At 36.9% G+C, this 72,089-nt stretch overlaps 4 protein-coding genes and 1 pseudogene across 4 annotated transcripts in view; 2 read left to right on the top strand and 3 right to left on the bottom strand.

Annotated features, from left to right (window-relative positions):
• The window catches only part of LOC122021739 (E3 ubiquitin-protein ligase RGLG4-like), a 21,131-nt gene extending 13,201 nt beyond the window's left edge, over positions 1-7,930 (top strand). The window contains exons 2-11 of the mRNA XM_042579893.1: positions 5,931-6,015; positions 6,090-6,230; positions 6,337-6,450; positions 6,529-6,626; positions 6,703-6,782; positions 6,867-6,972; positions 7,063-7,190; positions 7,264-7,432; positions 7,509-7,565; positions 7,691-7,930. Of these exons, the coding sequence (XP_042435827.1) occupies positions 5,931-6,015; positions 6,090-6,230; positions 6,337-6,450; positions 6,529-6,626; positions 6,703-6,782; positions 6,867-6,972; positions 7,063-7,190; positions 7,264-7,432; positions 7,509-7,565; positions 7,691-7,777 (1,065 nt within the window). The 3' untranslated portion in view covers positions 7,778-7,930. The remainder of the gene's footprint in view (positions 1-5,930; positions 6,016-6,089; positions 6,231-6,336; positions 6,451-6,528; positions 6,627-6,702; positions 6,783-6,866; positions 6,973-7,062; positions 7,191-7,263; positions 7,433-7,508; positions 7,566-7,690) is intronic.
• An 8,260-nt stretch (positions 7,931-16,190) lies between these two features.
• Positions 16,191-33,456, top strand: LOC122021180 (annotated as a pseudogene).
• A 10,820-nt stretch (positions 33,457-44,276) lies between these two features.
• Positions 44,277-48,343, bottom strand: LOC122019882 (vacuolar-sorting receptor 6-like). The gene is made up of 13 exons (XM_042577469.1): positions 47,809-48,343; positions 46,886-47,578; positions 46,717-46,805; positions 46,554-46,623; positions 46,211-46,294; positions 46,065-46,141; positions 45,897-45,978; positions 45,639-45,721; positions 45,498-45,561; positions 45,266-45,394; positions 44,792-44,901; positions 44,604-44,709; positions 44,277-44,521 (listed from the first exon to the last, which is right to left on the bottom strand). The coding sequence occupies exons 1-12, from the start codon at positions 48,095-48,097 to the stop codon at positions 44,605-44,607; spliced, it is 1,875 nt and encodes a 624-aa protein (XP_042433403.1). The 5' UTR covers positions 48,098-48,343; the 3' UTR covers positions 44,277-44,521; position 44,604.
• A 2,914-nt stretch (positions 48,344-51,257) lies between these two features.
• On the bottom strand, positions 51,258-52,866 carry LOC122020821 (protein ECERIFERUM 26-like). Its single transcript, XM_042578849.1, has 2 exons — positions 52,347-52,866; positions 51,258-52,262 (listed from the first exon to the last, which is right to left on the bottom strand). Exons 1-2 carry the CDS (start codon positions 52,779-52,781, stop codon positions 51,426-51,428), a joined length of 1,272 nt encoding a protein of 423 aa, XP_042434783.1. The 5' UTR covers positions 52,782-52,866; the 3' UTR covers positions 51,258-51,425.
• Positions 52,867-55,072: 2,206 nt separating this feature from the next.
• LOC122019695 (sister-chromatid cohesion protein 3-like) lies at positions 55,073-69,595 on the bottom strand. The gene is made up of 22 exons (XM_042577164.1): positions 69,415-69,595; positions 69,121-69,328; positions 66,799-66,911; positions 66,622-66,714; positions 66,259-66,422; positions 65,938-66,174; positions 65,712-65,856; positions 65,443-65,621; positions 65,210-65,355; positions 65,014-65,141; positions 64,732-64,905; positions 64,048-64,209; positions 63,765-63,965; positions 63,552-63,689; positions 63,285-63,482; positions 62,856-63,000; positions 62,669-62,772; positions 61,194-61,334; positions 59,815-60,065; positions 59,613-59,734; positions 55,755-56,021; positions 55,073-55,331 (listed from the first exon to the last, which is right to left on the bottom strand). The coding sequence occupies exons 1-22, from the start codon at positions 69,454-69,456 to the stop codon at positions 55,318-55,320; spliced, it is 3,372 nt and encodes a 1,123-aa protein (XP_042433098.1). The 5' UTR covers positions 69,457-69,595; the 3' UTR covers positions 55,073-55,317.
• Positions 69,596-72,089: the final 2,494 nt, after the last annotated feature.

Raw genomic sequence — 72,089 nt, 5'->3', positions numbered from 1 at the left:
AATTAACTTTACGTTTAATTCTATTTTAATTTTAAGTTTTAATTTAATTTTTAATGTTTAATTAACTTTATTTTAAATTTTAAGTGGATTAATATTTAGGATTTAGTTAAATTAACATTAAATTAATATTTATAATTAAATTTTGGGTCCTTAATCACCTCATCCAGTTTAATTTATCTATCAAGATTTTCCTATATTTTTGTAAGATTAATTAGTTGATTTTTTATTTGAAAATATTTTGACTTTATGTTAGATTCAGATTTAATCGTCAGTCAATTAAATGCACATTTTAAAAATCAACTTCCAAGCTGTGGTGAGCCACAAGGATCATCTTGGGTATTTGAGCAACGACCACTTCTAGACAAAGTCTTTTTAAGAAATTGAATATTTAATTTTCCTATTAATAAACTTTGGTCTAACTAGTTTAGGATGTGATAAGGTAGCTCCAGTTAGTTTCACTCAGCTATGTAGACCAAGTAGGGTATGTCTTACCCTACTTGACTCCCTAGACCGAGCTTCCTTAACATGCTATCATCTCGCCTCATCTTAATACTATGTTGGTCAAAGATCAATTTATCTGGTCCTTAACTACCCGACTGAGTAGACTAGGTTTGTGAGGTGTCAGTTATTCTAATGTCGCCCCCTAAATTGTTGCTTCTGTATTTTGTTTTGATTTTTGGTTTATGTTTATTTGTTTTATAATTATAAAAAACTTGATTGTAGTTAGTTTTTGGTTTTAGTTTGGACTTGTGGCCCAAGTTTGGTTTAGTTAATTTGTAGTTGGGGTTTAGATTATTTGATTTATTATTTTCTTATTTTATATAATTTATTTGATTCTTAGGTAGATAATATTGATTTGGTCATATTTACATGGTTAGATATGCTTTCGAAACCTAGGCTTGGATTTGATTTTTTATTTTGGATGACTAAAGATATAAGAGCCTTGTTAGTCGAGCTAGACTTGTATACAAGTCCAGACTTATTGTACACAACTCTTTGTGATCAAAATATCATATCAAGGTACTTGAATCTAGTTGTGAATTTTTCTAGAAGTTGTTTTAGTTCAACTACTTCACCTTTCAATCTAGAATTGTCCTACTCAAGTTTTGCAACTTGTGTTGGGGTTCTAGCTTGAATCGGCTCAGTCATTGAGGTTAATTTTAGTTGTTCGTTAAGTGTTTTATTTTATATACTTAGTTCATTTATTTGATTTTCAAAAATAGTCAATTTCCTATATAAACATGTAATTATTGTGAAAAACTTTTTTTTACTTAAAATAGATTGTATCTGAGTACAAACTCGTGGTTCGATTTAGATTCGAACACATCTTCTGATTCACTTTCTGATTCTGGTCCGGATGCTATCACTGTGAGGTAGTTGGTGTTTCGATTCATCTTTGTCCAATTCTTCCAATGATGATTCATCTCAAGTCACCTTGAGGGGTTTCTTCTTTTTAAGATTTGGGCAACCATACTTGTAGTGCCCCTTTTTGTTACACCCAAAGCACGTGACATTCACCTTATTGCTGTTGTTGGAGGTGGACTTGATCTTCTACAGGTCCCTTTTGGTGAACTCCTTTTTCCTAGTGAATATTTTTCTTATTAGGTTCACTAAATTCTCTTCATCGTCTGAGTCTGGATCAGATTCAACTTCTGGTTATGGTTTATTTTTGGATTTTTTTTTGACGATGCTACAAAAAGAGCAATATCTTTCTAGGGGGGGGGGGGGGGGGGGGGGGGCGCGTAAGTATGTTTGTTCAGCTTTAGTTCATAGAATAATTCATCTAATTTTAATTTTGAAAGATTCTTTGAAATTTTATAGGCATCCACGATGGATGTCCATAATGTATTTCGAGGGAATGTGTTTATGGCGTACCTTATAAGATCTCGATTCTCCATCTGGTGGCCGATAGTGTGGAGCCCGTTGAAGATGTCCTTGATCCTCGCGTGCAACTTACTTGTAGTCTCTCCTTCCTATATTTTGATATTAAATAACCTATTTAAAAACAAATCTCTTTTAGTTACCTTTGCATCGTTGGTCTCTTTGTGTAGTTCTATGAGCTTGTCCCATAACTCCTTTGCATTTTCATGTGGGTCGATGCAGTTTAGTTTCTCCTTCGTGAGACTATATTGGATTGTGTTAAGGGTCTTAAAGTCTATTTGGGCTTTCTTCTTCATCTCTGAATTCTAATTTTTTGAATCAATTGGAATTCCGATGTTCTGGTTGACTAACGCCTTGTATCCTTTTGTTATGTTGAATCATTGGTTGAAGTCAGTCTTCAGATATACTTCCATTCGTTTCTTCCAGTACGAGAAGTCATCTCCATTGAACGGCGAGGGTCGAATAGTGCTGGATCCCTCAGTTTGGTCCATTGGTTTACTGAAAAAGAAAATTTAAAATGGATACCAAGATTTGGTCTTGGGGTAAGTAGTGTGGGAAAAAGTTACAGTTATAATTAAACAAGAGAAATTGGAAAATTGATGAACCCTCTGCTCGATCGATGGTTGCACCAATTCAAAGTTAACTTGGCTCTGATACCACTTGTTGAATCGTGAGCACGTGAGAAAAGGGGAGGGTGAATCACGTGTTTTTGAAAATAGAGTTATTTTAAAAAGTTAAACTAAAACACAAAGGAAAGTTTAAACTAAAAAGAACACAAGAAAAAACTTGGTTAGTTTTACTTAGTTCAGAGTCTTCAATAACTCCTACTCCAAGACCTAGGTCCCACGGACCTATTGACAGGTAATCCACTAAATGTCTTTTCTAGAACCACTGGAAGAGGTAATTGAATACAAAAGATAGGGGCAGTGTAACAGCCTACACTTCCCTTTTAAAAGCAGTAATAAAGAAGGCAACACTTAATTAAATTTTACCAATTTTATGGTCGTGCTCACTCGTGTGTTGCTATCGGTTTACTGGAGATGGTAGACTCAGAAAAGTAGTTCAGCAATAGAAAGACTTCTTTGAAGCAACAGAAGAGTTGTAGAACACTTGAATATGATAATGTTTGAAGAGCTACTCCAAGCATTCTTTTATTGATGGTTGAGGGCAGCTCTAATAGCCTCTAGGTGCCTCCAATATCAAGTCTCATCCCCTTATCGTTGGAATCGATAAAATCTACTTTCTGTGAATTATATCCCTTGGAAGGCACCTCCAACTGCCTTCAAGGCGCCTCCAAGCGCCAAGCTTATCCTGCTCTCTACAATGCTTTTATCTTACGCAAGGGTGCCTCCAACACCTTTGAAGCGCCTCCAACCCTCGATCCAAGGTGCCTCCTGAAGGCGCCGGAATTCCGTTCTGTTTAAATTTCCCTGTACAAAAAAATTGTACAAAAACAAAACTTTTCCTAGCAACCCGCATCTTCGATCAAACATGTGTTTGATCAATCAAGCAAGTTCTTGAATGATCTAATCACACCTTGATTGAATTATAAGATCGTTGGCCTTTTGTGTTGGTATTCAAAATCGACACGCAAAATCGATACAAAGAAAAACGAAACTAGATACTCAGCGGAATTAAAGAACTAGTTGTACCTTTTCTTTGTAGTTAAAGATCTCTTGATCTTCTGCCGTATTCCTCTCCTTTTCTTGGACGTCGTGTGGGCGACGATCTACCAAGAACAAAACCACCCTCCTTCTCTTATCTTCCAAAACCGTCGGCCACAAAAGGAGTCTTTAGAATGGGGCACCTTCTAATCTTCTTCTTCTTCTTCCTCTCCTTCCTCTTCCTCTCCTTCCTCTTCTTGCTTGCGTTCTTCTTCCTTTTCTTCAAGCCACCGGCCACCAAGAAGAAGAAGTGTCGCCAGCCCTAGCTAGGAGAGGAAAGAGGGCAGCCCTTGGTGGAGGTGGCGCCGACCCTAGGTGGGGTTGAAGCTGGCGCCAACCACAAGGAGAAGAAGAGGTGGATGTGGCGCCGACCCTAGGTGGAAGAGGGGCACCGACCACAAGGAGAGAAGAAGATTGTGGAGAAATATAAAGTTAGGTTTTAGGGGTCACATCCTACTCCTTTTTATAGACTTGCCGTTGGTTATAAGGAAAGAAAAATTAATAAAATTTTGTTTAGAAAAAATCTAAACAAACTATGTTAAACCAAACCAAGTTAAATTAAACTAAACCAAGTTAAATTAAACCAAACCAAGTTAAGTTAGACCAAACCAAGTTAAGTTAAATCAAACTAAGTTAAAGTAAAACCAAACCAAGTTAAGTTAAATCAAACTAAGTTAAAGTAAAACCAAACCAAGTTAAGTTAAATCAAATCAAGTTAAACCAAACCCGGTTATGGATGGGTGGATGCGAGACTTTATATATAGAGGCTGCAACAGAGACCTAGAGGAGGAATTGGTTTAGGTCTCTCGATGGACTTGGGTTTCCCGTGTTCGCCCCGAACACCCAACTCAAGTCCATCAATAATAAGTCATATCATTAAAGGATTATTATTGAACTACCATACCAATCCCATATTACAATATGGGCTCCTTCTTATTATGAGTGTGTTAATCTCCCTATGTTTAAGATATCGTATGTCTGTTAATTAAATGAGTTACTGATAACTCAGTTAATTAACATCTAAGTCCAAAAATAGTAACACTCAACTTTATTATCATGCCAGACTAAGTCCACCTGCAGGGTTTACATGATAATCCTTATGAGCTCCTCAAGGGGACATCATCAACCTAAATAATTAGGACACAGTTGTCTTCTATAATTAACAACATACCATATAAACAGTACTATTTCCCAACTCATCGAACCTATTGATTTAACGAATAAATCTCACCCATTGATAAGTTAAAGAAATAAATACTAAGTATACGTGCTTGTTATTATATAGGGATTAAGAGGACGTACATCCATAATAACAGATGTTCCGTTCTTTTAAGTAGTCAGTATAAATCGAACAACCTCAGACGGTCCTGCTCAATATACACATAGTGTACTAGTGTAATTTTATAGTCAAGACAGACTAATGTCAAATTATACTATAATCGTTCCAATAGTTTATCCCAATCCATCTTGGTTGTGAGCTACTATTTATAATTTATAAGGAAACGATAACATGATCTTCTGTGTGGCACCACACACCATGTTATCTACAACATAAATTAAATGGACAACTGCATTGACATATATATAAATATAAAATGCAGACATTTGACCAAAGTGATTCTCATTCAAAATATTTCAAAACAGATCTTCATATAAAAGTTAGGCTTATAGTATACATCCCAACACCTCCAATTGCCAAGAGACACCTCAGCGCCTTTTGCTTCGAGGCGCCTTCAATTACCAGGAGGCGTTTACCGTTCATTCGAGACTTTTTATACTTTTTCACCCCTGCAAAATGTGTTAGTCCAGAAACAAAGTATACCCTACAAAATGAGATTATCACAAATATAAAATAAGAGTATTAATTAATTTCCATCTTTTTAATAATAGAAATTAATCATGGTCTCAATTTAGGTGTTCCAAATGGACCTAAACTGGACCAGCGCCTAAAGTTCAAACTTGAACTCATCTTCACCGGAACTCTCTTCTCCAGTGACTTATCTTTACTTACCAACTTGCAGTTTATTGACTAGCCTCTCGACTCACCAGGTCTTCTTGTAGTTATTAGGTCTGTAGATCCAACTAGATTTCGGCCAACTGTCAGCCCCCGCGAACCCAGCTAGACTTTCCGTTAGATATTAGGTCCGTCCTTTAACTTGTTTGGGTTTCGCACCAACCATCGGATCCTTAGACCTAGTTAGATTTCAACCTGGTGTCAGATCCTCTAGACCCACTAATCTCTGCACGCTCAGTAAATTCATTAAAGTATAAAAAATATTTAACTTAATTTACTTATCATTAATCAAAATTTAAATTAAACCATTAACATAAATTACACCAATACTTCCAACAACAGCTTAAAAATCACTAGGTGTTTCCCTGCAGGTCACAGCTGCCCTGAGAGAAGCTGGATTAGAGTCATCAAATCTAATTGTGGGGATTGATTTCACTAAAAGCAATGAATGGACAGGTTGGTCGAATCCAATCGAATTTACACAGCTTAAATTTTCAAATTTTATGATGAAAGTTCATCCTTTCTTGAAGGGAAGCACTCTTTCAGAGGTCAGAGCTTGCACAAGCTCGGAGATCAGCCAAACCCTTACGAGCAAGCCATTACTATAATTGGCAAGGTTTTGGCTCCGTTCGACGACGACAACCTCATTCCTTGCTTCGGATTCGGCGACAGTATATTTCTCATTTCTAGTCTCGAGTTGGCTGAAAGTATTGTTTTTCCTGTTCTATCACCATGATTATACACCTTCTTCTTCTTCTTATTCTCTGATCATGGCAGTGACAACTCACGATACACATGTGTTCAGCTTTCATCCTGATAATTCGCCTTGCCACGGATTTGAGGAAGTTTTGTCCTGCTACAAGAAGATCGTTCCTCACCTACGATTAGCAGGTTTGCAATTCATCTTTTGTCCATGATGATCGATCACGATCAGTAGGCATGATTTGTAGTCTTGATTACTACTCGAAGGGCCTACTTCCTTCGCGCCGATCGTGGAGGCAGCCGTCGACATTGTCGAGAGAAACCATGGGCAATACCACGTTTTGCTCATCATAGCAGACGGCCAGGTTCGTCTTTATTTCCACCTAGTTTTTTCAGATCACAATATTTTCTGAACTTTGAACTGCTGCGTCTGTGTTCAAGGTCACTCGCAGCGTCGACACGGACGACGGCGAGCTCAGTCCGCAAGAAAAGAAGACTATCGACTCGATTGTGATGGCGAGGTATGCTCTGTTTTCACAGTCACTTTCAGCTGTAGTCGAGTCGAGGTGCTCAATGTCGTGAGTTCTCTTCTCTCAATGCTTCAGCGCCTACCCCTTGTCGATCGTGCTAGTCGGCGTCGGCGACGGACCTTGGGACGACATGAAGAAGTTCGACGACAAGCTTCCCGCCCGCGATTTTGATAATTTTCAGGTATGGTCATGGAAATTGAACGAGTCTGAATCCCCCTGATCCTTTCTCGATTGATCGCCCTGTTCGTTCACTGTCTGCCGTGCGATGCAGTTCGTCAACTTCACCGCCATCATGGGGAGAAACGCGAGCGCAGCAGAGAAGGAAGCAGCCTTCGCCCTCGCCGCTCTCATGGAGGTCCCTCTCCAGTACAAAGCTACTATGGAGCTCGGCATTCTCGGGTACCAAATGCACTCTGTAAAAAAACTTGACCTATATAATAATCCTAAATACGTGTTCCTCCTCCGGGCGAAGGCAAGTGACAGGGAAGGCCAAGAGAGTCGTGCCGCGGCCGCCTCCATTGCCGGCTGCACAAACACAGAGGTCGTACGTGCCTCAGCAAAGCAGACGGCCGGAACGCAGCAGCACGTTGCAGAGAAGCAGCAGCAGCCCAGCGCAAAGTAGCAATGACGACCAGAGCCAAGTAATGCAGACTGATTCGCAGGCATTATATATACGTTCGATGAAAATTTCAAGAATTTTTTTTTCTTCTGCTGCAGACTTGCCCGGTTTGCCTGACCAATGCCAAAGACTTGGCCTTTGGATGTGGCCATATGGTGAGTGAGCCTCTCTCTCTCTCTCTCTCTCTCTCTCTCTCTCTCTCTCTCCCGTACTGCAGGTTTTTTTGGTGTTACTATATACAGTCCCGTATCTGATCGATCGAACGTCATTGATGCTGCAGTGTTGCAGAGATTGCGCTGAGAGCTTGATCAGATGCCCGATATGCAGAACGATTATAACGTCACGCTTGAGGGTGTACACAGGATGAATCAGGCATGCATGCAGTTGTGTTGTTTATTGTGGTTTGGTGATGAAGTATATAATAAATGTAAATTTCTATGGAAGCTCGATAGCAAATTATCGCTGAATAATACTACTCGTGGAATCTAGTTGATTCAATCTTAATTGTTGATTAACATCAGTGCAAGAAATAACTAGGGGTTATGTTTGGCTGTAAATGAGTTTGTGTCTAACTCAATCTAAACCTAATTAAGTCGTAAGTGCGTGTCGAATTAATATGGCTGACTAGCTGCATGATTGTCGCTAAATTAATTTGTCGAATATACATAGCTCGATTTTTGGTTAAGTACCATGTTGGAGGTTATGCCGTGGTTAATGATAATAATAGAAATAATTTTAAATTGATTTCAATCAATTGAGATTTATTATATTTAACACATAATCAAAGATCGATATGAATTAAATAAGAAAAATAATATTTCCAAGTCTATTATATTACTATGTTTATAATTATTATGATTGTATACCTTATTTAATCTTTCCATTATTGTGTTGGACAATTTATATAAATAAGCTTATTGACTTTAATAATAAGATTATCAAAAAATTTTATATTATTTCTTTCCTCTACCTATTGATTTCAAGTAATTTCTACATTAAGATTTGATATCATCGTCTACGCCAATTTCGGCAATAACAACTTTTCTTCTCTTTTCATCAATAATTCTTTTTTATCAACAATAGCAATTTCGACAATATTAATCGTAGTAAGACAAAGTTATTATTTGTTCATTTAATTTTTTTCTCTTTGTATTTTTTTTTCTTCTGGTCTGTTTTTTCTCTTATATTTCTGTTAGGAGAAAAAAAAAAGTAAAAAAAAAAATCGAGTAGAAACAAAAGAAAAAAAACACGTGCAAAAAAAACAAAAAAAAAAACAGAGAGAAAAAAAAACAAAAAAAAAATAGAGAGGGTGAAAAAAAACTTCTCAAAGTCTTAATTTTCTCTCCTTTCTTTATCTTTTCTCCTGGCGTTATTTTACTATTAATTAATCTTGTTATTCTCTGTCGCGGTTCATCTCCATCGTAACAAGTGCTTCTATTCACCACCGATAGCTACCTAAGCCAACGCAGAAAAACCCTCTGCTTTGTTATTGTCGTCGATAAAAAGTTACTCTACCGTCCACAACAAGTGGCTGTCACCATCCACCAAACTTCTAATTTGTCGCTTCCGTTGGACAATAAGGTTCCAGTGCCAAGTATTATTTCCCGCCACCGAAAATTCTTCCAGTAAAGTCTATTACTATCAAGGGACGAGTTATTTATTTTTGATGTCAGATACTCAACGACATCAAGATGGCCAAAAGCAAAGTTTAGACCGATGTCAAATTTATCATATCGTTGGTCATACTGGTATTATTGCTCTAGAAGATTTGATTGGTCTTATAGTGAGAGAAGATGTCAAATTTATCTCAGAATTGGACATATTGGTATTCAATGTCCTAAAATATTTACTTAGATTTTGCTGGTGGTCCTGTAGCATTAGGACAACCAACTATTTCACAAGGAGAGCACGCATCTTCAAATCGACCACCACCTTCTTGACATTCTACAGTCTAGTGATCTCATTCTGGAACATTTCCACATTCTATCTCTCCTACTATAGTTTCATCGACTCTTGAGAATCCAGGATGATATCTGGATTCTGGAGCAACTCATCATGTTACACCAGAATATAATATTATCACAGAAGTTTCGTCTTATGATGGACCCGACATGTTACAGATAGGTAATGACTCAGGTTTACAAATTACTCATATTAGAAACACATCTTTTCACTCATGCGGTCGTACTTTTCGCATGCGCAACACTCTTCATATTCCTTCTATTATTAAAAATATGCTTTCTGTTCCTCAATTTACTCTTGATAATAATGTGTTCTTTGAATTTCATCCTCATCATTGTCTTGTGAAGGATCCCACAACAGGAAATATTCTACTTCGAGGAAATATTAAAGACGATCTTTATCATCTTCAACACACCTATACTAATGCTTTTGTTGGAGAATGCACTAATAAATTTTCTTAGCACTCACGTCTTGGTCATCCGTCTCTACGTGTTGTTCAGAATATCATTAACTAATATGGTTTACCAATTTCTTTAGCCTCCTCTTCTCATTTATGTGAAGCTTGCATGAAAGCAAAATATCATAAATTACCTTTTGTGTCTTCTTCTCGCACTTCTAGTTTTCCTTTAAAAATTATTCACTCCGATGTGTGGGGTCCTGCTCCTATTCTATCTAATCAAGGTTTTCTTTATTATGTTATTTTTATTGACAATTTCAGCAAGTTTACTTGGATTTTTCCTATGAAAAGAAAGTCTGATCTCTTTGATATTTTTTGTCTCTTTCAAAAACAGGTTAGGCGCTATTTTGATCGTAAAATCCTCACCCTTCATTCTGATTAGGGTGGAGAGTATCAATCGCTTTATCGCCACCTTACTTCCTCTGACATCATCCATCGAGTCTCTTGTCCCCACACTCCTGAACAAAATGGATCCGTTGAGAGAAAAGATCGTCATGTGGTCGAAACTGCCTTATCTCTTCTTAATCATGTCTCGGTTCCTCTTAAATTTTGGGATGATACCGTCCAAACCGCAGTCTACCTTATCAATCGTTTAACTACTCCACTACTTCAAAATAAGTGCCTATTGGAAAGACTTTATAATTGTCTTCTAGATTACTCCTTATTTTGTATCTTTGGTTGCACATGTTATCCTTGGCTACTACCTTACTCTAAGCACAAGTTAAACCCTCGCTCTTTACAATGTGTTTTCCTTGGTTATGGTCATTTATATCATGGGTACCGTTACCTCCATATTTCGACCAGTCGAATATATATTTCTCGACATGTTAGTTTTGATGAATCTCTATTTCCGTTTGCAGTTGCTACCTCAGATCCTCCTTCAGATAATCAAGGAAATTATCTAATATCACCAAGAAATATACTAGAAGCCCCACGTATTGATTCATCAAGACATATTAAAAGTACAAGGGGGATGATATCTTGGGTCATGCTCCATCTCCACAAGTTCCTGTATACTCGACGGCTAGTGGTGATCCACTCTCTAGTTCTAATTCTCATCCGTCTGACCACTCATCTCTGAGTAGCTCTGATGATGATATTCCTAGGCAGATGCTTCCTCTAAGCGATATTTATGCATGATGTCAACCAGTTTCCACTCGTTATCCTCTTCTACGTGCTCTTATTGCTTCTTCAAATTTTGTTGAACCTTCTAGTTTTACACAGGCAGTCAAAGATCCAAATTGGCGTACTGCGATGACTACAGAATTTGATGCTCTTCTTCGTAATGCAACCTGGAGCTTAGTCCATCGTACCCCATTTATGAATATTGTGGCCTCTAAATGAGTTTAATTACTGAATTAAGTATCGTGCAGATGATTCTATTGAACGTTATAAAGCTCACCTTGTTGCTAAAGACTTTAATCAACAGCCAGGTATTGACTTCAATGATACTTTTAGTCCAATCATCAAAATTACAACTATCTGATTGCTACTATCTATAGCTGTAAGCTCCAATTGGCCAATACGCCAATTAGATGTTTCTAATGCTTTCCTTCATGGACACCTTGAAGAAACTGTTTATATGGAGCAACTTCCTGGATTCATCCATCCGTAACTTTCAACACATGTGTGTCAACTTCAGAAGTCTATATATGGTCTTCGACACCTCGTGCATGGTTTCATCGTCTATCTACCTGGCTTCATACTCAGGGATTTTCTGGCTAAAAAACAGACTCTTCCTTATTCTACAAATGTAATGAGGAATTTTTAATATTTGTTCTGATTTATGTGGATGATATATTAATAACTAGTAGTGATTAAAACGATATTACTACTTTACTACATCTTCTCTGTCAAGAGTTTCCTATTCGGGATCTTGGCAATGCTCGTTTTTTCCTTAGTATAGAGTTTCTCTCACATTCTGAAAGTTATCTTCTCTCTAAGAGCAAATACATTATTGGCTCCTACAACGAGCTAAAATGGATGGTGCACATCCTATCTCCACACCAATCATTGAGGGTGGTTTCACTGCACCTTCATCCTCTTCTTTGATGTCTGCCCCCCAAATCTACCATAGTATTATTGGTGTCCTACAATATGTCACAATTACACGACCTGATATTACTTCCGCTGTGAATCGTGTCTGTCAATTTATGCATGCTCATACTGAACATCATTGGGAAGGTGTTAAGCGAATTCTTCGATATCTCAAAGGCACTATTCTATATGGTCTTCTTTTATATCGTCAGTCTTCACGAGAGTTGATTGCCTACAGTGATGCAGATTGGATTGGATCTCTCGAAGATAAACGTTCTACTAGTGGATATGCTATATTTCTTGGGCGAAATCTTATTTCCTTGCTTTCAAAGAAGTAACCTACAGTCTCTCACTCGAGTACTGAAGCTGAATATAAAGTTATCACTAACGCAACGTCAGAAATTATTTGGATACAATCTCTTCTTTCAGAATTACACTTTTTCCCAACTGCTATGCCTAAAATATGGTGTGATAATATTGGAGCAACTTATCTTGCGGTAAATCCTATTTTTCATGCTCGTACCAAGCATGTAGAGATTGATTTTCATTTTGTTTGCGAGCATGTGACAACTCGACAACTTTCAGTTTCTTATATCTCTACAGAAGATCAAATTGCTGATATATTTACTAAACCATTATCTAGACAACGCTTCACCAAGTTAGTACTCAAACTCAATGTTCAGGTACTCCCATTGAGTTTGTCGAGGGGTAATGATAATAATGAAAATAATCTCTAATTGATTTCAATCAATTGAGATTTATTATATTTGACACACAATCAAGATCGACATGAATTAAATAGGAAAAATAATATTTCCAAGTATATTATATTACTATGTTTATAATTATTATGATTGTATATCTTATTTAATCTTTCCATTATTGTATTGGATAATTTGTATAAATAAGCTTATTGACTTTAGTAATAAGATTATCAAAAAGTTTTATATTATTTCTTTCCTCTATCTATTGATTTTAACAGTGGTAAAGGTGTCGGGCTAAACCCTGCACCTGTAAACACACCACATGCATGTATCCCTTATTATTGAGTCCGATGGACACATTGCTATGATCTACCAAATCTAAAATTTTGTATCATTTGTCCTCGGAGTAATGTTGTAATGGTTAACCTTCCAATGAATTATTAAGGGATTTAAAATTTAAATCTTAACTATCACATATTGTAAGATTTTTTTTTTCTTTTGGATAGACATTCACAGGATGGTGGCTGGTAAAAAATTTTAGGGTTTTCGTAAGATCAAATTAATCACATTCAAAATTAATCGATTCAAATAATTAGATACATTATACCAACTAAAAAATAAAATAAATTTTGGTACCTATACCAAAAGTTAACAATTTACATAAAAAATAGAATTCGGCGAAATTCATGGGTTGATGCTTCGTCACCCAACAACTAATTAAATATGTTGTTGATATATATAGAGAGCTGTTTTTCCCCCCTCCCGGTCAACGCACACCCCCTCCACCTCCCTTCTCTCCCTGCCAAAAGACGCATGTAACCTCCTTTTTGTTTTTTTTGTTTTTTTGTTTTTTATTTCATTTAATTCTCATTTAATTTTAATTTTTTAATTAATTTTATTTAAAATTAACTCTCATACAATTATATTTTTAATTTTATTTAATTTTATTTAATTTTATTTTTTTTAATTAATTTAATTTATTATTTTTTATCAATACTTTATTTTCCAATTTTATATAAATTTTATTTAGTTTTTATTTTTTTTAATTAATTTGATTTATTATTTTTTATCAATACTTTATTTTTCAATTTTATATAAATTTTATTTAGATTTTATTTTTTAATTAAATTAATTAATTAATTTTTTCATAATACTTATATTTTTTCAATTGATTTTTTAAAATTTTATTTTTTTATTAATTTTTTTAATCAATTTCTTTATCAATTTTTTATCAGTTTTATTTTTTCAATAATTTTTTTATATGTTTATATGTCAAGGGTTGAAAGGGGGTCATTTAAAGTGATGAGAGATTTTGACATGTGTCAAGGGTTGGAAGGGGAGTCATTTAAAGGGATAAAAGATTTTGACATGTGTCAAGGGTTAGAAGTGGGATAATTTAAAGGGAGGGGAGGTTCTGACATATGTCAAACATTGAAGAGGGGTAATTTAAAGGGAGGGGGTGTTTTGACAGATGTCAATGGTTGGAGAATGACGAATTTAAATGGAGGAAGTATTTTGACAGGTGTCAATGGTTGGAGGATGGGTAATTTAAAGAGGGTGAGAGATTTTGACATGTGTTATATGTCAATGGTTGGAGGGAGGGGTGATTTAAAGGGAGAGAAGATTATGACATGTGTTAATAGTTGGATGCGGGTAATTTAAGTGTCAAATTAGGAATGTAATTTAAAGGAAGGGAGTAATTTAAAAATTATATAAAATAAAAAAAATTAAAAATTTTGATAAAAAAATAATAAACAAAATTGATTAAAGAAATAAAACTAAATAAATATTAAAAAATTAAAAACATAATAAATAAAATTAATTAAAAATAAAACTAAATAAAAATTAAATAAAATTAAAAATATAAGTATTAATGAAAAAATAATAAAGAAAATTAATTAAAAAATAAAATTAAATAAAACTAAATAAAATTAAAAATATATATAAGTATTAATGAAAAATAATAAATAAAATTGATTAAACCTTTAAACTAAATAAAGATTTTAAAATATATAAATTAAATAAAAATTTTAAAATATATAAGTATGAATGAAAAAAAATTAAAAATAAAATTAATTTTAAAAATAAAACTAAATAAAAATTTAAAAATATATAAGTATGAATAAAAAAATTAAAATTAAAATTAATTAAAAATAAAAAATAAAAAATAAAAAATATGTAAGTATGAATATATAAGTATGAATTAAAAAAATTAAAAATAAAATTAAAAAATTAAAAAAAAAAACAGAAAAATGAAAAGGAGGTTACATGCGTCTTTTGACGGGAGAGAGAGGGGAGGTGAAGGGGGGTGTGCGTTGACCTGGGGGAGGAGGGGAAAGCAATTTGCTCTATATATTGTTGTAGTGTTACGCTAGTAAACTATGAGTTGGCATCTAATAGTATAATTAAGATGGTGAACTCCACGTAAATCAGAGACTAGTATTAACTAAATTATCTACCACGGGACCTTATTAATTAAATAAAAACATGAAAGTTTTGTACTCGACGTACTACCCAATACAACTCCTTCATGCAAATATGCAATCCAATGCATGCTTGCGTTGCGTACCAACTTAATCAACAACTTTATGTAATTAATTAATTAACATAAAGTATTTAGCGGTAAAAATTAAAATAAGGTTCCTCTTTTATTAATCTTAAAAGGTTTTTTTTTATAATTTTTCATGAGGAGGACATTTGTTAGTATGGTGTTTTATCAAATTTTCTTTTAGCATGCTTTCTACACCTGTCTAATTAAACTAATAAATCCGTTACTAAGTAAAATTGGATTAGACAGTAGTGGGGCTATTTTTAAAATTGAATTAATTTAAGTCGATGTAGTAATTTTGAGTAAAATTATTAATTATGGCCTCATATAGCACTCAAACAATAGATCTAAGAGTACATAATTTAAACTGATTAACATTAAAAAAATAAAATCATAGTATAATAAAATACTTGTTTAAATTTAAACCTGTATAGATCTATATAATAATTTTAATTAAAATTGTTATATATATTTAAAAAAATAATAATAACAAAGGATTTATCCAAATCTGTTTCTCATTTTGAATTTTCTTTTTATAGATTTATGAAGGTTCAAATTTACGTAGAAATGAATGAATGAATAAATGGGCGGATGAATTTCACACAACTCATACAACAATACAAAGAGAAGTGCCCCGGGCATTTAAAGATAATTTAATAGAACAGGGCGCCCAACACAATCTCATTAGATTAGATTAGTGTTTAAGAAAAAAAAAAGACAGTCATCCTGCCCAACACTGGGCTCATTAGATTTAATCTCATTAGATTAAATTAGTTAATTAAACTACTCAGCTCTTCTGCGACCTGCCCATGTCTTATTCACTGACGTGGGCCCCTTTCACGATTATCGTACGAATTCCCACTGGGCTCAATTTTTGATCTCAGCCGAGGATTGCCTCCACACACCTGACATCCAACATCTAACGGGACGCAAGAAACAGGTCCTTTGATCTGACGGCTGGTATTTACCATATTCGTAACGGTTTCAGATAGTGAGCTGATCCGCAGGAGCAACGGACGCTTTAGTTCTTGGCTAGTAGTTAAAGAGGACATGAACCGCTTTGCCCATTGCAAGCCAGCAGCGTGTGGATCGGCGGAGCCAGGGAGGAGGTCGGATGGCTCCCTTTCATCGAGAAGATGCGCCGATCTTGCTGCTGTTCATTGCCCTAGTGCTTGTTATTGTGGCAGGTAATCGATTATTTTTTTCTGTTGGCGATTTGTTTTGTTGCATTTTCCGTTCGTTTTAAACTGACTTTGTCGCTGTTTGTTTGGAGTAATGCAAGGTTTGGACGCGGAGAGGATTGGAGACGAAGGGAGTGAGTTGTTCGGTGAGATTCTTAGGGACGAAGTGATCGAAAGGATCAATCAGCTCGCGGAGGTGCGTTAGCTTCCTTTTTCTTAGTCTTCGATAATGTTAGATGCATTTTGAATGCAAAGTACTAGAAAGAAGATTTGTCCAAAAGGTTTGTTTGTATAATGGTCTATGAAAAATGTGATGCGAGCTGACCGCAGTAGTAGAAGTCATTGTTAGAAAAAAAATGAACCCGATATTATCGAACCTCGGCGACCGGCCCTGCCACAGAAGTTTTCCACTGGCCAAGTAAATCGGAAATTGATTAATAATACTGATAACAAAGTGTTCCTCGCGTGCTGGCAATACAATGCTGGCAATACAATACATTAAAAGAATTATGAAATGTTCTTGTTCTAGTTGCAAATTCCAAACAGGGAGTTCTTGTGTCGATTCTTTTGTGCTATTTGTGTCCTAGCTAATTTTTCATATTGATGTCAATAGTTATATTGGTTTCATGGTTGATTTGAATATGTGGTTACTTCAGTTGTTATATTGGATCCATTTTGAGAAATGATTTAATACCAAAAAGTTATTCTTTTGACCAGATATCTGACGCTGATGGATATCTTGAGAGGACGTTCCCAAGTCCAGCTTCAATGAGGGCTGCAGAACTAATAATAAAATGGATGCAAGATGCTGGATTGAGAACGTATTCTCTGATCTGTTTTCTCGGCATCGTATTTTTATTATTTGAGCGTCTGACTTACATGGTCTTGACATTTAGGTGGGTTGATCAAATGGGAAATATACATGGACGAATTGAGAGTGTTAATAAAAGTGAAAGGACCTTATTAATTGGGTCTCACTTTGTAAGCCTTCATGAAAATTTCTTTTTCGTTTGTGTTTTTGAGTTTTGTGAACAAAGGTCACCTTTATAGGATTTGGTTGCCGAAACAGGACACTGTGGTTGATGCTGGAAAATTTGATGGATCATTGGGTATTATATCTGCAATCTCTGCTTTGAAAGCCTTAAAGATCAGTGGAAAATCGCTCAAACTCAAGAGGCCAGTTAAGGTCAGTGTAGCTTTCTTTGCAGTTTCTTTGTCTCTGTTATAAACTATTCAGTTATGGGGCATGCGTTTTAAACCAATAGAATGAAATAGTACACAAGCTGAAAAGTTCACCATATTCTCTTCATAACTAATCATCTTTTCTATCATCTATTCACAGTTATATTTAAAGTGAAACTTTGGCGCAACGGTAAAGTTGTTGTCGTGTGACCTAAAGGTCATGGTTTCGAGTCTCAGAAATAGTCTCTTGCGTATAATATACCCTTCTTCGAGATCTATATTGACGGGAGTTTCGTGCTTTGCCCTATATATATATATATATATATATATATATATATATATAGCATAGATCTATATTGACGGGAGTTTCGTGTACCGGACGACCCTTTGCCCTATATATATATATATATATATATATATATATATATATATATATATATATAGCATAGATGATGTATATTGGTTTTAAATTTAACTCATCATCCTTTCTTTGCATGTTGATTTTAAATTTGATTTGGTTTCTATTGGCATAGACCGAACTTTTTGTTCCATTCATTAACACGATAGAATATTCGGTATTCTCACTACACAGCCGACAAGGTTCCATCAATTGTTTGAAGACTTGTTGGTTTGCAATCATATCTTCGTTCCAAAGGATGCAAGGTTCACAATGACAACCACTTTTGAGTGGAAATCATTCTTGTGGCCACCACTCTTATGTAACCAAAGTGGGTATCATCCCTGTGATCACTCCGAGACCACTCCATTACAATCCAACCCACTCAACATTGTCCTTGCCCATGTAGAGGTTGCAGCCTTTGATTTTGTCATTGCTCGAGACAACCTCCAGGTCCTCCACCTCATCACTAGTTCGATGCCATTCTCACCCATGTCCTCCTTAACTTCATCATTGCCTAAAAAAGCTCCATTTCTATTTGTCATTGGTTCCACTAGCACCATGTGTCCATACTGTGGGCACCATACCAATATAATTTCATTCCAGCTGGGTATCAGAACCCTAGCCTGGAACGAAATTACAATTGTGAATTGGAAAAGTACTTCCAGAGATATTGAAGGAAGAATTCCAAAGATATGCATCCTTTGCCTCTAGGATTTCTATGTGAGTTTTGAAGGATCGAAAAGAAACGATAGGAGGGGGGGATATCATTCGTTTTTAGTAAACTTTTATCTTTTAGCAAAGTAGCGGAATAGAAAAATAAAAGCAATGTAAGTGACTCGTTTAGTTACTTGGTTCAAAACTTATGTCGACTCCTACTCCAAGACCCGCGATCCTTGATCGCACCATTGGAAAATTCACTATAATTCTTCTTTCAGAAACCTTCAGAAAGAAACAATTCGTATAATGAAAAGAATGATAATAACACACTACTATCTTCTTGTAAATAATGTAAACTAGAATGTAAAGTATATCGACAAACAGGGACGGATCTAGGATTTTAGATCTGGGGAGGCCGTATATTAAATGACGAGGCCGAATATTAAATAACGAAAATAATTATTAAACATATTATATTATAATGATCTCTTCAAATTTCCATGAATATTATATATTTAATTAAATATATTATATTATAATGATCTTTCCAAACTTACTATATATTTAGTTAGAATGTGAAATATAAAGAAAAAAAAATATTTAGTTAGAATGTGAAATATATATTTAGTTAGAATGTGGAATATAAAGGAGAAAAAAAAAATTAAAATTCAATCTAACAAGGATTCTAACTTGAGAAGCATGTTTGAAGAAAACATGATCTTACCATTAGACCAAGCATACACAACTAAATCTAGTGGGGCCAAATAATATATATATTAATAAAATAAAAAAAATCTATATAAAAATAATATTATTTAAAAATTGGGGGGGGGGGGGGGGCTGTGGCCCCCTTGGGCCCTAACGTAAATCCGCCCCTGTCGACAAAGAATAGATGATGAAGCTCATCGACACTTCTCGGAGTAGCAGCTTGCATGTGAAATTTGAGGCGTAGAACAACAGAAGCACGAGCAGAGGGTTACACAAAAAAGTTGTTTTGTCAGCTCAGATCTCAAGGTTCTTTTATAAGGTAGGTTCGATCGAGCGAAAAGTTATTCGGTTGACTGATCATTTCGGTTGATCAATCACACTATTAGTCGACGAAACATGCTCCCTTCCTTCTTTCCTGAGATTGAATCTTCGCGCAATTAATGATCATTTAATGATTAGTCGACCGATAAACTTGATCGGTCGACTGATCCTCTAGATTTTTTTTTTTTCGAGACTCTGATCTAATCGCCTGTGCCTTCCTATTTAGGTTTAGTTGACCGATACTTAGGATCGGTCAACCAATCCACCTTGAATACCAAATGCCCTCTGAACTCTGTGCTTAGTCAGCTAGGTTTGATCGACCGATCATGTGGTTTGGTCGACTGATCCCATCAGTTTTTGTAAAACAAAGTTAGTTTCACAAGTATAAAAATGCTCCTACAAAATAGAGTTAGCTCAGTATAATAATGCATGAGTAAGAAAAGACAATAAAACTTATCTTGATCTCAATTTGGGAACCTCTCGGTTTCTCCAATTGGATCAATGACCTAGAATTTGTCCATTCTCGGGACACGATCTCCCTATCGCTCCACTCTAGTTGCTTACCTCAACCTACCTGTCAAACTTCAGGTCCTCAATACCTGTTTGGACTTTGGCTCAGTATTGGATCAGCTCACCACGACTTTCTCTCGATATCAGGTCCTCCAGACCCATCGAATCTGTCAGGTGTCAGGTCCTCGGCCCACCTGAACTTTCTACCTGGATTCCAAGATCTGCTAAGACTTCCCTTCCTAGACACGATTAGGGCTTTTCCGGTTGAGTAAATAGCCTGCACACTTAGTCAAATTATCAGATCACAACAAGACTTAACTTAAACTTTTGACAATATCAAAATTCAGGTTTGATTTTGGTACATCCTGGACTGACAAGTTTGTATTTTTTGCATGTTTAATGATGTTTCTCTTCGTGGTTCACTTTTTGTGTGATTGTTATTCTTCATGTTGCATTAATAATATTCTGTAAAGCTGGAGGAAATGGGATTAATATTCTTATGAGTCATGACCCCTTCATTAATAATGCTAGAAGATGAGAAAAACAGCAAAAGGACTTTCTAATTGTCAAATTGCCTATGGAGTTTGATGGTTCTTTTAGCTTGCTGACAATCAATTGCATTTTGATGCTACCGCTCCAGATTTAGAGAGTGATTTGTCCAGATGTATAGTTGGAAGATTATACAAATAGGCTCTCATCCCCTAGCACATTCAAATCTTCTAATCTTATAGCTGTAGGAGGATGTAGTGATTGCTAAGGTTGAGGCCATTTTGTGTATCCTTCATGTAATCATTATAGCCATTCTGTTTCCTGGTTGTTGTTGCTTCTCTTATGGATGAACCATATTAAACTGCACCATCTACCTCCAAGTCTTGTTGCTCTGCTACTACATTCACATCAGTGGTGGCATCTTCTGATATCTTTTTAGACTTCTTTTCCCACCTCATCCATTACCCAACTTATTAGTGTGACTGATTACGACCCAATTTTGTCGCGAATTGGGCATCAAATGATGTAATACCAAACCCCTCCTATACTAATGTAGCATAGGAATGACTCGGGTCGTCAGTCAATGAAAGTAACGATAGGATGGTAAACTTAGAATCGTATGTTATTTCTATTTTTTTAGGGTTTTTAATATGGAATTGGGGTTTAGGTTTTTGATTCTAAATTTAACAAATTAAAAGCAGAACAAGTATAGAAAACTAATCTAATGCTGCAATGAAACCTAACTAGGTGCTAACAATTAATCCACAACGCATTGTCACTCTACGTTATGGTATAACCATCAACAAAATTAAACTAAGGAAAGAAATAGCAAAACATCAAATGAAATCTAATCTAAATAATGAAAGACAATGCAAATAAAGAAAATTATATCTATCCTAACTAACCATTGATCGCATTGTCACACTACGATACAAGATTATCTATCAATGGACATAACATGAAGTAAAGCATTAAAGAAACTAAGAATATAATGAAAGCCTAAATTAATATATCCTAATTGCATTAAATCAAAGCTAGGACTTAACTAAATTAAAAGAACAAGATAAAGTAAGAATTAAACAAAATAAATTGCATCAAATTAAATCTAACTATTGGTTGAAGCATTTGATGGAACACGTTGTGAGCATTAATCAAATTGAACATATTACGTGCAATTTAAACATGAAAAATCTAGTTCAATACAAACATTCAACCACAAAACATCAACATAAGTAAACTAAGCTAATCAACAGTAATAAACTAAGAAAATTCCAACCACAATCCAAACATCAACTACCGATCCAATGACTACCCTTGCCGTCACACAAGGGCCCGGCTCCGGAACCCCCAAAAATCAGTGAACGGTCGCTCTCTCCACTGGTTGCTGCTGCTTCGACAACGAGGTAGATGAACGAATCTTCCAATGAAGAACCCCTTCGCTAGAAGTTGGCCGGAGATGAAGACGAACCACCGCCGCTGCCTCTTGCTCTGCCACCTGAACCCCGGGTGGTGAAGCTGTCAGAAAGTAGCCGGAAGGTGGAGTTCACACCGGAGAACCCCTCCGGTGAGGTGGATGACTGGAATCGCTGCCGAAGCTAGCTGCCATGGGAAGAAAATTTGCTGTCGCTCGCCGCTGGAATCTGAGAAGAAGAAATCTGGATTGTGGATGGCCGGCCGGCGGCAGTGAATAGAAGAGGAGAAGCCGCCGGCCGGAGAAAGAAAGGAAGAAGAGAAAGGTGCGGTGTGGGAGGACTGCGTGCCCTAGCCCGTGGAGAAGAAGAAATCGCGTCGAGAGGAGATGGGATCCACTGTTCCGTGTGGGTAGGGATGACAATTTTCCCCGCGGGTTTGGGGCCCCGCAAGGAAAATCCGAAATGGGGATGGGGATCCTCGATTTTTCAGGTTTGGGGCGGGTTTGGGGCGGGTATGGGAATACTATCCCCATCCCCGAATCCACCCCGAATATTATTATTATTATTATTATTATTATTAATAAATAATAATATGAATGTTAATATTAAAATTTTTGAAAATATTATTAATAATAATATTATTGATATTGATATTAATATTATCATTAATAATTATTATTAAATAATAATAATAATATAAATTAAATTTAGAAATGGGGCGGGGATGGGGAATCCCCGAACCCGTGGGTTCGGGTTCGGGGAATCCCCAAACCCGAAAAAATAAGAACGGGGCAGGGATGGGAATGGCAAACCCGCCCCCGTCCCGCCCCGCCCCGTTGCCATCCCTATGTGCGGGTGAGAAGGAGAAAAGGGGTTTTCTTAATGGGTTCGGGTTTTGGATCTTGCATTTAAGGTTAAAGGAAAAATCCGGATCCAATATGAGAGTAAGGATTGAAATTGGGTTTTTTGGAATTGGGCTTTTGGATTGGGTTTGAATTGGAGCTCCACTTCTTGGATGAACCCTTGGATGCCTTAAGCTCTAGATCAACGGTCCAGATCGCTTTAAATCTTGATGGAGGGCTGGATGACTAGATCTGAGTGAAGGAGCAGGATCTCACTGGATCAGGATCAACGATCCATATTAATTCATCTTGATCTCCCTCATTTGGCCTCCAAATAAGGCCAAATTCAATCCGTGTCGACTCTAATCCATGACTTTTTTGATTTCCTACAAAACCACATCAAAATATACAATTAAATTCCATAATTTATAGAAAATTTACAATTAAGTCCAAAATGAATTTCTACTCACAAAATATAATATAAACACCAAATTAAGCATGTGAGAAGGTAAAAATGCTAAGTCTAAGATCCAAAATAACCAATAAAAATGCTCATTATCAACTCCCTCACACTTATTCTTGCTCGTCTCGAGAAAGTAAATAAAACAAGAAAGATAACTAAAATGCATTCCCTTAACAATTTTTAATCATACATAGAAAATAATGAAAAGAGAGTTACCTAGGATTGTCCAATTCAAATGACCAAAGCGTTTATGGATTCAATTCATACATTAATTAACAAACATAATAATTTCAATCCATAATTAATAAACTGAAAATGATAATAAAATAACCTCACAAGGAAAGCAATGATGGCTCTCTTCTCATATAAATGCAATAGTGGAGCTCACTCAAACTACTTATGATTAATGTACTACCATATGCTTGCTCTTCTTCTAATCTTCACCACCATATACATAAATAGTGCACAATAAAATAATGAAGGTATTATTTGAAATATAAGGGAAACATGAATCAAAGCAAATGATAGGATAAGAAAAGAGATGAAGAAGATAAAGCAAGTTATTGGTGGAAGACATGAATATATTGGAATGTTACATAGATGAGTACAAGAAAACAATGCCCAAAAATATATCTCATCCAAACTCCCAAGCTAGCTTTCCACAACTCAATAAAAATATGAACAATCTTTACTCTAGCATTCCACACTAAAAATTTACACATGATATATAATAATATCTCAATATCGCTAAAGTAAAAATTGTCACTCACAAAAATTCTACCACAAATGAATAAAAATGACACATGTCAAAGTTTTTCCCATAAATCCAATAAACATATAGACAACCTCTACTATAGCTTTCCAATCAAAATCACTACTCATGATATACAATAAAATCTAAATATTGCTATAATAAAGATTGTCTCTCTAAAAAGTTCTACCACACACAAATACAAAAGGGCACAACATGTTAAAGCTTTTTTTTTTTGCTGTTCTTTTTTGTTCTTTTCATTTGCTTTTTTTCCTTTTTCTTTTTTTCCCTTTTTTTTCTGATTTGTTTATTTTTTTACTTTTTTTTTAACACGTTGTGCATCAATATACAACATCATCAATAGCTCAAATAAAAAGATAAAGCATGGTTTACCTATGGTAATCAAGCATGGTTCACCTATGCTTTTCTTAAATTCCACTAAGCTATTTCTCTCCCCCCCCACACTTAAAGTTTTGTTCGTCTCGAGCAAAATACTCATCATGCACATCCAAGAATATCCACATCCTAAAGAAGAATAAAAGGAAGTAAATGGGGAGAGAAAAGAATGAAATGACCAAATGATATGAATTTATTCAAATGTGATAACAAAAGGAATGGATAAAAGAAAGTGAGATAGTTTTCATAAAAATCATGCAAACCTATGATAATGTGGTCTTGAAAGAATTAAGCAAGTTCTAGAGTAGCATTAACCACAAGTGCATCACACATCAATAGGAATAATAGGCTCAAAAATATCCTCACTACGTATATAAAATAAATTATCATCTCAATCTACCAACATGAAATCCATCATCAAGTTGTAATAACATGTAATCCAAGAATCCAATCATGACAATAAATCATCAAATTCGACAATCAAATTTAACTAGCTTTCACAATTTCTAAAATGATAAAAAGAATGCATAGAGAATTTATTATGAAAATCGGCTAAGCAAACTAAAAATGAACTACTAAGCAAAAGCAAATAAAGCAAGACAATATGTACAAGCAAAAAGAAAAAGAAAAAGTGAGATGGAATAGACTCCCCTGAAATTCTGGTGGTCGAAGTCAATTCAATTCCAGAAGCCATTCTGGAAATGGAATGAATGTAGATGAAGTGAGGATCGCTCCCTCCACCTTCGCCTCCTTAAAAATTTTCTCCGGTGGCCGAAGATGGTTCAGTTGGAGTGTTCACTCCAGAAGCTTCATTATTGCATAAAGTGTTAGGGCTTTCCTCAAATGGTAGACTACATCCTTACATGACTGACTATAAATGAAATGTCTGAAAAATTCCTGTGAAATAAAAAGAGGATGCAAATCCTGCACGTATACTGAGTAAGATATATCAGAAACAATATCAAAAGTAACAGAGCATGAATCAAGAGATGTATCACACCCACTACAATCAAAATGAACTACCTCCATGGTATTTCCTAAAGATTCAGAAGAAATATCAACCTTACCATCCTGAAAGGCACCTGGAGACTCTAGTATAGTGAATGTGGCATCATCTCAATCAGATAAAGTTGCTGGCTCTGGATTAGGTTCAATCAACAGAAGTGATTCTTGAGTTTCCCCTACACTTCCATCGTCACTAGGTACAATAAAAGGCTCAACCGGTGGTAGAATAATCATTGGAAGCGATTCTTGGGTCTCCCCTACACTTCCATCATCATCAATATCATCTGCAACATCAAGAACATCTGAAACAACAATATCATCTACAACAACATAATCAGAATCAACTACAACATCACGATACAAAATACTAGAAGAATCATGCAGAGTAGCAGAATCAGAGTCAGGAATATCACAAACTCTATAATTCATCTCCTCAGAAATTGATGCAGTAGATTGATCTGATAGCAACTGTAACTGTGTCGATGAATGTGTTCTTGGCTGGAATTGTGTTTCTTGATGCTGACATAATTTTTGTAGATGCTCCCTAAAATCTTGCTTAGGCTGATGCTGAAGATATGACTGATAATGTTGGGACCAATCAGAATTCCCTTATTGTGTGTTCCTATACCCGAATCCTGCAACGAAATTATACCTGTCCCGTTGATGAGTCTGATAATACTAAGGATCAGGCTGGTGATACTGGGTTCTGGTTGGGAATACACTGGCAAAGGAATGAACATCTTCGGTAATCATCGGTCTAGTCCCATACTGCTGATAATTTGTAGCCATAATCTCGATAAGTTCTCTGGCCTGAGTAGATGTTTTGTTAACTAGAGCCCCTCCACTAGCTGCATCAACCATACTCCTGTCCATGGGAAACAATCTCTCATAAAAGTATATAATCAGAAGTTGATCGCTTATCTGGTGCTCAAGGCAACAAGCAACAATTCTTTTAAATCTCTCCCAATAATCTTGAAACGGTTCTCCTGTGAATTGTTGGATTCCACAAATACTCCTCCGAATAACTGCAATCCTAGAAGCAGGAAAGAACCTCGCCAGAAATAATTTTTTCATCTCGATCCAGCTGGTGATAGAGTTGGGTGGGAGACAATACAACCAATCTTTTGCTGAATCTGCTACTGAAAATGGAAATGCTCTAAGTGTAACATCATCTCCTGATACTCCAAGTGGGTTCCATGAAGAACAAACCATCTCCAAATCATGCAAATGTCTGTTGGGATCTTCACCAGAAAATCCATGAAACTTCGGTAATAGATGTACTATTTTCCATAACTCGAAGTTTGCCTCTAAATCAGAATATCTGATACAGAATGAATCAACTGACAAATCTGGTGCCCAAAGCTCTCTGAGAGTCTTTTTAGTGTTCTCCATTTTACTCATCAAATCTGAGGTTCTGATCACACTGAAACTCTGAAACTACTGATAACACACAGATTTCCTGGTCTTCCTGGTCTTCCCTGAAACACTCATGCAAAGATAATCAAAAGACACAGGAAAATATACAAGATAGCACACATGCATACAAGAGATGAAATAATTAAGCCCCTAACAATGTTTTTGAATTTTTGCAACCACTAAAAATAGAAACAAGAAAAGAGAGAAAATAGAAAAACAATCCTAAGATTACCAAACACCACTACCTTTCCCCGACAACGACGCCAAAATTTGATGTCGGTCTTTTTGCATGTCACAAGGCGCTCCAAATTAATAAAGATTGAAACTCACATAAACTAAATGAAATACGTGTAGTAAGGAGTCCCAAGTTGTATTTTTCCAAGGTTAACTAGTCAATGTGTGTTAGTTCTAAAATTGGTTCCAATCAAGTTATTACGTTAACAAAATCAATTTAACTTTTCCATTTAATTCACACTCCAAATTGAATGCTTACAAGATCACAAATAAATCAAATAATATCCATTCTCACCTAATCATGATTAAACTTCTCCTCATCACGTTTTCACAACTAATTAAGCATTATTAAATTTTCACTTCTTGCATTATTCACAACATCTAGAACAACATCATTAGTGGAATCAAAAATATTTTCAACTACATCATCACAACAATAAAAAGTACTTAAAGAATCAAATGAAGAAGTAGATGCAGTGTCAGGCCTAACAAGATCTCCATAATCCATCTCTTCATTGGCGTTTTGTGTTTGTAACTGATGAATAGATGATGCAATCTGATCTAATTGACTCTGTATATTCTGTATCCTTGAGAATTGCTGCTTTTGATGCTCATTCATTTGTTGCATAATCTCGTTGAGTTTCTATGTTGGCTCATCCATCTGAGGTTCATTTTGTTGAAAAAAATTCGGCATAAAATTTGTTGAAACTTCTTGGAACCCATATGAATTCTGATAGGCTGGATATGACTCAAAAAATTGTCCTTGTCCACTTTCATACTTGAAACATGAATTATCCACCCAATTAGCATTAAAACCATTTGAAAATGACTCATACCTGTTTTGTTGATCCATGTTTGGGTACAATTGATACACAGGCTGAAAACACTGATAACTCTCCATTCCTCCTCCAAAATTCTGAAAGTATGGATCCATGCTAAAGAAATCTCCTGTTTTTCACTATAACACTAGAAATCAATGTTAGAAGACTCCAGAGCATAAAGTTTCAAACACATAAAAGTATGAACAATAAAAATACTTAAAAATTTAAGAATAAACCAACATGAAAATACAAAAAGAAATAAGCAATCAAATCAATCAAGATGCTAACAAATAAAATCACTCAATGATCAATCTAAAATTAAACACACATTGCTAGTTTTCCCCGGCAATGGCGCCAATTTGATTATGACCCAATTTTGTCGCGAATTGGGCATCAAATGATGTAATACCAAACCCCTCCTACATTAATGTAGCATAGGAATGACTCGGGTCGTCAGTCAACGAAAGTAACGATGGGATGATAAACTTAGAATCGTATGTTATTTCTATTTTTTTAGGGTTTTTAATATGAAATTGGGATTTAGGTTTTTGATTCTAAATTTAACAAATTAAAAGCTGAACAAGTATAGAAAACTAATCTAATGCTGCAATGAAATCTAACTAGGTGCTAACAATTAATCCACAACGCATTGTCACTCTACGTTATGGTTTAACCATCAATACAATTAAACTAAGGAAAGAAATAGCAAAGCATCAAATGAAATCTAATATAAATAATGAAAGACAATGCAAATAAAGAAACTATATCTATCCTAACTAACATTGAAGATTTTCCTACATCGCATTGTCACACTACGACACAAGATTATCTATCAATGGACATACCATGAAGTAAAGCATTAAAGAAACTAAGAATATAATGAAAGCCTAAATTAATCTATCATAATTGCATTAAATCAAAACTAGGACTTAACTAAATTAAAAGAACAAGATAAAGTAAGAATTAAACAAAATAAATTGCATCAAATTAAATCTAACTATTGGTTGAAGCATTTGATCGAACACGTTGTGAGCATTAATCAAATTGAACATAATACGTGCAATTTAAACATGAAAAATCTAGTTCAACACAAACATTCAACCACAAAACATCAACATAAGTAAACTAAGCTAATCAACAGTAATAAACTAAGAAAATTCCAACCACAATCCAAACATCAATTACCGATCCAATGACTACCCTTGCCGTCACACAAGGGCCCGGCTCCGGAACCCCAAAAATCAGTGAACAGTCGCTTTCTCCGCTGGTTACTGCTGCTTCTACAACGAGGTAGATGAACGAATCTTCCAACGAAGAACCCCTTCGCTAGAAGTTGGCCGGAGATGAAGACGAACCACCGCCGCTGCCTCCTGCTCTGCCACCTGAACCCCGGGTGGTGAAGCTGCCAGAAAGTAGCCGGAAGGTGGAGTTCACACCGGAGAACCCCTCCGGTGAGGTGGATGACTGGAATCGCTGCCGAAGCTTGCTGCCATGGGAAGAAAACTTGCTGTCGCTCGCCGCTGGAATCTGAGAAGAAGAAATCTGGATTGTGGATGGCCGGCCGGCGGCAGTGAATAGAAGAGGAGAAGCCGCCGGCCGGAGAAAGAAAGGAAGAAGAGAAAGGTGCGGTGTGGGAGGACTGCGTGGCCTAGCCCGTGGAGAAGAAGAAATCGCGCCGAGAGGAGATGGGATCCACTGTTCCGTGCGGGTGAGAAGGAGAAAAGGGGTTTTCTTAATGGGTTCGGGTTTTGGATCTTGCATTTAAGGTTAAATGAAAAATCCGGATCCAATATGAGAGTAAGGATTGAAATTGGATTTTAAAATTAGGCTTGAAGATTATGTGTCTATCCTTGAGGTTTTCATTGAGGTTTTTTCCTTGTGCATATCATTGCTCTTTTTGGAATTGGGCTTTTGGATTGGGTTTGAATTGGAGCTCTACTTCTTGGATAAACCCTTTGATGTCTTAAGCTCTAGATCAACGGTCCAGATCGCTTTAAATCTTGATGGAGGGCTGGATGACTAGATCTGAGTGAAGGAGCAGGATCTCACTGGATCAGGATCAACGGTTCATATGAATTCATCTTGATCTCCCTCATTTAGCCTCTAAATAAGGCCAAATTCAATCCGGGTCGACCCTAATCCATGACTCTTTTGATTTCCTACAAAACCACATCAAAATATGCAATTAAATTCCACAATTTATAGAAAATTTACAATTAAATCCAAAATGAATTTCTACTCACAAAATATAATATAAACATCAAATTAAATATGTGAGAAGGTAAAAATGCTAAGTCTAAGATCCAAAATAACCAATAAAAATGCTCATTATCAGTGACTACTTGTACTCTTGGAACAGTTTGGTTTTAATCATAGATTCTACGATTATGCGTTGTGATCGGCAAGCTTCTGTCTACATTGCCAACAATTGTCTTTGATAAGCAAATGAAACATGTCAAAACTTTTTTTTGCCACTTCAGAGTGATGGTGTGTTGACTAAGATCTTTGTTTTATCAGTTTTGAAAATTACTTGGCTATTTTTTTCACTAAACCACTTGGAGTAATATGTTCTTCTATTTTGATTTTCCTACAGATGATTGATATCTATACTGAGATTGAGGTGGTGTGTTTTTCAAATGCAAATTATGGCTATTTTAATTTTTTTATCTGTTATATTATATCACATAAGGTGCATCATAGCATCTATTCTTGCAACTGAATAATACCATCTTCTCCACTACGACTTCAACTAAATTGAACACCTTGTTAAATCTTAAAAGCTTTGATTATGTGAGAGGTTGAACCTATAGCCTCTAAGAAAATGAAAGAATTTGGCTCATCTACCAATCGCTAGGTCATATGGACATCAGAATAGAGAATCTTTGAAGACAAGATTTCTTTGAAACAGTGTCTGTCAATTCATTAATCTTGGTCGGCAGTAATGGAATTTGTATTGCTTGAAATAAACAATAACAATGTTGATTGTTCAGTGCACTTGATATCTCTATACCCTATCTTTATTATACTTGCATCATATTTATTCTGGCTTAATGGATATGGAACCTAAAATAAAAGTCACGTTTCACTGCTTTGTTAATATTCTAGATCATCGCATTCAGTGATGAAGAGGGTGTAAGGTTTCAGTCTACCTTTTTAGGCAGTGCAGCTATTTCTGGTCAGCTCCCTGCACCGATGTTGAACACATCTGACAAAAAGTAATTCTCTTAATTACAAGTAGTTTCATCTTCATCTGAAACTTTTCTAATTCATGATCGTGCAAAACATCCAGTGGTGTCACAATTCAAGATGTGCTGAAAGAAAATTCTTTTGAAGGTAGTGTTGGAAGTCTCCTTCAGGTCAAGTATGACCCAGAATCTGTGTGGGGTTATGTGGAGGTATATTCTTGCTAACAAGATCTTAATTTTCTATCATATCCTATGTTTGTTAAAGACATTTTTGTATGACTGACATTAGATGAAAAAGCCTCGTGTGTTCCTATTTTGTTACCACAGGTGCATATTGAACAAGGTCCTGTATTGGAATCTCTTGGCTATCCTCTTGGCATTGTCCAAGGAATCGCTGGACAAACACGGTTAAAGGTCTCTATAATATATCAATTTGCTTTACTACAAACTATGGTACAGTGAACATAATCATTCAAGTTAACTGCTCTTATTGTGAGTGGGAAAGACAAAATCTTCTTTAAAGAAGTCACCAATATTCAGAATGTGGACTGATTTCTAAGTGCATCCATATCAGAATATCTTGCATGGCAAAGCTGAAAACTTCTATGATCAGAAAAATCACTTGTACAGCAACAGGAAATAACTATAAAACGTCTGAAGGGATATGAACAGTTGGACAACCCAAATTCAAGGAATTAACATGAAGTAGGCAGAGAAAGATTTGTCCATATAGAGCAGCTTAATATCTTTACATACAGAAATGAACCATATAAGTTTGTAAGAGTGATTATTAGTATCGCGACTGTTACTTAATTACCAATCTGTTGTAGAATCTAGAATCTGCTTGGATGAATTGTAGTTGGTCGGCACCTTCTTATTTTGGTGTATACTGCTAGAACTACGACTATTTTTGCACCTTTTGGTTGCACACCCCTTTTATGATTAACTTACCTTTCAGTATTCATTTAAACCATCTGAGATCATTGTAGCTTGTCTTACATGAAACATATCATTAAATGCTAATGAATTACTGAAGAAGTTTGATTTCGACCTCATCCAACTCTTTCATTTGACTCGTCAAATGAAACTTTGGTTAATCAACTATTCAATAAGAACAGATCACTTTGGAGATGGCTCAAAGGTTAATCAATTGTGCATGATGCACCAGAAATCCCCTATGCATATCAATTGTCCTTTTATGTTCAATTCAAGTGTGAAAACTTATCCTTCAATTCAGCTGCCAAGTAACAGAGGGAACATCTAATTTTTCAGGTAAAAGTAACTGGTTCTCAGGGGCATGCAGGCTGTTCCAATGCTAATGCGCCAAGATCCAATGACTGCAGCGGCTGAACTTATTGTAAATCTTGAGAGTTTATGCAAATATCCTGATAGAGTTTTCACTTACAACGAACAGTGTGGATACTACAGTAAAGAATCCTTTTCAGGATTGGTTTGCACGGTAGGGGAAATATCTGCCTGGCCAAGTGCAAGCAATGTCATTCCCAGCCAGGCAAGTTACAATCTTCAGTTACAGTTAACACACTTGTAATGGACCAATTTATTGCATTTCCATGTTTGATTTATGCAGGTAAACTTCACTGTTGATGTGCGAGCAATGGATGATGTGGCAAAGGAAGTTGTAATATCAGAATTCTCGCATCAGATCTACCAAATATGTGACCATCGGATGGTTAACTGTACCATCGAAAGTAAGGTACTGGGTTTGTTATTCCTAGTTTCATTTGTGTTACGTCAAGAAACTTATGTTGACATGAAGTTCCATCAGCATAATGCAGATGCAGTGCATTGTGACTCCGAGCTACGGCTACAGCTCAAACAAGCAGCTCACTCAACTATGAAGAATTTGCCAGGAAAAATCAATGGGGAAGTGCCTCTACTGATGAGCGGAGCAGGGCACGATGCAATTGCGATGTCTCATCTTACCAAGGTCATTTTTGTGGTCGTAGATAACTAACCGATCTCTGTAATCAATATTATTGTTCAACCTTGCTGGTGTTGAAGCAGGTGGGGATGCTGTTTGTTCGATGCCGCGGGGGAATCAGCCATTCTCCTCAAGAATATGTAAGTGACGACGATGTTTGGGCTGCTGTTCTTGTGCTCATAAATTTCCTACTCGATCAACATATAATTAGTGACCATATGAGCTCATGAAAGACTCGTAAGATGTGGTTCTAAAGGTGTAGTCTCTCATGAGTAGTGGATAATCAAAAGATCCTGCATTCTGTTTCTATCACTGGTCACGCAAAAAGGATACAAAAAAATTGTATCCTTGGAATGATTCGTAGCTACTGAATAAATTTCCATGTAGACTCAAGTGAGTGTAATGAGAGACAAGAAAAGATGTATGAAAAGAACCTTTAGACTGATTAAACTACTACTTTCTAATTTATCTTTTTGATTTGGATGTATTGAATAAAGGTTAAGCAAAATGACACAATTTGATTAAATAATTAACAAATTACACCATAGAAGTAGTGGCACATAAGTGCTATGTTGATATCATCACGACCGAGGTCGATATAGCTCGGAAAAGTCAGTGAATGGATGTTAACACCATTTGCGAAGCACCTCCGACACTGATCTATGAAGAAAAGGAGGAGGTACAGATTCAGTCAGATTGGTCGGAAGCCACCACCCAGATAGCAGCCGACCTAATCCCAGAACTTAAAGTAGAGCTCATCACGTGTCTAACGCGCAATAACGACGTCTTCACCAGGACTCCCAAGGAAATCACTGGCATATTGCCAACGGTTATGGAACATGTGCTCCGCATCCGTTTGGACCCCCGACCAGCCAAGCAGAGGAAGCAAGATTTTGGGGCCAAGCAGAATAGAATCATCCGGGCGGAGGTGGACAATCTACTAGAGGCCGGATATATTCGTGAAATATAGTTCCCGAGTTGGCTAGCCAACATGGTCCTGGTGTTTAAGCCAGGAAATAAATAGTGAGTCTGCATCGACTTCCGAGATCTGAACAAGGCATGCCCCAAGGACTACTATCTCTTGTCCTGCATTGATCAAGTGGTGGACTCAATCTCTGGCTATGAGCTGATACACATGTTGGATGCATACTACGGTTATCATTAGGTCCCACTAGCCAGAGACGATTAAGAAAATGTTAGTTTCATTACTACTGAAGGACCTAGTGTTATAATGCCATGTTGTTTGAACTAAAGAATGTAAGAGCTACTTCTAGGATTGAGGCAAGTGAGAGACAGGGTGAATTATGTGTATTTAAAACTTATCTTTTTAAATCTTTAAAACAAAATGCGTAGTGGAAGAAAATAAAACACGAGAAAAGACAAAGACTGATCGATTATTTGGTTTGGAGCCTTAAGCGACTCCTACTCTAAGACCTAGGTCTCTTAGACCTATTGATGGGTAATCCACTAACTTCTCTACCGGTAAACCCCCGATAGAGTAATCAAATACAAAATAATGAACTAGGAATGTGTGATAACCCTACACTTTCCTTTTGCAAGTATAAAAGATATGCACTCATATAAACAACTTAAATTAAAATATACTGACTCGTAGTAAATGGAAGTTGATGCTTGGAGTTGATGTCGCAGCATCGTAACAGAGCAGCAGTGCGTTCAGAATAGTAGTAGGATCATTTGAACTCGTTTTCAAGTTATGTGTAAAGTGATGGTCGAATGACCCTTTTAAAGTGTTGAAGGCACCTCTAACCTCATCCAAGGTGCCTCCAACCTCAAAAATTATCTCATAAACTTTGGCTTCGATCAACCCTGACACTAGCAGTCTTTATCCATGGGAAGTGCCTCCATGCACTCCGAGGTGCCTCCAATGCACCTCTGAGACGTCTCCTCCGTCATGTCCAGGGCGCCTCCAAGCAGTGATCCGAGGTGCCTCCGTGCACCTCCGAGATACCTCGGACATTGTTCATCTGAGGCTGATTTTTACCATTTAAACCCTACAAAAAAGAGTTAATCTATAAAACAAAATATACCCTGCAAAATAGAGTTATCACAATTAAAATAAAGTGATTATTAATTAGATCATATTTATCCAAGAACAGGATCTAGTCATGGTCTCAGCTTAGACTTCTAAAATGGATCTAAGTTGGACCAACACTTAAAGTCTATAATCGGAACTCATCCTCACTAGATCACTTTACTCCAATGACTTACCTCACTTACCATGTAGAATCGTTTGACTCTCTTTTGATCTACCAGGTCTTCCTGCAAGTTGTCAAGTCCACAAACCCAACTTGATTTCGGCCAACTGTCAATTCCCATAGACCCAACCAGACTTCCCGCCGAATATTGAGTCACACCTTGACTTATCTGAACTTTCCACCAACTATCAAGTTTAATAGGCCTAGCTGAATTTTAGCCTGGTGTCAAATCCTCTAGACCTGTCAAGTCCTGCACACTTGATAACAAGGTTAAACAACACAACATCTAATTTTAATCTACTTGAAATTCATCAAAACCTAAGTTTGACCAATGGTGCTAATTGTACGAATACTATTTACCAACGACTTATGAATAAAGTGTTCTAGAAGTAGCTTGAATGTAATATAAAGATATACGTGGATGACATACTAATTAAGTCACTTTGGTTGATCAATTTTTGCACCGACATAGAGAAAACTTGCCAGACATTGCGAGAGTACGGGCTCAAGTTTAAACCTAACAAATATTTATTCGGAGCCAAGAGCGAGCACTTCTTGGACTACATAGTTATAGAGCGGGGAATCGAGGCTGACTCGAGTAAGGTGCAAGCTCTATGAGATATGGCTCTCTTGCATAATCTAAGGGAGGCACAACATTGACTAGGCAGATCACAACATTGTCTCACTTCATATCAAGCTGACTGGAGCTTACCCTTTTTTAAGATACTACGTCGAACCACCAAATTTCAATGGGATGCTGAGTGTGATAAGACGTTCGAAGAGTTAAAAGATTATCTATCACCCTGCTTGTACTTGCTAAATCAATAGTGGGTGAACCTTTGTGGGTGCACTTGTCTACTATTGAGAGTGTCGGGTTAATATTAGTAAGGCAAGAGGGGAAAGAATAACAACCTATATATTCTTAAGTCATTTATTAAAGGATGTTGAATGTGTTGAATCGATATGCACGTAAGAGGGGGGGGGGGGGGGGGGGGGGTGAATCACGTGATTTTTGAAAACTCGTTTTCTTGTTTTGAAATCAAAGTATATGTAGCGGAAATTAAAAAAAAAATAACACAAGAAAACATAGGCGGTTTTACTTGATTCAGAGCCTTCGGCGACTCCTACTCCAAGACTCAAGTCCTGCAGACCTATCGATGGATAATTCACTAAAAGTCTCTTTCGGTACCTCCAGAAGAGATAATCGAGTACACAGAAGAGAAGAGAAGTGTAATAGACTGCACTTCCCGTTTGCAGAATTTAAGTACAAAAAATGTTACCGACACTTAAGGAATGAAGTAGCTTGTTCGTGTGTCGATGTTGGTTTGCCGGCCACGATCAAAAGTCCTTAGAGCAGTCGTCAAGCACAACAGCTATGTAGCAGAGTCGTAGCAGGAGTTCGGAGCTGTCGGAACCTCAAATGGATGCGTAGTAGCTCGTATATGTGTTATTGTTTGAAGCTTCCTCGAGACTGCCTTATATAGGGCATTGAGGGTGCCTTCCATAGCCTTGGAAGGCGCCTCCAATGGGATAAAGTTTATCCCGAACAGTCTGGCTCTTATCTGCGACGATGTCCAAATTTCATCCTGCGGAAGACACCTTCCATGAATAGTACGAAGGCGCCTTCAGACACTGTTCATCCGAAGAAAAATTTACTCCTTTGTCCTGCAAAACAACGTTAGTCCAATAAACCAAATAATGACTTGCAAGACAAGTGTTAGCACAATAATAATGAGCAGTAGTAATTAGTTTCTGTCCTCCCAAAATCAAGAACTAGTCAAGGTCTCAGATTAGGAATTCGAAATTGACCTAACTTGGACTGACGCCTACTGTCCCCTTAACCTGGACGCATCCTCACTTAATCACTCTCCTCAGTGACTTACCTTTACTTAACAGTTTGCCAGTTATCCAGTCCGCAAACCCAACTAGACTTCCTCCAGATATCTGGTCGGTCCGTCGATCTATCTAGACTTTGCATCAGCTATCTAGTCGGTCCGTTAACCTAGCTGGACTTTGTTAGGACCGAAAAGTAGCTAGGGGGGTGAATAGCTCTTCGTGCTCTAGGTGCTCGTCGTTGCTTGTTTCTTCAAAGATGCGCAGCGGAAATACAAGAAACAAACCACACAACGCTAACAAGGTTGGTTTACTTGGTATCCACCTCACAAGAGGTGACTAGTCCAAGGATCCACACCTACTCACGCACCCTCCACTATGTAAACACTCCTTTTCGGTAACTACCGAAGGCGGAGAAGCCTTACAAGTTCACACTATAAGAAGAAAGGGAAAGGATACACAAATACAAGCAAAAGCTTACAATGAGTATGAAAACTCTAACCCTAGCTTTCTTCTTCAGCTGTAGATCCGCCTCTTGACTTGGAAAACCTCCAAGAACCTTCAAGAACTGGCGATCTGATCTTTGTGGAGAAGCTGTGGAAGCGCTGAAGTGATCTGGGATGAATCGGTGACGTTCTTGTGAAGGAAATGAACGCATGCGGCTTAAATCGACGCCAACGGTCGGATCCCGATCGATTGGATTGCTTCCAATCGATCGGGGAGGCTTTGGATCGATCCACGGATCGATCCCGAGCGCCTCTGTACTTTCTGGAATAGCCTGGATCGATCGGTGGATCGATCCGGCTAGCTTTACCAATACTGCCCCAATCGATCCATCGATCGATTGGGACCTCGATCGATCCACCGATCGATCCGGAGGGGTTCTGTTCGTTCAATCGATCGGCGAATCGATCCAGATCTGCTGGATCAATCGGCTGATCAATCCAAACCTGCTGGATCAATCGGCTGATCAATTCAGATCTGCTGGATCAATCGGCTGATCAATCCAGATCTTGGTTTTTGCCCAAAACCAAGTCCAAAGCCCCCTAAACCAACATCTAGTCAACCATGACTTGTTGGTACATAAGACCTAGCATCCGGTCACCCTTGACCAGCTAGGACTCTCTCACCAAGTGTCTGGTCAATCTCTTTGACCCACTTGGACTTTTCTCTTCTTGCCAAGTATCCGGTCAATCCCTCTGACCTACTTGGACTTTTCTTCCTCGTGCCAAGTATCCGGTCACTCCCTTGACCTACTTGGACTTTCACCAAATGTCTGGTCAATCTTGACCCATCTGGATTTCCCCGTGCCTGGCTTCACTCACCAGGACTTCCAATCTGCCTAGCTTCACTCACTAGGACTTCTCTTCTGTCTGGCTTTACTCACCAGGTCTTTCACCTAGCTTCACTCACTAGGATTTTCACCTGGCTTCACTCACCAGGATTTTCTTCTGCCTGGCTTCACTCACCAGGACTTTCACCTAGCTTCACTTACTAGGATTTTCCTCACTGTCTAGCTTCACTCACTAGGTCTTTCCTTCTGCCTAACATCCCAGTTAGGACTTCCCAGTTAAGTATCCGGTCATCCTTGACCTACTTGACTGTTCTTCAATCAACCTTGCATTGTCAAACATCGAAACTCAAACCAAGACTCAAGCTTGGTCAACCAGGTCAACCTTGACCTGAGGGATGTTGCACCAACAGACTTCCCTCAAGATATCCTGTCGACCCGTCGACTTATTTAAACTTCTCACCAGATATCCGGTCGACCCGTCGACCTATCTGGTTAACTCCTGCACACTTGGTAAAGTGGTTAGATCACAATTATACCTAACTTAACTTATTTGTCATTCATCAAAACATTTTTTGGTTAATTAGTTAATGGTATGGTTAAAAATTGTTTAAATACTCGAATTAAATTCACTTATATGTTAAGATGATCTAAGCTGATAATCTCAGGCTGCTAGCAGGAGCTGGTTTCTGTTAATTGTTGAGTGCAGTCTGAGTAGACTCGCATCCGAGTCACACAGTAGAGAGGTCGATCGAGTAGTAAGGCCGAGCAAGTTCGGTCAAACAGAGAGTTGACTGGGCGAGAGGCTGGCTGAGCAAGCAAATAGGTCGAGCGAGCTGATGTCGGTTAAGCGAAGAGGTCGAGCGGGTAAGTGGATAGGCAGACCAAGCAAACGAAGAGGCCGACCGGGCGGACGAGGAGACTGACCGGGCGAGTGGACGTAGAGGTCGAGTGAGCTAACCGAGCGTCCAAGCAAGTGGTCGGTCGGGCTTTGACGCCGAGTGGGACTAGCAAAATAGAGCGAGCAGAGGACCGAGGAATGCGCTTGACGCAGTTTCCTTGAAACAGATTCGCTCCACCTCTGACAGTGCTTCGAGATTTACACGGGTCGTCTGTTTCTCAAAATACAACGGTTAACTGTGATTCCACCAAGCACTGGTGGTCACGGCGAATTGAATGGTACCCGAACTATCATGGGCACTTCGTCGAGCAGAAGTTGCACGACAGGGGAGGAGGGAACGTAGGAAGAGAGCTTCTGCTGCTTTTCTATGTGTGTCACCTTTTATATAAGAGCTCAAGACCAAAGAGCAGTGTTAATGATCGTTAAAAGATCATTATTCGCTAGCCGACAATAGTACCCGAACTATCACAGACACTTCGCCGAGCAAAAGTTGCATGACAGAGGAGGAGGGAAAACTATCTATGTGTTGACGCACAAGTCGTGCCCATACACGAGTCAACATGGTTCAATCACTACAAAAAAAATACAGTTTTATTGATGGAATTACCAACGGGATTTATTATCCATTGGTAATTTTTGACTTTTCTGATGGGATTGTTATTCCGTCGGTAAACCTAAATATTACTGACAGAATTATATATTTCGTCGGAAAACTCGTAAGTTTACCGACGGAATATATAATTCCGTCGGTAATATTTAGGTTTACCGACGGAATTGTTATTCCGTCGGTAAACACGCCTAAAAAAACCTAGCAACCCTTCCCTTTCTTTCCACACGGGCGGACGACGACGGCTAGCGTTCTCCTCCGATTCGCCGGTAAGACGAATCTCCCCATCTCTTTCCTCTTCCCTCGATGGCGGTTGTGTCGGCCGCTAGCGGCCCGCTGGCAGCTGTGCCGGCCACCAGCGGCTCGCTGGTAGCTGTGCCGGTCGCCAGCTGCCCGCTGGCCGCTGTGCCGGATGCTGGTGAGCCGGCTGTGCCAGACGCTGCCGTGGTGGATGTTGCTGTGTCGAATATAGAGATGTAAACCAGCCGAATCGAGCCGAACAATATTAGACTCGAGCTCGGCTCGTTTAAGTTATATTCAGGCTCGAGCTCGGCTCGAGCTCGAATCGAGGTTTTATCACAAGGCTCGAGTTCGGCTCGTTTTAGAATTATCAAGCTCGCGAACAGTTCGAGCTCAGCTCGTTATTAGCTCGATTATCAAAGTTAATGAGCCTAACTTGTTAAGCAAGCTCAGGCTCATTTTCGGGCTCGTTTAGAGCTCGTTTTTTGACTCATTTTAAAGCTTATTTTAAGGCTCATTTTAGAGCTCGTTTTTTTTTCTCGTTTTAGAGCTCATTTTTTGGCTCATTTTAAAGCTTATTTTAAGGTTCATTTTAGAGCTCTTTTTTTTTCTCGTTTTAGAGCTCGTTTTTTGGCTCGGTTTAAGGCTCGTTTTAAGGCTCATTATTTTGGCTCGCAAGCCTATAAACGAACATGTTCGCGAGCTCACGAGCCGAATATCCTTAAGCTCAAGCTTGGCTGGATAAAACTATCGAGCTCGAGCTCGGCTCGATATGATAAACGAACGAACTCGAACGAGCATTTTACCGAATCGAGCTCCGAATAACTCACGAACCGTTTGATTCATTTACATCCCTAGTCGAACACACTGTTGTGTCAAACGCTAGCAGAAGAAGGATGGGTCATTTGTTGATTCTCGATCTCAAACTCTACATGTAAGATTATTAACTTTATTACATTTGTTCATTTCTATCTTAATTAGTATTTAGTAATACTGATTAAATTGGATATTTTATTTTTGTATATAGCAACAAATGACAGAAAGGGTGGCTCAGGCATCTCAGCTATCAACAGAGGGGGGAGAGTCACAGTCTCTATCCACCGACACTCTAAATGAGATTTATTATGATGTTGTCGGTGGAAGGACAAAAAACTCTACCCTCTACGACCTTGGCTCTCAAGCCAAAGTTGCATTTGATTGTCTGAGAAATCTGGTGGACCATGCTAGTTCCTCTTCTTCTAGTGAGATGCAGTCTTTAAGACGTGAAAATCAAGAATTGCTCACTCAATTGAAATCAATGGATCAGAGGATGACCGATATGGATCAGTGAAGAGCTGATGAGGAGAAGAATAGAGCCGAACGTGACAAGAGTAATGAAGCTCTGATGGCCCAGATGCGAGAGATCGTGGTTAATTTCACCTAGGCATCACATGGTTTTGAGTCACAGGAGACTCAAGATCCATCAGACGGTGATGATTAACATTTTCTGAGGTATGTTCAATTACACTTTAGTTTTTTATTTATCATATTTAGACCGTGGTAATATATTTATTCTATTTTGATATTATAATATGCTCATTTAATTTCTAAATATTTTATTAATATATGTTTCAGGATTCACGTTCGGTTCTATTTATATATTGGCTATTCATATCATCATATGCTCATTTTTTGTTCAGGTATCATTTTATTATAAAAAAAATTCGTTATACATATATGCAAAATTATTTATTTATACATCAACATGATCATTTAATATTTGTCTTTGAAGGCGCCTCAAATGTAAGAAATCTGATTCTGAATAACTCACTTCTTATCTACGACGAAGTCTGAATTTTATCTCTTTGAAGGCACTTTCTATGGCACTGAAGGCACCTTCCATGAACAGTGCGAAGGCTCCTTCCATAGCATGGAAGGCACCTTGGGTACTGTTCACCAGAGACATTTTGTGCTTCTTTTGTCTTACAAAAACTGTTAGTCCAATAATTTTTAAGACAATGTTAGTGCAATAATAATAATAAGTAGTAATTGGATCATGTCTCCTTGAAACCAGGATCTAGTCAGGGTATCAATTTAGATTTCCATCTCAATTTAGGTTTCTGAAATGAACCTAAATTGGACCGACACCTACTGTCCCTTCAAACGGGGACACGTCTTCCAGTAACTTACCTCTACTTACCACGTGTAGAGATACCTTCCGGAATCACACATCCGTACTTCGGGAATCAAACATCCCAATCTACCGCAATCGCACATCCAGTCTTCTCCAATCGAGAATTGTGTTGGTGTTGCAAGGTTGCAAACATAGTCCCACATTGAAAATACATGGGAAAGATCATGGGTTTATAAAGAGAAAGATATCTTCATTGGCATGAGACCTTTTAGAGAGAGCCCAAGAGCAAAGTCATGAGGGCTTAGACCCAAAGTGGACAATATCATATCATTGTGAAGATATCTAAATTCTTTTCGATCCAACAAATCGCACATCCAATCTTCTCAAATCGGGAATTACACATTTGGACATCCCGACTCATTAGAATCACATATTCGATCTTTAACCAATTAGGAATCAAATAACCAGCTGATAATGCCTCTGTATAGATTCACAAGTATAGGTGCTCGGTTAAATTAAATTGATCATATTCTTAAAAGAAGAGCTCCTAATGAAGATGCGTTGATCAACCGTTATAATAATAGACACGCCCTTAATATATAATATAATCTTAGATCAATCGACTTATTTTAAATAAGTTCTGAAAATTAAATTTTTCATCCGTCAAGAAAGTTAAGGAAACACTAGCCTGGTGTGATAGACTCAATTCCCTACTAGACTCACAATGATGGTAGAACCACTCAACCACTTTCAGTGGCTTTGTCTTTATCTCTCTCCCCTTTCGCCCTTTGTTAAATTACGAAAAAAGTTTTTTTTTTATTTCTGTTGATTCTTTTATTTAATAAATTTAAAATACAAATGAGACACCCATCTCGAGAATATTCATTCAAAATATACGTAATTAAAAAAAAGGAAGATATTAGCTAGATGCATGCTATTTGATAACTATGTGGGGCCGGGCGACGAATAAGGATGATTTTTTTTAATTAAAAATTAATAATAATTTAAGTTAATTTTATTGCCTATGTTTTAGGGTGACTGATCCAACGTCTTACTTAAAAAAAAAAATCTATAAATATATTATAATTGGAGATTGAACCAATCTGAATGACAATTCAAACGTCCTATAATGGCCCGGGGACTAATTTTCCTAATTAAACTTCTTCTTGTTATTGTGGCCTGGTTTTTTCAGTGAAAGGAAAATTTGGTAGAAAAAGGAAAAGCAAAATGAGGGCTTTAGGTAAATATAGCCAGGCATTTGGGATTGGGGCACGACGGCGGTTGCTCTGGCCGGCGATGGGCGACCGGCGGCGTGACGGCGACCACCAAGCAGGTGGGGATTAGAGCATGGTGGTGACTTTTCCGGTTGGTCTTCTCGGAGAGTCGGGGAGGCAAGTGGATGGGTCGGCGGGGGCATCAACCATGAGCGACGTGCCGGTCTTGCGAGGGCAGGATAGCAAGAGATGAAGACGATTCACAGGTTGCATCTGACAGGTTCGCATTTACTTCGCTTCGTCAATTAGGGCAGCTCTGATATCGTGAAAGTATGATTAGGAAGAAATTGAGATTGGGAATAAGAAGTTTCTACGGTATTATTTGTGATCAATTGTTCGCTATAGATATAAGTTTTACATAAAATTTTCAATTTGATCAGTTCCTTGTTGATCGATTTTTCCTCTCAAAGCTTGCTTGATTATTCCATTTGCTTGCACTCAATTATGAGATTTTTCTTCTGTTCAAATTTCATGATTTGGATACAAGATACAGCTAAATTTGTTGGAGTTCAATCCGTTCTTGGAGGCACCATGGCTTATTCATAATTGTTTTCCTCTTGAATCTGATTTGGAGCAGGTTTCATTTGTCGTTAGAACATGAACATTAAGGGTTTGAACTAATGACTTTCTCTATATAAATATAACTACATTAAGATAACATTGAAAACGACAAAAATTTGCTTTTGTTTTCATCAAAAGAAATATGGCAGCCTTCTTTTTTTGTTTGAGGAGTATCATATTAGGAATTCCTGGAGTCCATGATGTATGTTTTGATCTTCCAAAAGGACCGTTTTGCTATGGATTAAAGGAGACCAAAAAAACAGATCCACAAAGTTTATCTTACATGCCAACAAAAAATGGTGGCTGGTGGACGTATCTTTCATAATGTATGATGAGTAATTATTCTGAAATTGATACCAAACATGACCTAGTAACTCGAAAATCTGTGGACTCAATAAAATCTCTCCATGAATTCTCAATGTCGGTATATTGAATATACACCTAAATTGCTCCTGCTAAAACAAAAAGAAAAATGCTTATCAGAAAAATGTTCAAAAGATTTCAACAGGATAGACCTGTAACCAACGAAGAGACCTTATAATGCAGTTGATTCTTGTCGTAAAGATTGGATCTCGTTGTTGTGGCTATCAAGCGGCATGTATTGTGACATAATAGCCATTATCTCAGAGTCCATGTAAGTCTGCAAAAGAAAGGTAGCATGAATTCAACTATTTCGTATAGGTCGGTTTACTTTCAAGTTGAGTTGGTAGCCAGAAACATACCCTGAGTCTGTATTTGTAGAATATATATCCTGCTAGTCCAGCACCAGCCACACATGAAATTACTATGATTGACAAGATCCATCCAAATTTTGATGCATTGTTACTCTTAGCTGCATTACAACAGAAAATCAATGATTCCGAATAGTATTTTTCCTAGGGAAAATAAGAAAAAAAAATCTATAAATGCTAAATAGATAGGCGATCCTCTTTAATATAAAATATTTCATTTCTTAGAAATAGGTAATTATTAAACAAAATATAGACCATATATAATTTGGGAATAAAGATACAATGGCCTTTTAAATGCAAAATGCACAGATTCAGACATTCATTACCAATTAACTAAGAACTAAATAAAAGATTATTTGATCAAATTAAATTTGAAAATGCATCACTTTAAAAATGTAACTATTCTGGTTCTTACATTTCTGTAGTATTCACTATATAATTGTTTTCTGTATTGTTTTTCCTTACCTATGCATGTATCCTCCCCCTTTATGTACACTAGGTCACCCTTGCATTTGCAGTCATATCCACCCCATTTGTTCTTACACTGGCACTCAGGGCAGTTGCAAGCAAGTTTCTCCTTACATTCATCAATATCTACCACATACAATAAAGACAATTATTATTAGAATTTTATATGAAATGCAGCAAGTTAGGAATCCCTTTTCCTTAAGATTAACTGCAACAGTCTAAAAACTACCTTCACATTTATAACCATCTCCATAGAATCCATTAGGACAGCGGCAACCAGTCAACTCTGAGTCCTTTGTGCAGAAGAGTAAGTTAGTTAGCTGCACTAAAGTGGAAAATTAAACTTGTATACAGTAGTTTATGAAGTTACCAAGCAAGCAGAGTATGTTTGTTTGTCTTTTGTCTCAGTCCAGCAACCTCCATTGTCCATTGCACATCTTCCTGGTCCTACCGCTGTGTAGACCAAAGTACATTAGTTCAAGATAATACAATTTATATAGCAGTATGTTTTCATCAATATGGATACCAATGAGGAATGTAGATTAAAGTGGTAAGAGGTAGACAAGAAAATTTCTGTAAATTTTCTTGTAATACTACTCTTAAAGCTTCTCAGACAGTTAATATTTACCTTTGCAAGCTATGTAGCCATCTCCTTCATACTTTACATTATTCACGACAGGACACACACACAGTCTACCTCTGAAGGTATCCTGCAGAAATTAAATTGACATAGTTTAACTAGAAATGAAACTTCCTCTCAACTCCTATAAACAATGTTAATTAGATGAGAATGCACCTTGCAGGCTGTGATATTTGACTTTGGATCCTGCCAACATCCACCGTTCGATCTAAGGCACTCATTTGTCTCCATATCTGAAAGACAATGAACCCAGTGCCAATCATAACAAGCTCCGGTATGTAGCTAAAAATTGTTGTTCAAACCTTGATTTAGGCATACAGGAGGCTCCGTAGCTTCCTTGAATCCTGCACATATAGCTTTGAGAACAGTCTTGCTCTCTAGTTTCCCTACATGAGAACAACAAAATACTTGTTATAAGTGCTACTAGTATCATGAAATACTTTTGATTACTCTAACTAAATGCTTAGATTGTAATTTTAACAAATGAGACTAGAAGGTTGAATTAGTTGTATTAATTCAATCAATTATTTTTCTTCTATGATAAATTGATAGTTGATCGATGACAGCCAGATGTTTTTTTTTTGAGATATAATCCGTCAACTTGTTTGCTAGGCGTGATTGAAGACAAGGGATCGGGAATCAAACCTCGATATTGAATATTATTTATGACCAAGGTGGGTAAAATAGTTACATCTCCACGAGAACCATGGCCAATCTATGTTTAGAGAACATGTCAGTATTTCATTCGGATATGCTATGGGAAATCTGAATCATTAAATACGCAGTAAACTCATTGTGTCTTAGTTACCTGTATTTCCTGCTCTATCTTTAGGACATCATTTTCAGCATCTGCTTCTGGATCACCCATGCATCTGTTAACCTTGTCCAGGGGCAAACCTGATACATCAGAGTGAGCCGCATGAGAAAATGCTTCTCTTTCAAAATGGTGGAGGAAATGATCAGCTCGATAGACTTGCCGAGGGACTTGACGACCTCTTCTGCGCAATCTCTGCTATAGCTCTTGTTCTTCATGGAGCACCTGACATGGAAATCAGTAACAAAATCCCACCAGACCCAGGGCCTCCCGGTCTCATTCCCAACTCTGTGAACGCAGAGCTGCCTCAAGTTCTCGATCACCACATCCTTGCCATCGTACCCCTCGCTGAAGTCCTGCTCGGGATCAGGTGCGCAGTATCTCCCCTTGTTGATGCACTGAGCTTTGCATTGTTTGCTGAGTAAGTAGGCATCAGGGCAGAACCAGGTGATGTAGCGCGGCGTGAACTGAGCGAAGCCTCCCCTCTCAAGCAGCTGCGCGTGGCCCTTGAAGTTCTTGACGAAGCTCATCTGGTCGTCGCACCGAGGGCCGCACTCGTCGTTGCTGTTGGTCCAGAACTCGTACTCCACCCGCTCGTCGGGGTGAGGCATCGACTCCCTCCAATCCAACTTTATGATCACCAGCTCGTCCCTCTTCGCCAAGGCCTTCTTGAGGGCCGCCCCGAACTCGCGGTTGATGAGGGCGGCAGGGATGTTGATCTTGTCGACGTAATCCGTGTTTTGGCTTTCCTCAGGGTTGTCCATGGTGAGGAGGGGCTCGTCGATGTTGTCAGCGACCAGAACTGCAGCTGCGCCAGCTTGCTGTGCGTTCCATGCCTTCAAAGCAAAGTAACAATCTGGAGCAAGTAGGTAACGGATTAGCCAAGCTCTTCTGCATGGTGCAATGCCTTAACATGGAGCGTTGACTTATTTTTTGATCTAGACATCTCAAAAAGTTTAAGATCCGAAAACAAACTTTGATCTATCTTTAAGAAATTCAAGAATGATGACGAACCAAATTGTCTATTATGACAGAAGAACAAGCAGCAAAAAGCAAAGCAGCAAGAAGCAAGAATTGGTGGCTCACCTCCTCGGTCAACTAGAAGGATGGCAGGGCGCCTACTGGCCCCCGTCTTGAAGGGCTCGCCGTCGAAAGCGTTGCAGGCCGTGGAGTTCACCTGGTACTTCACCACGCCGACCATCGTCCCGCCGTAGTTTGGCACACCGAAGTTGGCGAGCGCCGCGTCATGCCGCCCCTTTATGTGCTCCGGCCTGATCACCTTCACGGCGCTCTTCTCCACCACGAACCGTGCTGACGCCGAGCCGACGACCGCTGCCACCGTCAGGACGGCGAGCACGGCAGCAAAGCCGGCCATGTGCTTGCTTTCGGCTTCCCCTCCCCTCCTCACCGGCAATGAGCTTGGGCAGAGTTGGACCTCAGAGGAGGAGGAGGAGACTTGAGAAAAATTAAACTAGACAAGGATCAACAAGCCTCATGCATGGCGCAGTTGTTTACTGGTAGAGGTTTGCTTAATCTCTACTACTATAATAATTGTATTTGGTGATCATGTCATGTGAGGGAGGCTTCTGAAGTTGACAAGGAGAGATGATGAACCAACCACTGCCATGGAAGGTGAAAGGTAGTTGCTTATATTGCTAAAAAAAAAAAAAATGTTAGAATGGACAGGCAACCTGATGCACCTCCCGAGGTCAATGTTTTGAAACCTGATGCAAATTACATAAAAATTTGCATCTGTAGATAGAGAAGCAAAGGTGATGTTACGGTGACACAAACACAAATTACAAATTACCGGTAGAGGTTTCTTTCAAAGCCCTATTAACATTTTAATTAATTGTTCAACCAAATATCTTGACAATGGCCAGTGGTTCATCTGCACTGCGGTTGGTCTCATAAACTGAGTAATCAATGGATATTTAGTTGAGCTTTCAGAGTTTGCTTCATCAACCGTCTTTTGCATCCTCAAGCAATCCCATGTCAGCTTGGCATCTGGGCAGTATTACGACTTGGAGTTTGGAATCACTTTCGTGAGTTGATAAAGGTGAGACTTGCAACTAAAGGGTGTCCAACCAATATGTTTTTTTTTTTATTTATTTATTTTCTGATTTCTCACATTTACATTTTGAGTATATATTGTGTTGAGGTCATATGATTCATGACCTCAACTCCATCTCAACCTAGCCCATAATTGATTTGGTCATGACGCTACTCGATCACACAAGGAGATTTTCTAGATTAATCCACCAGTAGTTGATAGATTTACTATTTATCTCGTCTAGTATTTCGAGATGCGCCACGTCGTTTGAGTACTCTGCGCATATACTAATCATGTTAATATACCATACGTGTCTTCAAATGATACAAGTTTTTTGGTGATCTTGGTGTCATATGAACCCACTTACCATGAGCTACTTTCAAACTTCACTAGTTGTTCCATAATTGCATGACCACCAAATCTATCCAATTTAGTGAAATTAGACTCTACCTTTGCTCTGGGATAAAATTCACGATTGTGCTCCTTTAGGTAAACTAAGTTTGACTATATTCTTCTTCTTTTTTTTTCTTTTTTTTTTAATCGTAGTACTGATTAATAATGGAGGCGACTGACTTTGTCTCATGGAAAGTGCTATAGAGACTTATCCAAATGATCAGCGTTCTTAAGAAAATTTTTACAATGCGTCACAATTGGAATTTAAATCTTAAATACCTAATCAACTATTTAAAAGGTTGGTTTAACAGGGTCAAATAAGATAAGTTTCCAAATTGATAGATTTTTAGGTAAATTCCTTCATTTAGGCTTTCCAATTTGTATTTTATTCATTTTTGGTAAAATTTTATTTTAGTAATAAATCAATCTTGGAAAATCTAAATTTAATTTGACTTATTTGATTTTCTTATTCCTATATGATACTATATTTTTATTTCGTTAAATATATACTTTTTATTTTTGGAAATATTTCTCGAATTTCAAATAATGTAAGTCCCTCCTACAAATACGAGCATAATTTTTTTAAGATTTTCTTAATTATTCTGCATAGTTTAATCCTTTCTTATTATACGTTTTTGCTGCATTAGTATCAACAATATTAATCCTTTATTATTATGTGCTTCCGCTATATTAATATTTTTAAATTATTCCATGGGAATCAATCTGTTTCGGATCCTTATGCATGGTGGCTATGTTCCTTGCAACTACGCCATAGAATATTCTTTAAATATTTGGATTTGGATTTGGATTTTGATACATATTATTGAGATCTTCACCTTAAATTATTCTTTTTTCTTGTCCCTCCTTTACTAAACTAGTGCATTGCATTTCAAATGAAAAGTCAGAGATTTTCTCCTTAACTAAGAGAGTCTGCATAAATAGATCAAACAAGTCATATAATAAAGTAATGAATGTCCCAACTAAGTCATCATCTAAGGTTTTTTCTTGCCTCCTCATAGGATGAATATATATATATAATTCATACCATTAGGATTTAATGAACTAAATACTCAGAAGTAGAGATGGATCTTACTTAGGATTGTCATGGACTATAGTCCAATTCATTTTTTTTATTATCTATGTTAGTTTTTATTTAGCCCATTAAAATTCACTCTTTTCATATTCAAAGTTCAATCCACCTCATTAAATTCAATACTCCTCCAACTCTAATTTCTGGATCCGTCCCTATTCGTAAGTAAATTTAGTATTCGACTTAGTAAAAATTTATTTATAATTGCTTAATATGCAAATGTGGAGGTCTCAAAAAAAAAACTATTATACATAGTCTTACCTTACATTACAAAGGTTATTTTTGTAATTCAAACTCATGATCTTTAAATCACATGGCAACAACTTTACTATTATACAAGGCATCCCTTCAAAATTTAATATATACAAAGTTAATTAAATGAACAATTTTAAACATGTCATATGTAAAAATTGTTAATTATTGATAAACAATATCCACAAATAAAAGTTTATGAATCATGGTATTCAATAAAACTCTTATAGATCAAGAAGCTCAAATAAAGTTATAATATAAAACTTATTAACCAACTAAATAAGTTCAAATTTTTAAAAGTTTTAAACAAGTAAACAAATTCAAAGTAAGACCTCGATATATATAATATCTAAAAAATTAAGTTCAAGTTCATAAAAAAAAAACAAAATCAAGTTAAGCATTGAATAACATTTATGAACGGCTTTATTTATTTTAGATTGAAGTTGGTCAAACAAATTTGAACAACACAACAACATGTTTGCAATCTATGCATGACACTTTGGTGTTATAGTCTCACATGCTGCCTTGTTTTCAATCTACAAGGCACAATTTCATACCTACTTTTGCCTTTATCATTTCCCTATTGCTTTCTCATATATTTGTTGCTGTTTGGATCAGCACTAGTTTTGTTTTCCTGCCTAAGAACTGCTATCACAAATCTTCACTTGATCCCTCTATTTCCCGTAATTATGGTTGGCTTTGTTTTTGTTTATCAGAGTTCAGTTTGAGTAAAAGAGTGTGAGATGCAATATAATGAACTCCTTCAAGGAACTCAATTCATTCTATAACTCAATTGGAAGAAACCCCAATTGATTTATTGATCAAGCCAAATGGATTCAGAAAAGTGATAACAAGAAGCTGGAAGTGGAACACGACTAGCTAGCTCAGCTCATGATGTCTGGGACAGACACATGCTTAAGCGATGCCGAAATCGCTGCTGAGCACTCGGCACAGGCTCGGGATCTCATCTTCTGGCAGGATGACCATCACACTTAGATCTGTTCTCTGAGGAGGCTGAAGCACCAGAATTGCTCCTTCCTCACCGACGCCGTCGACGCTGTAGGCCACTCGCACAGGCCTCTGCCCCCTGAGCTCTAACCCATACAAGTCGATCCCTCCCATGTCGACAAACGTTAGATTTGCCCCATACAGTAGAAAATCTTGCTCGCCAGTATTGTCTCCGTCAACCAATGCCTCGTCCATGTCCTGTTTCAGGATTTTGGTTGCCAGTCCCAACAGCTCGACGCTGGCGGCTGAGGAGTCTAATTTGACCGTGCTTGTTCTGAACTTGTTGTGCAGTATCTCATTGTTCTTCGCCGGAGTTCCAGATCGGCATATGGTCGCCAATTCGGGTTCTCTCCGGCTTCGGATTCTCGCCAAGCACCGCCAGAACAGAGCTGAGATCGTTTCAAAAGGAGGGACTTGCTCTCCGTGCAGCTTCTCGAGCTCAGTTTCAGTGATCCTGAAGCAATGTGTTGCCATTTTACGATGTGTGGGAGGGAGCCACACATCTTCAGCTATTTCAACTTGCTTGATTGGAGCTGGAGCTGGAACTGGAGCTGGAGCTGGTCCTTGAGGTGTTATCACAGGTTCTTCAGTGTTTTCCTCATTCTTTTGTGCTATCACTGTTTGTGGATTGCCACTGAGGAGCTCTCCCCAGAGGTTGATAGAATTCGTGGCTGACTCCGGATCGCCTAGAACATGAGCCCAGCTGTATCCAATTGCCATCCCTCCATGTTTGAATCTGGTAAACTGCAATTCACGGTTTCAATCATTGAGAAGTTTCATTAATTAATTCGATTTCAGAAATTAATTAAACTGAGGAAATTTGATCACCTGGATGTAAACCAGCGGCGAGAAGTACAACTCCGGGCCGAGCACCTTGTCCGGCACGAGGCTCCTCCACCTCGACTCGCCGCCCTCCTCCGCCTGCAGCCACTCGTCCATCGTCCGGCCGCAGCTGGCCTCGACGATCCTGAGCCCGGAGTCGTTGCACTTGATGAACGGACGGCCGCCCTCCGCCGCCCGCCGGATCCTCCCGGCGAGGGGGTAGTACACGTTGAGCCACGGGAACATGGGCTTCTTGAGGTCCGTAATGGCGAGCCCGTCGACCACCTCGCTGGGCGCGAAGTAGTACACGGCTCTCAGGTAGTGGAGCTTCATGATGAGGTCCATGCCGGCGAGCTCGTGCACGACGGCGCTGCCGGTCACGTCGCCGGGCACGACCGACGAGAACCGGTGGCCGGTGACCGCCGCCTGGTCGGAGCTCATGGACTCAGCCACGCGGATGAGAATTAATGAAGAACAAAGGGAACAGCATTGCTTTGCGCATATATAGAGCCACAGTCTAAAATGAAACACAAATGAAACTGATTTATTGTCTTTATATCATTTCATTTCCAGGCCAGGGTTTGGATAATTTGGACATTAATATCGATCGAGCCCGATGAATCGGTCTAGCCAGTCAAGATCGAGCCGGCCCAATCAGTAGAATTGAGAAATCAATTCTAGATCAGGAGCCTGATCAAAACTAGTGAATTGAATGGAACTAGCTAGAATGCATTATATATATATATATATATATATTATTCCCTTCCTCGTTAAATTAGATCGATCAATGATGGAAAGATCATCAATGCAGACAAGCCTCAGCAGTTATTTCTCCATGCACAGAATCAGATATGCTAAAGCTGTGAATTGCTTGAACAAAGAAGACAGATGTAGAGTTGTTAGGCAGTAAGGATTAATGCAGGTCTTCAGCAGTTTTGTTGATTAGCAGAGAGAGCCACATCGAGAGATCGCTAGATAAGAACAGTTGGCCCATCTTTATGAGGAAGATTACGTACGTCCATATTCATTGCCCGCATCATCCGTGCACATGCACACTCTCATCGTCTTACCAACCTATGCATTTCTTGACCTTCATCTTTGATGATGCATCTTGATGATGCATTATGAGATTTGTTTAGTGACCCTAGGATAATGGTACAATGGTAAAGTGTTTTTTTAATTTTTCAAATATCTAAGGAACTGTAAATTAATGGATGAATTAGAAATGTTTTTCAATTTACTCTACAAACTAAATACTTCGTGTCAGTTAAAAAAATAATAAATAAAAAGAGATTTGTTTAGTTTTGTGAATTTATTGCGGAAATGATGTTGTTGACGAGAGTGGAAGTTGTTGAGCTGCTTTTTGACATTAAATCGTATGTCTCCTTTGGAGTGAGAGTTGGTGGTTCGAGGTTGAGACTTATAACTCCGACCCTAAACCGAATGTGCCGAATGTGTCAATCAGCATATGAAAAATTGTATCATTAATGAGAGTTATTAAAGGGGCAACGTGATGCATGAAACTAATACGGCCCCAATAAAAGTTGGATTCTTATTATACGATGTCTTCAATTATAAGAGTATATTTAGTGAATAATATACTATTCAATCCAATTTTTACTATTGCGTCAAGCTCAATCAGGCTGATCGAACTTGATCCGTGGTTAGATTCTAATGACATTGACAAGCAAAGGCAGAGACCAGCAGAGGGCATGCCAATGCATCGAAATTGCTTGGGGCAGAGCCATTAGCATTGGATTGAACACCTTCATATGAAAGAAAGAACATCGACTTGCTCCCGAAGCAATGGATAAGTTCTCAATGAATAATCATAAAATTTAATGTTCAAATCTCAACTGCGATACATTATAAATGATTTTCCCTCTAATGAAAAACGGACATAAAAATATTGATCATCTGGATGAACTTTCATGAATACTTCCCGATTAACCCTAATAACCAATGAAAAATTTTAGTAGAACTGGACCAATATTAATCGGTTCAAAAAAATAAATACTTGGTGCCAACTAAAAACAATATCAACTTAAACTTCCAAGTCTACGGACATCTCAAAAGTTTCAGAAGTAAGATCGAGTAGCTCGATAAGAACAATGTACAATCGTGTAACATAGCATCCTTTCCAATTTTTTTTTTCTGAGGGAAGGATGAGGACTGGGTGAGTAATAGTTTGAAACCCAAATTAGAACAATGTACAATTATGTGTAAGTCAAGAACAGAGGGCTACTTCAAAGCATGTTTTTAAAAATTTGGAACAGAAGTGAACAGCTTATATAAACATAGGTTAAATTTTGCAATATGATTCCTATGAAATGAACCTCCAGTAGACTACCAAAGCAGTATGAAAATCCTGTTTTACTGAACAAAAACTTCAATATATTGTATCCATCAAATCCTTCCATCATGCTTATTTGTAAAATGATGTAGATGATCAATTGTCAAACTATTTAAACCCACCCAGTACTGAGCAATCAAACTCATTACACATAATAACTTATGCACAACCAGAATTTGATGGAAATAAAAGGGGGAAAAAAGGCTATCAAACTCTTTAGAGAAGTTAAATTTCTTGAACAAAGTAGACTTACAAGATGCTCCCGGAATTAATTATCAGCGTTGGATTGTGATCGTGTGCAATTTCTGCAGGTCAGATTGCATGCTGTAGTAAAGTTTTAGTCTTTATAGGATTCTCTTATGATCAAACAGAATTCTCAGGCTTGAATTCAGGCTGCACCGGGAAGTTCTATTACATTAAGTACATAATCCAAAAAGGGTTCATCTAGAGATACATACACAAAACAGGAGGCGGGCAAATGCCAGCGCCAGAATATATTACACGCTACCTCAATTACTTTACAGATTACTAAAATGTTATAAGAACAATAACAGTAAAGGTCAAGAGGTTCCTGATAGAATATTTTACAAGAATTGACGTCAATGTTTCAGAAAATCAATTTGATTAGTGGTCCGTACCTGCACATTAACAGAAAGAATCAAAGGGGCAAAAGTAAAGATTTGCTACATAAAGGAAAATGGATGCAACTAAACCAACAGTGCACATGAAAGCAGCCCAAGAAAAATCACAATATTCATGAAAAATGAAAATGAAAGGTCAAGTTTTGTAATTCTAGGAGACGTGGAAGGTAATCTTCAGGTAAATTTTGACCAGACTTATCCGTCATCTCATGGGTTGAGAATGATGCAGGCCAACCTCATGTCACAACTCACAAACCCTGTTAGTAATTAACTGAATCATTTTGTTATGCAATTTCAACTACCAGAACAAGGCCTAATAGTTCATACATTTTCTTCTGCAATATCGTCATCATTGTAGAATTCGTGTTAAAGAAATATGTATGCAAAATGTCCTAGCCTAACAATCTAATCTAACAGTACCTGTGGTTCTTCCAGATCCAGCTTGGCGAGCACTACTATCTGGCTGTGCAACTCTCATTGATCTCAATTTGGAAGCCGAAGCTCTAAACGTGTGTATCAAAGGCTGCTGAGCTTCTTCATCCTCCTCTTCATCTTGATCATCCTGCTCTGAACCACTAATAGAATCTTCTTCACTTGATTCATGACCATCAAAAAGTCTCTTTCCTTCTACATTCATTGCCTTTCTTGGACGGCCTCTCCGCTTTGGGAGGTTTCCCTCTTTCTCATCTGCAGTCAAGTTATAACTTCAGTCTCATCCATCAACCAATAAGTGAAAAAAAGCTAGTACATATATGCAGCTCATTAGCAAAATTAAAGCCTAGTTATCAGTAACAAACAAATAAGTAGCCGATCAACTTCATGCAAGTTTGACTAGTTGGTCCCTTTGGAGTGGGTGACCAAGCAATTCAAATTTTTGCCTGCTGAATCAGTTACAGGCTAAAATTGCAAGCTGCAACTTGCTTTATGATTAGAAGAAGATAAATTCCTAAATCTTCTAAAGAGCCACTGCTACCATAAGCAGCTATACACAATATTCATGCCCCCACGGGTTGGCACACTTGGTACCTGCATGGGTGGTTGCTCCAATAGGCCTTGGAATCAATTCTTAACGGATGTAAAATGTCTCGTTAGGTATCTGATCTCTCCCATGCAAAAAATGTCCCCTGTGATTTACCCCCTTCCTGGGACCATCCTGGAGGGGCACCTTCTTGCTCCAATATAGACAATACTCATACTCCAAGTGAAGCCTTCTGGCTAGTTCTCTTAGACAAAGTTTCCTATTTTCAAACTGCTGTGTTCTCTCTAACAAAGATTATTCTTCAACATTATGAATAATTTCATTATAGACCTTTGACGTGACATCAAGGTCGTTATGTATGAGGAGACTGTAACAACCTATTTTAGACCCACATAGATATCGAATGGATTAAAAAAAATCACAAGGGAGTTTCGTAATGACCAAAAGGGCACTCACATTTCGACTATTATCAAAAGGGCACCCCATGATATGTAAATATTTATTATATACCTCTTTAACCTAACATATTAAAAAGTGAACAATTTCATTGAAAATTTGCTCTTTTCCAAATTTGAGGTAAAAGAATCATCCTAACTTTTAGAATATTTACCTTCTAAAAATATTGATTATCTAGAAAGTTGAAAAGATTTTTGCCCCAAAATTATCAAAAGTAACCAGTTTCATTGACAAAAATTGCAAGTCACTTGTAAAATTGTCAAACTAACAAAGTAAACATATGAAACCGTCAAACCAACAAAAATGGTTCAGTTTTGTTAGTTCGACAACTTCAAATGTAAATTGCAATTCTCCTTGCTCCATTAAGCTATAAATATTCTCTTGTAATAGGTCTAGAGTTGCTACAACAACAACAACAACAACAATCAAGTCTTATCCCACCAGGTGAGGTCAGCTAGATCCAGAGTTATTGAAAAGATAAAAATGATTTTAAATTCAAATTACTAAAAGGGAAATGGTTTCCCTTTCAATAAGTCAAAGCAAAGAGTCTCCTTTGATAACAAATCAATATAGGAACTGCCTATTATATAAGTTTGAAAATAAGGGTAGCCCTTTGATATTTGATATAAACTTATGATTGCATTATTATCAACTTTAAATATTTTGCATGAGAAATTGTACCCAACAAAATTAGTGGTCAGTTATCTCATATGGGCCAATCATTATGGGTTATGAAGGATGATAAGAAAATATGAACAGCAATTGAGTAGTGATTGGATCAATGGAGTTGGCAGAGGAGTTCAGAGGTCCAACCATGTTGTTGCCCAAGTCTAGCCCAAGTGCAATATTGACAATTTATAAGAGTCTAGATCGATTTGGGTCAGTGGAGGTGAGTCTAAACCTAAAAGAAATTGAGCAATTGGGCAGGTAGGATAGAGGGTTGACAATTTATTCCTTGCTATTCATATTGTTTTATAATGGAATGTTGATTTGGGGTTGTCACATGCATAATTGTTGAAGTGTATTGATATACCAAGCATAAATCAATTATGATTTATCATATCCATTCATGTACCCGTGATTTACCTCTTCCGTGTTGGCCCTGGGACGGGTTGGCGAGGGCGCTGGGGGCGAGCGTATTCGCCTTTTGCCATCATGTGAGATGGTAAGTGGTGGCATGCTTGCCACATGAGGTCGCGGGGTTGAACCGCAGGGCTGTCGAGGCGTAAATCCCCGAACCCTGTGCAACTCACCCCACCACCACTTGCCCTCTCGGCTGCCGTGATTTACCTCCCTCGTGATGGCCTGGGATCGGGTGTGGCGGGGGTGTTGGGCGAGCGATTTCGCCTTTTGCCACATGTGGGCAAAGCTTCATTGCCCCCGGGACATAGGTCACTACGTGGTAGATTTGTAAAAATAGGCAAGGGCCGATTCTCGACAAAGTCGACAATATCCTCCCACGTAATGACCTGCTCGGTTTCCTGATTTACCTCTCTACGGGGGTTAGCGTATGACCTTTTGTAGACAATGTGGGCAAGCTTTATTATAAGCCCCTCGGGCACCCACAGTTCGAATCCTAACTACGGTGCACTACGGGGCATTTTCCTCCGATGGGATGAAAATTTTGGAAAGTTAGCTACTTGACGAGGAGCCGCTCGCACTTCAGGATTTGCCTGGTGGCCGGTCTATGGGGTCGGGCTGTCCACCTCCAGAACTACTAGTTAGACCGAAGGCCCAGACAACTGGATTATCAAAAAAAAATGTGGGCAAGCTTTATGTAGTCATTGGATGTTGAGGTGATAGTTACTGATTATGTCTATCGATCGGAGATGCACTTGTCACTTTTATATTGAATTGCAAGTTGTCAAATGATGATGTATCTAAGCATTTGGACTTTCAAGTAAGGATTGGATAAAGACATGTCAATCTATGCTAAATGGCCATCATACTCATGCTTGAAAAAGCATCAAGCACCACTCTTTGCCGAATATGTATCTGTGAAGAAACCCAATGGTTCAAAAAGGGTTAAGTTGTGGTGTCGAATAGCATACTTGTACTTGTTGTCATTTGCATTAGTGATTGCTTTAGTTGCATTTATTATATCACTTTACCTATTTTATAAAATCACTCTGCTATTGCTGGTCGTATACTTGTTTGAATTATCATAATTACATTCTAAACAATAACCATCAATAATTTGTTGTCTCATTTCGCTATTCAAACATATCATTCCATATTTATGGCACTTACATGCAATATAAATTTTACATTAAAATCATTAATACTGTCTCTGGATTTGCAGGTAATAGATTAGAAGTAGTTAGAGGTGTCATTAAGTATTGGAAGGCCTTTTACACACTAACAATTTAAAGGCTTCCCTTATGTCAGATTTTAGTAATGTTTTTATTCATGTTGTATTTCTATATCTAATTTCAATAATTGTACTAATTTTATCAGTTTGCCAAGTTAATTAATTTCAATATTTAATTCCCTTGGGGCACGAAAAAGTATTATATAATCAACTATCCTTGTATTAAATTATGCACTCTATAATCATTTTCTTTTCATTCCATTCTTACCATAGCTTTGCCAAACACTTCAAATATAAAATTTGTTTTCCCAATATAGTTTACCAAGCATGCCATCCTGCTCCTAAGTATTTCTAATTGTAGCCCTTTTCACCATTGTTTATACAGTTGAAAAAAAAAACATAGACTATGCATCAGTTGCTATGGCATAGCACTAATTGCTATATTCTTATATCAAAAGCTACATAGAGGAAAATAGATCCATTTTCATCTATTATTAACATGTTTATATAAAATTGAAATTGAAACTAGTACCTTGCAGATCATTTTTTGCACATTTTTCCTGTAAGTACTCGACAAACACTGAATAGGGTCGCCACCCACTAGGATCTTCATTTATGTTTACCTTGTCTGATCTCTTTTGCACATCTTTCAGTCTGTTTGAAAACAAAATTAAAGAAGATATTTTTACAAGTGCAATGCATACAAAATATCACAAAAAAAAAACATCTCTTACATCTCTAGAAGATCGGATATGGGAAGTTTTGTGACAAATGGTAGAACAGCAACCTCTAGAAATGACAAGTGTTTCGGAGCATCAGAAAAGGCATATGAAATACCATCCTTGATGATTTTCAAAATCTCCCACTTATGTTTATTTCGTGCTGCACCACCAAATGTTGCTGAGAGCCGAGAAGAAAGATCCTTACAATCCGAGTATGTGTTGCTTGCCAAAGACTCATTACCCAATGCTTGCCTCTGATATGTCTAATGGAAAAAACAAAAGAACCACAAAATGGTTTGGGTAAGCAACCAACGACACTCCATTAAATGCCTTTGGTAGTCTAGTTCAGAAAATACTAAACAAAATACGTCTGTGCAAAGTAGGATAGGGTTGGAAAGTATGAAGCACACTTCTAAACCAAAAATGGAAATTCTGGTTTTTATTTTCAAACCAAACCAAAATTATCTGGAACAAAGACCAAAATGAAGCTTTTTGGTTATAATTAGATAAAACAAATAATTAAAATAATAATCAATTTAGTATTTAAAAAAAATACAAATATTAGTCGAATCATTCATCTATAAATTACATATCTGTACATGCCCACTAATATTAACTTGTTTGCATAGCCTGTCCTTGGCACTAATTATACATAGAGATATCTTATGACATATACCATGTACCATTGCATGTATATATAGTTGGTCGGGTTTTAGGCTACTTGAGTAAATAAACTAACACTTCACTAAAGGTATTTTCTTAAAACATTTCAAACTGAAAAAACGAAATTTTCAATTTGGCTACTAACTTTTCAGTTTCTGGGAGCTCCTATTAAGGATTATGAATTTCTAACACACACTATCAAAGAGATTTCTAAGCATTTTCAGTGGGAAAAAGAGGGATCGTATATTATGTACACAGAAACAGAAGTTCAGTGGGAAAATGATCATTCATTAAACAAGTAATTAAACTATTATGTGTCACATCAGTAATAGATGGTAGACATATTTCAAAAAAGAATATATTTTATTCTTACATTATTTAAATAAATTAAAATTGAAGATATAAGATATATAGACCAAGAAACTCTAATTAACATATTTTAGAATGATTTATAAGATCTGGAAATTATTAGTAATGATGATCTCATATAGAGTCTAACAGTGGTTGAACTACAAAGTCCGACCAAGATAGCCAGGACTCAGTTTTTTGTTGTATCTTGTTAAAATAGATGCACGTCTAAAGCTACAAGTGATAGCATTTAAGTATATGATTACCAGTGACCTTAATAAAAGGTAATCGACGAGCAGATACACTAATTACAAAAAGACCTTAGGAATACCACAAGATAAGTTTAATTATAACAAAGAATTAGCAAGGTAAATAGTTACTTTTTTCAATGCCTCAAAAAATATAGAAGGCATCTCATCTTTTGCAGTTTTTCTTAGAGAAGTAATGAAATTCTTGATTATATTTGTGATGCTTGCTCCATGCATCACAAAATGTGAAATAATCTCAGCCGCAAGATAGTCCTGCAATAAACATGAAATTTCATATCAGAAAAAAACTTGTCCAAATTTAGTAACGATTTAGTTTTAAGTAGCTCTATAAACAGAATGCTCAAATTATCGCTACTTTTGAAAATACAATCAAACTAAGATTTCATAATAATGAGACTACAATCCCAAAATTTCATATCAGAAAAAACCTTGTCCAAATTTAGTAACAATTTAGTTTTAAGTAGCTATATAAAAAGCATGCTGAAAGTATAGCTACTTTTGAAAATACAATCAAACTAAGATTTCATAAATAGTGAGACTACAGTCCCAAACTTAAGTAAATGTAATTAAAAATTAATTTGATGAAGGAAAGGATAAGTAAATAAAGCAGAGTATATGTTAGCACCCATCATTGAATATTAGTATAAACATATCAACTAACCAATAACCTATGTTCCTATTTGACTGATTCAACTACATGTTTTTTAGGTTTTTCCAATCTCAGTTTTGTTTCACATTTATATATATTCATTGAGAAAGGAAGACAAGCAACCAAATGCACTCTTCCAATTTGTTTCCACCTGAGAAAAAAAGGTGATACGTTCTGTGGTCAAAATGGGGAAAGTATCAAGACTAATACCACACATACACTCAAGGGTCTATATAAATTTTTTTATTTATAGAAATTTATTATTATCCACTTATCTTTTCCTACAATCATCAGTCAAAACCCTTTCCACCTCTTTATTCATCTATCCATATATGATTCATCAAATCCAAAGTCACAATTTCTTCAAGAGGGTGACAATCAGCAGGAAAGCAATGAGCAAGAAGCATTGAGTTGCAAAAGAGAATTTATTTGAGATATGATACTGGGAATCAACGGCTTTTAAAGCTATTTACAGGATCCTATTGTTTTGTAAATAAGTTCTTCAGTAATTATAGGTAGTATCTGTAAATGACAATTATAAATACACACGAAAATTGGCACAAGATCGAATAGAAACCAAAATGAAATAGTTTAATGTTGAACTATGGATCTAGATGGTCAATCCTGAAATGTATGAGCAATACCCTAATTAGTCCGACCTGGACTGCTGTACATTAATGAAGGTGGATTGTAGAATTTAAGTGATGAAATGTCTTTGAGTGTACCTGTACTAGACAAAATACCAAAATGATATTTAGCGCTTGATGAGTTTTAATTGTATGATTCAACACTTTAAATTGTATCTTTTGATTAAAAGTAATTAACAGCTGCTCTTTCATACTCTTAGTTCATTTTTTAGCATTAACAAGGCATTGGGAAGCAATTTTAGTCATGCAGCCATTTGAAAAATGGACAATGATCAACCAAAAGGTAGTACCTTAGTAACTCTATGTATGACCAACTTAGCAGCGGCAATCATAACCACATCCCTGTTTGTATCCTCAATGTATTCTTCGTTTGAATCCTCTTCTTCGGTCTCATCTGTAAATTATAAAACTGAGTTCAAAGAGCAATCCATACAGGAGTTATCTAAAGTGCAACATTTTAACTCGAGTGAATCAAACCTGAAATGCTAAGCAACTGCTGAGAAAGTTTCCAAAACTTTTCAACTGAGGATATATCTGGGTGATATCCTAATCGATGCAGTTTAGTAGAAGAAAATCTAGAATTTTCAAATAAGCACCATAGGTCTGCTAGTATGACACACACCTATTCCACAAGAAAGGCAGTTCGCAATTACTTAATCCAGAGACTTAAGTGGGGAAAGTTCTGCTTGGAAAGTGAAATTTAATCTTATGGAAAACAACAAATGCAACAAAGTCAATGAAAGCAACCATATATATGCAAGTATGATACACAGCTATTCCAAAAGGAAGGCAGTTGGCAATTACTTAATCCAGAAACTTGAGGGGGGAAGTTTTCAGCATGGAATATGAGATTTAACAAATGCAACAAAATCAATGAGAACAACTTTCACAGAAATGAAAACTTACTCTGTATGACAGTAGATTTCCAATCCTACCCTCCTGTGGAGCATTAGGCAGTTCATTTATGAAGCATTCTAGTTGCTCAAACAGTGTAGCTCTCTTAGATAATAATTCATTAATAGATGACTCAGGACTTTCAACATCAATGAACGTCAGAGACCAGGCTACATGGAGGTACATGTTGAGAAGCAGAAAACACTTTACCTGATAGGTCAACAAAGTTCGTCATCAAAAGCATAAAATATCAAAGCAGATTTCAAGGTGTTTACATGCCTCATTGTCGATGTCTCTCAAAAGCTTGAGAATGCTACTCATATCTCCATATAAGCTATCAACGGGCACAAATTTAGTCAGTTGAAACTCATTAAGCCGCTTTAAATTGACCAAAAGTGAGTACTCATCACCTCCCATCTACAAAGGTTTAATTGCCATACTTAACTAATCAAACTTACAAGATTAAAAGAGTCAAGTAAACATTGTCCATACCTCAACTTCCTTAATAGCAGCCTTTAACTTAATTATTAGATCATTCTCCAGATCCTTCAGCTTATTCTGTGCATAATCTTGAAGATCAGCTGGACTATCTGTTGAACAAAATGTTATCACGCGGATACAAGATCTCAATGTGTCTTTCTCCCCATGCTTAAAAAACGCATCCACAATAAGTTCCAGAATTGCCTTAAAATTCTGATAGAACAGATCGACATAGTTATCTTATTTAGCTCTGGTAAGCATCAGGCACTTAAGTACATAATAATGCAAATCTCACCTGGTCCTGCCTTTGTAGAGAGAAAAGTTCAAGTTTTAGAAGTCCCATAATCTCAACCAAAGAAGAAATCTTTGCTTTGTCAGCTATATACTTGTGCAACAGCTGAGGATATTTCTTCATCATGGCAGTTGTTATTTTCCGTCTATTGTTTTCAAATGTTTCCTGCAACATACATGACCCATATTTACGAAAAGAGTAGACGGCAAGGTGCCTAAGGTAGAAAGACTATAACTTCTATACCAATCATATCCTCCTAGTCTCCAACAGTACAGTATTGCAGTACAGTAAAATTAAAGTTCCCATGCCTCGAATCCATATTTTGAATTAATACAAAACCCTCTAAGCAATATCAGGTGGCATCCAAAAAACAATAGTAGTCTGTCTGAACCTGCTGTCTGAATTAGTTTAGTCATCCCTATCTTATTGAGGTTAAAGAACAAAAAGAAAGACTTCCAATTATGTGGCATATAAATTGAAATTTTGATCTTAATGATAATTCTATCTTATACTGAAATACCATGGTTACGACTTGTGAGCTTATACTGAGAATTGAAACCAAAGTAGCAAAAGAAACAGACTCAGGCTTGAATACTAGCCAATCCCAAGCCCACTTTATTAGCTACAGAATAGATTCAACAACGTTCGGCAACTAAAGTTAGTCACGCAAAGAAACTTCAGCCATACTTTCTGAACTTTTGTGTAATACTGCTTTCGGCCATCAGCAGCAGGAACTATCTTGTCTCCAACAGCTTTCCTAGCAGAAGCATAGAGCAGCCTAACCAAGTTAGTTGCATCGACATCCGTCAATTCAATATGTGGATTCTCATCAAGAAGCATGGATATGATACACTTCCAATCCTGTAACAAAGCATCTTAAAACAATATAGCACCAGAACACAAATGACAAAACCAACAGGATTTCCTATAGAAAATTTATTTTCAATGAAATACAAGGAAAAGAAATACCTTCATGGCCTTCATGTTATCCCAAACATCATCAATAACATAGGTACTTAACATTGGATCATCAGGAAATTCCCGAAGAATTTGCAACATGCGTCCTAGATGAACCTCAGAGGATTCTTCCTCTCCATCTAGATATAGGTAATGATTAACAAGCTTGCATATCAAATTCAATATTCAACGGATAGCAGCAGGGTACCTTTACGTCCAGAATGGGAACTTTTAATTTTCTGAGCAATCAAATGATCGTATACTAATTCTCCAATTGCACGCCTGATTAAGGGTGGTTCATCAATAAGCAGATCATACAAAGGGCCTAATTCATCATCTGTTAGAAGCTGATGTCTGCAAAACCAAGCAGTACAAAGTTTTAGTAATATATCCATGACATAAACATCAAATGAACCAAAAGGGTAGGTTAAAAACCATTACCTTAGTAGTTGTTTCAAAAGACCTATGGCTGATACAGCCACTGCAATATCAATATCATCAGCAAGCTCAATCATACGGCTGCAAAATCTTTCAGTGAAAAGACCAAGTGATGGCACATTATCATCCACCTCATATAGATTTTGAAGTGCAATTATTGAAGCTTTTCTGACTCCAGGACTCTTCCAAAGCAACAAGAAATGCATTAGTGCTTTTGGCAGGAAAATAGCAGTTGAAAGGCTAAGAAAACAATACTCAAGAAAGGAACTTACCTTGTCATTCAGTGTCCAACCAAGATATTTCAAGTATAGATCCTGCAAGAAAAGTGATGGATACAATAGTATCCAGTTACCGAGAGAACTGATGCAAGACATTCTTATCTCTGGATCAACATCTCGATACCTGTGCATAAATAACCTACAAAAGACAAGAAAAATGAAATGATAACAACGTTGATTCATTCTAGTGAAATCAAAGAAAAATATGCAATTCAAGTACCCTTTAAATAGTTTGCGCATCATCTCCTCCATGGTAGTGATCTTTTCATGTGTCTGAGATAACCTTTTGTTGAGAGACTCCAGACGTGGTCCATCATTGTTCTTCTTTTTTTCAGTATTTAATTGTCTTTGAGTGGTCTCACGTTGTCCAGAAAGCATTTTTGCAACATTTATTAAGGATGTAACCAACTGGAGACCAACCAGCGAAGCCACATGCCGATAAACCCTAGGAGGAGTACTGAAGTGCACAAGCATTATTCCCTAACAAAAATTTTTTTTCAGGCGGAAAAACATGCAAACAAAAAAGAAAGCAAAAACATACCATGACAGTGCAATTGCATAATCCATGCATTTCTCAAACAAAAACTTATCAAATAATGGCCCATTTTGACATTCAATAACCAAGTTGTCCCAGAATGATGCAAGATTTTCTTTGAAGTTCTTAAGCTCTTTTTGCTTTGAGTTGAAATTGTCTTCTATTTCACCCTGCAGTATTTTGCAAAGTTAAAGTTAGACAAAGCAAACACTAAACTACTAAAGTCATCGAGTAACAACTGGTTGGCATGGATCCATGAATACACAAAACAATAAATTGGAGTTAAAATTTGTTTAAATAAACCAAGGTACAAAGGAAGAACTCAATGGTTCAGCACAAATTAATTTCATGTAAGTCATAAGAAAATACTTTTTTAGCTAGCTCCACAAGTGAGACCACAACATCATCCACGTTAGTCTCCTCAAAGGAAGCCACTTCTAGTTTATATTTGGCTCCACAGGCCTGTCCATCAGCAATAACTTTCATCAAATTCACAATGTATGCAATAAATATAATATCCAAAGGCACTAATTGCTGGAATGTTACCTCAAAGAGCAACATCAAAATTTCAATTGTTGCAGGTTTTGGATCTAATTCATAGCGCTCAATCCACTTTTTGACAGCATGGTTAATCACTCTTCCATTATGCTTGATGACATCTGTGTGAAAAACACCAATAAATTTAAAATATTAGCTAATGTTGGATTTCAAGGAGCATTCTAGTCTAAAGTGAAGTCCACACAAAAGGATTTTCACTAAACACAAAACTTTGACCAAGAATTCAAACCCTTATAAGATCATTTCAAAATATGGAACCATATCATCCCTCAAACCAGAAAAATAAACTGACTCAGTTCAATTTCAAATTAGAGAGAAATAAATCTAATCCTCAATCTTTGTTTCCCTACCATCACTACTGACCACATCTTCACTTCTATTTTGTTTCCCTCCATCCACCCCCTCCCTCATATCTTATCTTCCCCTTTATCCCTTCTTAGCTCTTATTCCTTCCGGACACCACCATCTTCTCATGTCTCGTCACTCTACCTCCATGGTTAAAAAATGGGTAAAACTCAAAAACGGCAATCATTTTTTATTGAATCATCAAAGAGACGCCTTTTTTATTCATCAAAAGGGTGTCCAAACTGGTGCATTCTGCCAAATTTACCTTTCTTAATTTTTTTTTTTTAAAAAAAAAAGCCAGCAATTGGTCTAGTGCACCTAAGCAAAACTCATAAAGTAGTTTTCATTAGAACTTTTAAGAAAAATAGAGAGCAAAATCAAATAAATTCTACCATACATTTTTAAAAACTTACTTTACAAGTTATAAATTGTTGGAAATTACTAAAAAATATATATATTTTTTAAATTATAAATTTATAAAAGAAAAATAAAGATCACTATGATATGAATTATGTAAGTTTAGGAGGAAACTATTTTTTCAAAAAAAAAAGTAAAAATGCAAATTTTAAAAATGGGATAATTTGGTCATCTAAGACCGTATAGCTCATGTTTAAATAGTTGGTCACTTTGAAAACATGAGTGGACTGCAATAGCCTTCTATGATGGATCCATCTATTCGCCATATAAGCAATTTAGGGTAGGGAAAACTACCATATAATCACATTTAAGTCGTTAGCCACTTTAAAAGAATAAGTGATCTCCAATGGCATTTTAGAGTGAATTTATTTTTCCATATTCAAAATTTAAGAAAAAAAAAATCCATGTAGCAATTTTGAATAAAGCTATTACACGATCATTTTTTAATCATTTGGTTAGTGTGGAAACATGGATACGCTCCAATATCTTCCTAGAGTGGATCCATCTGTTTAGATTCAAAATTTAAAGTGAAGATGGTCATGTAGAAGTTTTGAGAAAGAGTCAAATTATCATTTTTTAGTTGTTTAGCCACTTAGAAAAAATAGGTGAATTCCAATGGTCTCTTACTATCTATCAATTCAAAGAAAAAAAAAGACTAAGACTTAAAAATCTGACTATGCTGCAGTTTTGGTAATCATTTTCTTTTTAAATTTTGAATCTGAATAGATAAATACCAAATGTAACAAAATGACTGTTTTGCCCAACATTGCTACAGTACCATGTAGAAATTTATTATCAAATTGCTAAATTCATTAGTTTTCCTCACCTTCTACATGACCAGTTTTGCCAAAAGTTATCCTCTTTTTAATTTACATTTCACTACTTTTTTGAAAAGAATATGCTCAACCTACAACATCAAACTCTAAAATTCTCTTCATAGGTTACATCTCTCCATTAAGGCTTCACATACTTATCAAGAGCCTAAAATCGCCTCTAACCAATGATATATGAAGACTAACGTTAGCTCTACCGTGTATAGGATTAGATCAGCTTGAATACGAATTTTATTGTTACACACCCACTTCGAGTTAAATCTACTAGGAACTTATAATCTTAACAAAATAACACCAACTACAAGTTCTTGAGCAAAGAAGCATAATAAGATAAATTATATGCATCTTTCATGTCATATAGAAATTCTTTAAAAACTACAAGCAAAGAATGAGCATGGAAATGTTAGTAAGATCCAACAACTTGGAAGTCATAGGGATTGTAGTGGGCGCAGTTATCAGTTTAAAGAAAGTGAACAGCACGCCTTAAAGCCAGAATTCCCAATAACACCGCTATCATGATTGACATGAAAAATACAGCTGGAATAAGCAGGGGCGGGCTTCTCATATGTAAGAAATCACCTACTCGAGCAATGGATATTTAGTTGTTATACACCTGGCGAACTTCTTCAAATTGGAGAGCAAACAAGGAATGGTGCCAAATCCAAGATCTTTCAAACAATAATTTACCAATGTAACAAGAATCAAGCGTACAAACCGATCAAGCTTTGATCTTCCTTCCATCCGGCAGCCCGAATTGCCGCTTTCCTCTTAGCCTTTGGGGCGTGATCGTCGAAAGCATCATAGGAGCCATCCCCGGATCCTTGCTCTTCGTTAGTAGGGCTGCGGTCCACCTTCTCCACGGTGGAGACGCTGGGTTTGCTTACCCCTGCTTTACTCGCATTCTTGGGCGGCCTGCCCCTCTTCTGCACAAAGTGAAGTCGGACAGTAGAAAGCAAGGATTAGGCTCAAGAAGCAAAAAGAAAATCACGAGAAGAGTTCGGGGAAGAACCCGGCGAACTGGTGCTTCGGGGACCACGGCGGCGTGCTCCATGGACTGTCAGCAGATGGATCGGGGTCGAAATCCCTAGTAAAGAGGAAATTTGAAGCGGAAGAGGATGTGTTAGAAGAAAAGCCCTACAATTCCTGAAGGAAAAGAGGGAAGCGGGGTCGGCCTTCCGTGTTCTTGAGTATCAATATATAACTAAACACTAAAGTGATAAATATTATCTTTTACATTTTAAATCATAATAAAAATAGGGTGGGGGCTATCCACACCCCCACTTTCCCTAAACCCACTCCATTTTTTAAATACATCTGCCAATAGTTTTTTTATCATAAATGTTTCTAAACAAACCTCCTAATATTTTTATTTTACCCTTTTTAATAAAAAAAATCCAATTTATTTAAAAAAACAAAGAAAAAAAAAAAATCTGTGTCTCCATCTCCCACTTTCCCTCTCTCCTGTTCGTCTCTCTCTATCTCTTCAGCACAACACATGCGACTATGAAACTCAAGTAGCTGCGCTCTACTTTTACTTTTTCATCTCTTCAACGCACATTGGTCGAATATCAATCGGACTTGGACAACTCAATTTCTACCGACGCCATCAAATAACGGTACTTGAATTATACAATTAGTGTTCATTAGGCCTTTCATTACGTAGGTAAACTTTTATTTTTGTTAGATTTGTGTTTAGTTTTTTTTTTTTTATGAGTGATGAAACTTATTTGAATATGATTTTTTGTTTGTATGAAATTGACTTTAGGATTGTATTGGATTGTTGAAATTGCAAAATGTACGATAGATCTACTGAATTTTAGTCGTGTGTCATTCAACCCGAACTCATTATTGCTTGTCGATTACCATCGATCGAACGCATTAGAATTTGTTTGATCATAGTCCATCGAACACAACATAATGTGTTCGGTCAATAACCACCAAATGTGTTTAGCCATTGCTGACTAAACACAACTCAATGTGTTCAACCATTGTTGACCAAACACAATGATTTTCGACCACTACCCACTGAAAAGCAACTGGACATGTTCAGCCAATGTCTGTCGAATGTGTGTTCATGTGTTCGATTTTTAGCAGTCAAACACCAACGGATTTGTTTGGTTGTGCGTTGCTAAACACATTGTATTTTGTTCTATTTTATGTGACCATTAGTAAAAAATTTTATTTTTACTTCGTCACACGTTATTTCGATAATTAGAAAGTATGAAGTAATATATAATAATAAACTTCAATAATAACACGAAGTAAAATATCATTATTTACTTTAGATTTTAAAAAACATGAGGTTCATTATTAATTTACAGTAATATTATACTTTGGTACAATAATTTTAATAAAGTAAAAAGTAAAAAAAAATGTACATAATTTATATGTGTGAATTAAAAAGATGAACCAATTTACTATATATAACCTTCTAATATACAATATAATTCTCACTTCATATGTTACTTTATAATATACAATATAATTCTCATTACTTTATAATATATAATATAAAATTATAACACTTAAACGTATTTTGCATCTCCCCATTACAATTCAGCCCTTTAATGATTTGCTTGCCCTTCACTGCTCAAACCCTAGAGGTCGTCGATTTGTATCTCCAACCTTCCAACGTCGTCGGAAACTATTTGTCAACTTCTTAATTCGAAAGCTTATGGTCTGAAGCCTTCTATTTTGGTATCAATCGATGTTTAAACTCAATCGCTCCAATCCTATAAACTTCTTTAACCCACAAGTTTCCATGTCTATTGTCTCTTCAAAAATAATGTTTCCATTATGATGTTGTTTTCTAGTCTATGTTCCTCCATGAAAATTTAGCCATACCTATTCTTTTTGTTACCTGCTCATGCATTTTTTTTTTACTTATGTATTTGTTATTGGGCAATTGGTTGGTTAACCTTCTTCTTTCTAATTGTCCTACACATCTGAAGTGACTTGGAACATAGTAGGGGGTGTAAATGAGCCAAGCCGCTCGTGAGCTATTCGAAGCTCGATTCGATAAAAGCTCGTTTGAACTCGTTTAATGAGGCTCGTTAAGATAAACAAACCAAGCTCAAGCTTCACAATATTCGGCTCGTTAGCTCGTGAACATGTTCGTTAAGCTCATAAATCAACTTTTAAACAAAAATAATAATAGTTTTGATATTGAATTTATATATTTTACACTCTACTTATGAAAAACATAGATAAATATATTAAATTTATTTATTAGAATAAAATTATAAATTTTAACAAGAATATTATAATTTTTTAAAAATATATAATTTAGTTTTTAATGAATATTTAAATTTATAATTTATATTTATTAAGCTCGTTTAGGCTCGATAAAAGCTCGAATAAGCTCGTGAGCCATGAATATATTCGTTAAATAAAGCTCGAGCTTGGCTCGATTATAAACGAGTCAAACTCAAACATCCAAGAGTTCGGCTCGGCTCGGCTCGATTACACCCCTAGAACATAGTGTTAGATTTAAAACCCTTTTTATGTGTCTATTCATGGTAAATTGCTCTTTTTGTAATAATCTTTTATGAACTTTTTGCAACACATGTAAGTTCCTAGATATTTAAAATATTTAAATGATACTAAATTCTTGTGTTCCCTAGTTCATTGTATTTTAGCTGCTGAATTTCAAATTCTTGACTGATTATTTAATGGTCTATCAGA

This window comes from Zingiber officinale, chromosome 9A (genome assembly GCF_018446385.1).
Source record: "Zingiber officinale cultivar Zhangliang chromosome 9A, Zo_v1.1, whole genome shotgun sequence".
In the NCBI taxonomy this organism is placed as follows: Eukaryota; Viridiplantae; Streptophyta; class Magnoliopsida; order Zingiberales; family Zingiberaceae; genus Zingiber; species Zingiber officinale.
Note: the sequence above shows the minus strand (reverse complement) of the source record. Positions and strands in the feature narration are given on the sequence as shown.

Coding starts and splice junctions, on each gene's coding strand:
- LOC122019882 (XM_042577469.1), bottom strand. CDS start 48,097: ATGGCCGGCTTTGCTGCCGTGCTCGCCGTCCTGACGGTGGCAGCGGTC. Junction 46,806..46,885: donor AGAGGTCGTCAAGTCCCTCG/GCAAGTCTATCG, acceptor CTGATGTATCAG/GTTTGCCCCTGGACAAGGTT. Junction 46,624..46,716: donor AGATAGAGCAGGAAATACAG/GTAACTAAGACA, acceptor CTCTAAACATAG/ATTGGCCATGGTTCTCGTGG.
- LOC122020821 (XM_042578849.1), bottom strand. CDS start 52,781: ATGAGCTCCGACCAGGCGGCGGTCACCGGCCACCGGTTCTCGTCGGTC. Junction 52,263..52,346: donor CGCCGCTGGTTTACATCCAG/GTGATCAAATTT, acceptor CGTGAATTGCAG/TTTACCAGATTCAAACATGG.
- LOC122019695 (XM_042577164.1), bottom strand. CDS start 69,456: ATGGAGCACGCCGCCGTGGTCCCCGAAGCACCAGTTCGCCGG. Junction 66,175..66,258: donor TATGCAATTGCACTGTCATG/GTATGTTTTTGC, acceptor TGTGCACTTCAG/TACTCCTCCTAGGGTTTATC. Junction 61,335..62,668: donor TCATACATAGAGTTACTAAG/GTACTACCTTTT, acceptor TGTTTATTGCAG/GACTATCTTGCGGCTGAGAT.